General features: G+C 34.1%; 6 protein-coding genes and 1 long non-coding RNA gene across 7 annotated transcripts; 2 read left to right on the top strand and 5 right to left on the bottom strand.

Annotated features, from left to right (window-relative positions):
* Positions 1,826-4,052, bottom strand: LOC18609009 (F-box protein At1g67340). Its single transcript, XM_018116492.1, has 3 exons — positions 3,346-4,052; positions 3,087-3,249; positions 1,826-2,932 (listed from the first exon to the last, which is right to left on the bottom strand). Exons 1-3 carry the CDS (start codon positions 3,585-3,587, stop codon positions 2,177-2,179), a joined length of 1,161 nt encoding a protein of 386 aa, XP_017971981.1. The 5' UTR covers positions 3,588-4,052; the 3' UTR covers positions 1,826-2,176.
* LOC18609006 (uncharacterized mitochondrial protein AtMg00810) lies at positions 24,419-24,916 on the bottom strand. The gene has a single exon (XM_018114910.1). It carries the CDS (start codon positions 24,914-24,916, stop codon positions 24,419-24,421), a length of 498 nt encoding a protein of 165 aa, XP_017970399.1.
* On the top strand, positions 29,161-31,093 carry LOC18609005 (chlorophyll a-b binding protein, chloroplastic). Its single transcript, XM_007043955.2, has 5 exons — positions 29,161-29,342; positions 29,641-29,829; positions 29,919-29,956; positions 30,090-30,604; positions 30,848-31,093. Exons 1-5 carry the CDS (start codon positions 29,287-29,289, stop codon positions 30,863-30,865), a joined length of 816 nt encoding a protein of 271 aa, XP_007044017.1. The 5' UTR covers positions 29,161-29,286; the 3' UTR covers positions 30,866-31,093.
* On the bottom strand, positions 33,187-33,864 carry LOC18609004. The gene has a single exon (XM_007043954.2). It carries the CDS (start codon positions 33,712-33,714, stop codon positions 33,418-33,420), a length of 297 nt encoding a protein of 98 aa, XP_007044016.2. The 5' UTR covers positions 33,715-33,864; the 3' UTR covers positions 33,187-33,417.
* LOC18609001 (alpha-ketoglutarate-dependent dioxygenase alkB) lies at positions 44,417-47,417 on the bottom strand. Its single transcript, XM_007043951.2, has 7 exons — positions 47,054-47,417; positions 46,797-46,948; positions 46,342-46,700; positions 45,807-45,945; positions 45,434-45,500; positions 45,193-45,314; positions 44,417-44,721 (listed from the first exon to the last, which is right to left on the bottom strand). The coding sequence occupies exons 1-7, from the start codon at positions 47,158-47,160 to the stop codon at positions 44,582-44,584; spliced, it is 1,086 nt and encodes a 361-aa protein (XP_007044013.2). The 5' UTR covers positions 47,161-47,417; the 3' UTR covers positions 44,417-44,581.
* LOC18609000 lies at positions 47,521-52,014 on the top strand. The gene is made up of 5 exons (XM_007043950.2): positions 47,521-47,929; positions 48,459-48,562; positions 48,775-48,888; positions 51,399-51,482; positions 51,677-52,014. The coding sequence occupies exons 1-5, from the start codon at positions 47,638-47,640 to the stop codon at positions 51,731-51,733; spliced, it is 651 nt and encodes a 216-aa protein (XP_007044012.1). The 5' UTR covers positions 47,521-47,637; the 3' UTR covers positions 51,734-52,014.
* LOC108660856 lies at positions 56,185-57,858 on the bottom strand. Its single transcript, XR_001926552.1, has 3 exons — positions 57,822-57,858; positions 57,101-57,182; positions 56,185-56,222 (listed from the first exon to the last, which is right to left on the bottom strand). It is a non-coding gene; the product is annotated as an uncharacterized LOC108660856 (long non-coding RNA).

Below are 71,822 nucleotides of genomic sequence, written 5' to 3'. Positions count from 1 at the left end.
GTTTAAAATTCCAATGAAAAATTTCATTGAAAATATTAAACAGTAATATGTGTGTGTTGTACAAGTCAAATTTTCAACGAAATTTTTCGTTAAAAATCCGTCGAAACAAGTATTTAAAAATATTAATTAAATTTCGTTGAAAATCCGTTGTAAATCCATTGAAAATTTCCAACGAAATTTTTTCCGTTGGAAATACAATGAATTTTTATAGTGTTTCCCATTGGCATAGGAGAAGAAAATTGTACGGCAAATAGAAAAGAAGGAAACTATGTAGTGGGATACCAACATGGTACATTAAAGGCAGATAACTTTGAAATAGAGACAGTGCTTTTGCCTCAAAAACATTTTTTTTACTCCTAAAGTTTTGGTGCTAATTAGAGGGAATTAATTTAAATATATATAAAGGCAGACAAGTATGTATCATCGCATACAAAAGGTAAATAGAATAGGATTTTGATGCCACGCCCCTAATACATAACTTTAGAGGGAAATATTTTTGTGTAGCGTAGCATTGGCTTCCAATTATAGGCTTTGTTGTAGTGCTTATTCTACAAGTTGAGCTAAACACGAAGTCATTTGTTATGTTTTTGGAGTTGGGTCATGGAGCTAAACATCCACTCATTAGTTATGTGTTTTCGTGTTGGGTCGTCGCAAATTCATGTTTAGCCAAGTTTGGTATGCTGAATCATCCAATAAACACAACAGGTTTGGTGTTACTGATACAAAGGTCCCAACAGTCTCCTAATTTTAGAGTGTACTGGTGTTTGTTTCCCATCCTTTATTCCAAATTGCTTGTTTGAAGCAAATGTGAACAACCACAAGCCAAAGGTAGCTTCAATGATCAGAGGGGTGTGTAGTCATGGTCCTGCTGATTCCAGTTTGGTTGGTTGGTCAGATGTGACATTCTAATCTTTGCTGTGCGGCTTAACTTAACCCAAATTTAAAAAAAAAAAAGGTGATTTTGCATCCTGATTCCTGTTCAGTTTTGTAGTACATTCTGGGGTTGTACTGTGGATCCAGAATAAAAGTCAACCCCCTTAAACAGGGAAGAAAACTACGAGTACGTACGTTTTGGATCTTCTTGATGCTGCAGCAAGCAGCACTGTAAATTTTGTTTTCAACTACAGCTGGAACTCCAACCAATGCCCTTTAGATGGGTTGGGCTTGGACCACCTATGGCCACCCATTTTCTGAAACGGAATAAAGAGAGAAAATTTTTTAAAACAAAAGAGAGAAGAATAATAATGAGGATAAAAGAGAGCATAAGTGCACCCCCACCACATGATGCTTTTTTGCGCATATATATGGTTAGGCTTAATTCTTGTTTTGGGTTTGGTTTTGTGAAAGGGGTCTCGGCCATTTTAAAAGCACCAACATCCTCCCACTTGCAAAATGCATGCCTCTCCCACTACATTTCATATTCCTTTTTCTTCTTTGAATTTCTTCTGGTCACTCTCCTGGGTGCGTTTCAGCCTTTTTGACCACCAAAAAGGCCATGAATTAGTGACCTACTATTATTACCCCAGAAAAAGAAAATTCGAATTTTCACTTCTTTTGACAGCCAAGGCGCAAAGGAATCCCATTACCTTCACAGCAAAGTAACGCCAGTTTCTTAAACACAAACCAAAATTTGATGGTAGTTTGGTTATTCATCCCATCCACATACCTAATTTTGTTGTTATTAGTTCTTTGTTAAGACTAAAACTTGTCCTCTACAAGATATAAGGTTGCAATTAGCATTTTCATACTTAGATCTATAAGCAATGGAACCTTCTAAATTATGCCATTCCTAAACCCACATTGTAAGCAAAATAAAATAACTAAATTGGATACATAATCCCAGAAAAATACCGGAAATTGAATTTTAATTTACCCAAATTAAGGCGAACATTGCTCTATAGTACAAAAAAAGGAAAAAGTTTTCAAGGATTAAAAAAGGAAAAAAAATACAAAAGCCCCCTGATTTCTCCGGTTTACCCCTCTCTACAATCAGGGAACACAGGGAAAGTAAGAACTCCGCCGTGTCGACGACCACAGTAAAAGTTTTTTTTTTTTTGTTAATTTAAAATTTCCACCAAAACTGGCCTCGTTTTTGTCCATTTCCACTTTTTCATTTTCTTTCATGGCCTTAAAAACTGATATATTACCATGGGCGTTAACATCGCCGTTACCGTGTTTAGCTCTCGGCGATGACGTCGTCGTTCCCATCAACCGCTCCGTTTCCCTCGCCACCATCACCTTCTTCATCCAGCCACCGCTCTACCGGCGCGCACTCGGCTTTATGGCGCAGCTTCCAATCAAGAGCCTGGCAAGCGCGTGAGCAGTAATTCACAGCCCCACAAACCGAACACCTGCGAAACTCGTGCTTTCTTGTCTCCGGCCTTCCGCAACCCACGTGCGAGCATAGCCTCAAACCCGGGCCGGGCATCCCGCCCCGAGCCGAGAACCACTCCGCTAAGAACCTGCTAGCCGGATGCGCCTCCGGCGCGGGCACATTGCATCCGAAATCACTCAGCAACGGGCATCCCGGGACTGTCGGATGACGGTGGTTTGGGTGCGGGATCGGGTGTGGGCTCCACGTGAGCCAAGAGCGAGTAGGGATGTTAGAAGCAGCTGTTGATGATAAAACCGCCGCGAGCTCTCGGGCGTTGGCTTGGACGAGGAATCGACGACCTTCAGCGATGTTTTGTCGGACGCCATAGCCGTCCTGAAGGCAGTGACCGAGCTCACGCAGGGCATCGATGTGGCCAAGAAAAGCAGCTCGCGCGCACAAAGCCACACCGGCTCTGAGGTCCTTGTCGTTTTTTGAGCCGCCGCTGCCGTTGAACTGAATCACAGCTAAGGAGTAAAGCGCCGGCGCGTGGGAGCTAATCGCCGCCTTAGCCATTAGAGAGGCTCCACTCCCACGATTTTGTAAACAGTAGAAACGAATCTGTTGCAAATCATACAACAGTTAACGCGTTAGAGAATGTTAAAGTTCTTGACTAAACTTATCAAGAAGTAAAAAAAAAAAATTGGAGTTCTTAATAAAGTAACAATATCAGTTATTAAAATAAAATTAATATCTTTCTCCTGAGTTAACTCACCATGCCGAGAGTGTAACCAGCTTCAACATTTCCGGCATCAGCGCAAGACTTCAAGAACCTGTGAGCTGAATCAGACCAGTTTTTGGCTTTAATGGCAAACATTTTCGGAGAGGCCTTGGATAATACCAGAGAATGGAGTGCTAAACTGTTTAATCTCTTGCATCTGTTTCACAAAAAATCAAATAAAAAAATTGTAAGGAAAACAAATCCAAACTTTTCCTCTGAAGCAACGAAAAGTCCAGTAAAAACGTCGACGTACGTAATCAAAACGTTGACGAAATCGGAAGGGCAACGGGCGGTAGAGCTTAGTTTGCACAGTATGGAAATGACAAGATCATCGGGTAAAGCATCGAATAAATCACTCTTTCGGGCGATCTCAGGCGAGAATCTTTGCCTTTTCCGGCATGCCATATTATCTCCGGCGAAATCTCTCCTCTTAACTACTAGCTTCTCTACACAAACATCGGCTCTAGGGTAACAAAGGCCTCTCCTTGTTCTCATTTCTATTTCTCTCTATATCCCTATCTAATCTACCTATCTTAATTAGCGTCCGTTCTTTCTCTCTCTTGCTTTCTCTGTCTTTCCTAGCGGCTCAAGAGATAAAGAGAGGAAATAGAAAATAAAAGAAAAAAAAAGCAAACCCAGACCTTATATAAAAGAGGGAAAGCACAAAAAAAAGGCCTTAAAAGGAAGAGAGAGCAAGACAACAACGACAGAACCGAATGAATAATAAATAAATAAACAATTTAAAACAGAACAGTAAAAAAACCCCCTGGCCTGGGGAGGACAGAGTTCGGTACGCTTAATTACATTCTTAACCTTATGGTCAAACGAAGTTGACCCAGATCCCGACGTTGGTCGTCGGTTATAACACTGAGAAAATAAGGGCAAAGAAAATCCCTCACACTTTTATCCGTCTGTTGTTGCATGAAGAAGAGAGAAGGTAAGAAGAAAGGCTTTACCCTTCCCTTCCCTTCCATCTCTTCTTAATTATGTGTTTGTTGGGTGAAGGTAAGGGTGAGGGAGGGGTGTGTCTTTTCTCTCTCTCCAAACAATGCTTTTGTGTGGGTTTGTTTTGAAAGCGGTTAAATTTGTTGAAAGCAAAACAACTAACTTCGGTTATTTTTCTGTAATTCAGTTTTACCCAAGGTTACAAAAATCAACGTAACTCCGGCGCGTGAACACCGCCGACCGTTTTGGGCTGTTGTTTGGGGAGTGATGTGCACGCTCTTTGCTTGCGGGTGTGGAAAATGACTTCTCCTTAACAAACTCAGGTTAGCGAATTCTGGGCACTCGTCCGACGACTATAAACTACAAAGAGGTCAAACGTATGAATCAGCAGGAACAAAAGAAGGTTCAGTTACTCTTCTTTGTTTTACTTGCCCTTTTATTCTCTTCTTTTTCGTTTTTGCCCTTTTATTAATTAAAAAAACAAAAATAAAATCCTAATCTATCTAATTTTGAAATTAATTATAATTTTTTACTACTATAAGTAAAAAGAGATGTCAAAATTGTGAAAATAGAATACAATCTTATAATTAATTCATTACTTTCTCTTTTTTGATCCGAGAATAAATGTTTCAACAGCCACAATAAAAGCTTCCTATCATTTTTTCAGGAAATAAATTCAAACATAATATGATACTTTTTTTAGTGTAATATATCTAATTTATAATGCCTCCAACACAATTTGAGGCCTTGGAATAATTGAATGGTATTGGATCCAAATAATAAATATTGTTGTAGATTCTCTGTCTATTAAAGGGCGACGTCCTTCTTATTTCCAAATTAAAAAGAAAGGATAGATGGTGTTCAAATAATAGAGAATGCCAAGGTTTTGTGTCCTTCTTAAGAGAAAGTTGACGGAATGAAAATTGAAATCTTTTGTTAATATTCTCTCATTACTAGTATATAGTCAATTAATAGTCTCTTAAACAATTGAGAATTCAAGATATAATACTTAACAAAATTTTCAAAATATTTAAAAAATTTTAAATAAATTTTTATTTTTTTGTTATATTCGATTAATTTTTATATTTTCACTTTAAGTCAAATAAGTTTTTATAACTAATAGTTGATTCATTGTTTTTAATTCAAATATCACTTATTATTTTATATCATGTGGTGTTAATGTGACATGCTGATATATTATACTCAATAATGATGTAATATAATGACATGAAGTAACTTTTTTACCATTCACTTCAATTTCATGTTAACATCGCGTAGATATAAAATGAAAAGTGATATTTTGATTAATGATAATTAGTTAATTATTAGTAATAAAAGCTTATTTGATTCAAAATAAAAATATAACTATTTAATTGAACAAAATAAAAGAATAAAGGTTTATTTGAATTTTCTTTAATAAAAATTTTTTTCAAATATTATATTAAAATTCAACTTGAAGATGATATTAAAACCTATTTCTTTAAAAATAAACTATTTAAGACGAAATTTGCTTGCTTATACAAACAATTCTTTATTTAATTTTATAATAAAATATTATGGATTATAAAATAATCAAGTCACAAGTCATTAAAATATAGTATAAAAGGTAATAAAATTTTAAACATTTATTGACATGACATCATCTCATAATTTTTTTAAAAAAAATTGAGAGAATGGTAATTCGAATCTCATTCTTTAAAAAGAGATCAAGTAACAATCAATGAGTCAAATATTCGAATTCGACATCATTTCATAATTATTTAAAAAGATGTCATTTTTTGTATATAAGTGTATATGCTTGCCCGTACAAAATCAACCTTCATATTACCTCACTCACCTGGAAAAAAAAAATGGTTAAATGTTCAAATTGAGGTTAAACGTTTAGACACTTTTTCTATTAAAGATCAAACGTTTCAATTGTAATAATTAAGAGTCAAATATTTTTATTTCTTACAATTAAGGGCAAATTGATAGGTGAACGAAGCGTGTATTACACACTATAAAAAATCATATTGTAAATATAGTTGTTACATGTTATGTTGAAAAATATAATTGTTACACGTCATATTGAAAATTTAATTATTATATGTTATGTTGAAAAATGTAGTTGTTATACGTCATGATAAAAAAGTTGTTACACGCTACGTCATAATTTGAACTCTTTTGACTTGATAGAACAAATTTTCTGATAAAATTATCTTTCTATATTTTATCCTTCCAAATCAACCTCTACATCATACTCGTATCCTATANTTTTTAAGTTAAAAATAAGTTAGGCAAAACATGCTCTAAGCATATTTGGTTTGGCTTTTTTTTTTTAACTTAAAAGCTATTATAATGCTCTTATGAAATATAATAGCTTTTAAAATTAAGTTAAAACTAGTTGGTAAATTTACTTTTTATACGTTTTTTTTATAGATAAACTGTTTGGTAGAACAATTTATATAAACTTTAATTTTGATTAAAATTACTATAAAAGGTACTTAATAAATCAAGAAAAAAATTGAATCAAATAAAAAAAATGAGTGTGAAAAAAATATAATTTTTTCTATAATATTATGAATTGCTGAAACATAAAAGAAAAATATAAAAAATATTTGTTACTATTTTTTAAAGATTGGCTTGAAATTTATGACATTTGGAGCTGAACAAAATTGATGTTAAGAACAATCATGGACTTATTTAATTAATTATTTTAATTATAATGAACAAATATTATATATGCCAGAAAGAAGTTAAGAACAAATAAACACAACATAATTATCATATCAAATGATAAATTGAGAAATATCAAATAATAAAAAGAGTTTTTAAAGAAAAAAATGATAAAAATAAAATAAAAAACAAAACAATAAGAAAAAAAAGTACCTGAACGTAATTTTGAATTTTAAGTATTCTTTCTTCTTAATTTTTTTAAGAACGAAAAAAGCCTAGAAGGATGATTTGCAGAGAGGGGGAGAGAAGAGGGAGATTGATATAGAGAGAGGGATGAGGCATTTTTTGAGAGAAGATTTTTTTGAAAAAAAATAATTTTCTTAAAAAGTTGATGTATTTTTTTTAAAAAAAGCTCTTATTTGAAATTTTTTAAGTTCTTTTTTTTTAAATTTTGTTCTTTTAAAAAGATTATTTTTTTAAATTTATCATAAAAATACTATTTAACTCAACTTTTATTTATAAAAAATAAATAAATTAAAAATAAGTTAGACCAAATAAGTACTAAATTTGTAATGCGTGAAAGGGTTTTAACTTTGGATTAAGCTGAAGGGTGTAATCGTAATTGTACTTTTTAAAAAAGTAACTAGCAATGTATGGTGGGGTCCACTGTTTACTGAGTTTAAAACAAAACTCTTTTGGGTTTTTTTGTTTTTTTCTATAAAAACATTGCGTCTTCCGGTTCCGGGAGTATAGAACCATTCCGTCTTCGGACCAACTCAGCAAAGTATTATTAGTAATCAAACATAGGAATCCCATCCCATGTTTATCTTCACCTCTAAGAAACTTGCTCAAGTTTTTATACGTTTCATCCCATGAATCAGCAATTTTAGCGCGGCATTTCATTTTATTCAATAACCTTACTAATTTCACTTTAATATTTGATAATAATTTGATCCATTTCTCAATCTCTTTTAAGCACATTAAGGGGAAATGCAAGTTAAAATTTAGGAAAACTTACTCTAATGAAATATGGGTTTGGTCCCCCAATTTTATTACGGGAAAATAATTGAAACCAAACACCAAAACCTAACCTAAAGCATAGGATCCCACTCCAGCTTTACTTTATCAAGCTACTACCTGTACTTGTAATTGTAAGCATTTCCCCAAAAGAAAGCCAAACAAATATAGGGTTTTACAAATGAATCAGAATTCATTGAATAGCAAATATGCACCCCACATTTAACTTTAATTAATTAATTAATTAATTGGAGAAAACTTGAAACCAATTCGATAACGTGATGCAGTAAGAATTCCGAAAGTCAAATTTTTCGCTCCCTTTTGATTTAATTTCTTTCATGTTTGACTAATTAATTAGATAACATTATAAATCAATTATATAAAATAAATTTAGTAAAAATTAAATAAAAACAAATAAAGGAAAAAAACACATAGCATCATAGATTGAGTAGGAGAGAGTGGGTCGCTCAAGGAACATTAAAAAACGTTGGCCCTGCTGTCACGTCGCCGTAAAATTATCAATTCCCGTCACGTCAAACAGTGACGTGCTTCAAAGTGTAATCTTAGCTCATCTTCTAAATTTTATTGGAAAAAAAGAACACATTCGATTCAAGCTACAGATTTTCCACGGGAAGAGGAGGCTGGGGTTACCTCCCTGTGACTTATGAGAATGAATTATGTATTATGTGCAACTCAAGTATTATGTACCAAAGATTAATGGTAATAATAAAAGTTACGGAAATGGAATTAATACTTTTTCCATGAAGGAAAGAAACTGTTTGTAGTGACGAGTCATGAAACGTGGTGGGTGTGGCCTTGCCCCCCTGTAGGAGTATCAAAGCTCAACGAGCGAAAGGAAAGGAGGATAAGTTGTGGAATGACGTGGATCTCAAGGAGTGATGTCGACCGCTCGTGTCGTACCAGGGGGACCCACCTGTCTCCTTAGAGCTCCTTCTCGAAGAGGAGAACATCACTTTTGGACTGGGTGAGGGTCCCCTGTTTTCTCTATTTTTCTTCATTTCAAATGCGCCCCCGCAATCTCCGTAGCCGATTTTGGTTCCTAAATCTTTTTTGGGTGTCCAAATTTGAAACTTTACTCATTGTTATTATTATTATCTGTGTAATAGAAAAGTAGAAAGGGTTTTACCAAATCGAATGGAATGAACAAGAAATGGAATAGAAATAGATCGATTTCAACTGGAATAAACAGTTAGCTGTAGCAAGGATCTGAAATTCCCAAGCAAAACTTATAGTTAATGTTGGTTGTAAGCAGAAGCGGATTGCATGCTATGCCTTCTCTTTGACCTAATAATCATCAGCTGCATCCATTACCAGACTAAACACAAAATTAATTGATGAATCCTTATTTTTTAATTAAAAGAAATTCAAATTTTATTTTTTAAATAAAAAATTATGTATTAATCAACGAATTATATGTTGGAGTGCTAATTGATTAACCCTTGATTGTACTCCCGAGTCCCTAAGTTTTCTAGTGAAAATATATCTACCCAATTTGGCCAAACTCGGATACAATTAGTGTAAAATTAATTGCCTAAGCATGATTGAAAATTAGGGCCGGCGCAGACAAGTAAATTTGGATATGACACTAATTAATAATAATATAGTTCAGCTGTTGGTTTAGTGATAATATTACTGTTTTAAGGTTTGACGAAGCTCGATTACGTGATTCACAAGTGGGTTTGGACGTGTAACTGTTATAATTAGCTTCGGTTCCTTGATTGAACTTGTCAAAGTAGAATGTGGGTTTTTGTCAAAGGCGTACTGAATTACGTTCCTGCTTTTGTCTTCACAATTTTTTTTTAGTTACTTATAAAATACTAAAAAAAGTAGAACATCTATCTTCTGATTTTGCTTTGATAGCTTCTTATCTGTTGGATGGGATGTTTTTGGTCTTGGCTCTATCATTTCACTACCATTATCTATTGCTTTTCTCTCTCATGGTGTCAACTAGACTAGGAAATGGGAACCATGTAAACTAAGGAAGAAGTTTTCTGACAAATTCTGATTCGCTAAGTTGAATTAGGAGTCGAAACCTTGAGAGATGGAACACAGTTTCAGATATTTTTAGAGATTGTTTGGTATTGTAATTGGATTTATGATTGATTACGATTATTATGTTTGAACATAAGGGTGATATCAAACAAGATAAATTTGTTTTTAATCGCACAAGTAGATGGGAATGCACGTTTTTCATGTGTTATGGGGTTGCACGAGTTAAGTGCTAATTATACAGTAAAATCACTTGCCATCATTAACTATTAAGAGAGATTCAAGTTGACGTAATTTCTTAATTTTATCTATTGAAAAGTTTCTCTTACGATGAGAAAACAAATATTACAAATTATGTTTACCATCACTTTCAATTGTAAATTCTAATCTCAATCATAATGTTGATAATATTTTAACCATCAAATATCTCATCGAAACACTTGAACATTTAGTTCATTAATTAGTTTTTATTCTTTTACTTAAATAATAAAATTTGAATCTTTTTTTTTTCAATTATATAAAAAAAAAAACTCTTATCGTAGGAGGAAGTCATGACATTAACTTTACAAAACTCATATATATGTTTTTCAGATTTGAAAAAAAAGATTTGAATCATGTTCTTTAAATAAAAAAATTATAGATTAATTAATAAATTAAATACTTGAATATCAAAACTCGTATATATGTTGTGAATTCATTTGTTATGTACAACATAGGTTTGCTTTCTAGCTAGGATATCCACAACACTCTCTAGAAAAAGAAATAGATGGGGTTGCTCACGAGATAATCTGGGTTATTCAGATTTATGGAAGCATCATGCCATGCTTATCTTAGTTGTTTTATGTAAGACTAAATCATTATGAGATTCACAAGAAGCTGGTGCGCCTATCTCATTTCATGGACGGTTAAAATGCAACTTTCATTTGGAGTAACAATAGTCAAATATAAAACTACTTTAGTTTTATGGAATATGTTCCTGAAATCCGATTTGGTAGCTTGTTGATTCATCCTCGTGAATTTGGACTCGACTGTTCTAGTTCCAGTGGGTGACATTTCCATATTTGTAAAAGAACGGGGTTTCTTTTTTCTTCTTTTGGGTACATAAAAAAAGAACTCAAAACGGGGTGTCAAGTCACTCTTCAAACATCAGTTTCAGACTGACACGTAGTGGCCTACCATATCCGGAAGCTTCTTCAATTCAGCTCTTCTCCCGTAAGATTAACTTTCAATTTTATGGTACCCTTGCCTGCAAGAAATCAGACGAATACATTACACTGTAATGGACATAGTGAGTAATTTAGTATTAGCATAGAGAGTATTAATTTTGATTTGAAAGCAAAGGTTGATGGAGAGCTAAGCTACCTTATAAGTGGCCTCCCACTGTGATACCTTGTCCGCAATGGAGATAAAGAGTGAACGAATATCACCTTTTCTTCAAAATAAAATGAAAAGAAAAAGGCCAACCAACTTTTTTAAACTCAGAGAAACTTTATTTTCACGAATCACGTGCATTAAAATTGGTTAAAAGCAGTCTGCATGAATGGTTTAAGAAACAAGGCAATTAATTAAGAGGGGAGAAAAGGGTAGTGGAATCCTTAATTGGTCAATTTAAGCGGGGTGCGTGGACATGCAAAAAGAAGAAAAAAAACAACTAATGGCAAAATTAAGCAAGAATCCGCAACCTCACGTGATGGCTGATGGCTTTTGTCTTGGAGTGCAATAATGGCGTTAGCAGAGGGGAAGAGGGGGGTGGGGGGAACACTAACCAACACATTCTCTTTGCACGCTATCTACCGACTACGGCCACAATAACTCAAAAATCCTTGAGGATTACGGTGGTGATTGATGGAAGTTCAGCTCCACTCTTTTTATCTTCACTGCATTGATTTAATTCAAAAATATCTTGATTTTTCAAACCAACTTCAATGCTTAAATGAACGCATTGGATTCATTAAACTAACAGTAAAAGGGTATTTCAAGAACTAAAGCACGTATATATTGCAATTTTTAGTTGTTAAGCTAACCCTTGCATTTATTAATGTTCGTTTCTCTAATTAAGAACCTGTATCCCCTAACTTGTAGCATCCTCTACCATGAACAAGGTAGCTAATTTGATTAGTTTTAAAAAAATTAAAGAGATTTTTTTTGTTAGAATATAATCAAGTATTCCTTATATATCTAATCACAAACTATTGCAAGAGTTAACTCTAGATAAGCATCTCTTTTTATTCTTTTGATTTTAATCATAGTTATCAATGTCGTACAATATGCAATGCATATAAAACGATATCATATTAATAAAAAACGATATGTATCAATAGCTATATAAAAAATATATCATATGATACGTAATACATATGTTATGATATAGAAACATATTGTACGTTACAATTCATACACTTTTTATAAGCTTAATTGTCACTAATTATTAAAAAATTATTTACTTATTTTAGATTTTAAATAAAAAAATTATAACATTGAATTCCATTTTAATTTCAATGATAAGTGTTTTTTAATTTTTAATTAATAAATTAACGTAAAAAATATATATTATCTTTAAAATATATATATTATTAAAAAATATATTGAGAATATCAATTAAAAAAATCAATTTTCAATTTATATTCTATAATCTTCAATTTTATTAAAAATATGACATTTAATTTTTTTTATTTTACATGTATAAATATTATTTATAATTAATTTTAAAATTGTTTACCATATCTTAAGATATGATACGATATTCTATATTAAAAAATAAAATTTCGATAAACGATATGTATTTTGATTTAACAATTATGATTTTAATCTAGTCACCATGTTGCGCAATTTAATACTATCTCTTCTTGTAAACATAATTAAAATTAGTGATCACAAATTTTAGTATGATTATGATTATATATAATAAAAATTCTTGAACCTGAATTAATTGACATATTTATATGTGCAAATTTAACTCAATTAATTTTAAATTCTTTTAAGAAGATAAGAGGAGGAGATTGTGCCGTAGAATATATTCTCCATGTTCATTTTGAATTGGGGAAAATGGAAAGAAAATAAAGTAAAATATTTTGTGGATAACCTAAGGAAAAGAAAAGGGGAGATGCTGGTAGTGCCAGTTAATAAGGTGGGCTCCAACTAAACTCAAAGCGAGAGGGAAGCATAGGTAAGGAGCAGGGGCTAAATTTGGACAGAATCTGTTAAAAGGAAGGGACCCCTTTTCTGTTGGGACGTTTAGAGACAGCTGAGTTGTTCCCTCGCGGTGGTGCACGGCTCTTTTCTCCAACCGACACGTAGCTCCTCTCGTGTGTTGGCGCCTCCATTCACATGCCACGTCAGACAAAGTACGGTCATGACTTATGAGTCAGCCATAGAATGAGGTGTTGAGCAACTGCAAGCATGAGATGAGGTGTTTCCGTCGTAAGAGTCAACCATTTTGAGAGACAGTGAAGTTTGCTCCCTATTTTTATTTTTTTGGCTTTCTGTTTTCTTTTGCTTATGTGGCTCCCTTTCATAATTTAAAGACCTTTCTTCTTCTTCTTCTTATTATTATTATTATTTTTTAAATTTTAATTTGTTAGGTATAAAAACAAAACATTACATTTTACTTGCAATGTTCAATTTCTAGTTCTTTGCCCTCACTATGGTATTTCCACTCTCACCTTACATAATGTGCATTATCGTTCTAAAGGTATTCTTTTTGTTGCTATAGAATTTTATTTTTATTTAATAAATGAGAATCCGAACTTGACCTTTTCAGTAGAGTATATAAGCACTCATTATTAAACCAAACACTCCAATATCAATTTAAACTTTTGGGTGAGCAAAGCTACTTCAAGAACACTAGATTTATTAGGTGCACTCAAATCCATCACCCCCACAAAGTTAGTCATTAATTGGTGTTTATTTAAACCTATCATGTGGCTGTTTTTATTCTTTTTTGTGTTAATGGTTAGGTCACATAGTATATAATGCCGGACGATTTTGTTCATTCTCATTACTTTATACTTTCAAAATTTTCGATGAAAGTAGAATTTGGTATAATAGTTAAAATATTTAATACCAACTAATTAAGTTGGGTGGCACCCTCACATGGAGCTTCTTCAAACTCAAAGCAAGTAAAATTCATTGGCATCCAATCAATTCAGAATTTTATCTCAGGGTGGACATGTTGTACCAAATACCACCATAATATTTTAATTTAATCATAATCGCAACAAAAAATAAATTAAAAGCAATTAGGTTTCCACGCATGTTGCACACAATTAACTATAATTAGAATACAGAAATTCAAGAAAAAATTTTGGATGCAAATAAAGAATTTAAAGTCATATATGTATATTGTCCACCAATGAAGTTGACTTGAATGTCACTAGGCTTAATTAAACAACGACTTAGTCATAATCCAAGACGTGTGGACTTTATCCATTCAAGAAGCTGAGCTATCTACCAAACAAGTTTTGCCATTTGTTACTTTCAGTTGTGCAGCTGGGTAATGGTAATGTTTGGTGGGAAACTCACGGCAATGCTTTGGGGAAGTAGTTGTGCTGCATGTGCACCATGAATCCAACAAAATAAGCCAAGTTAAAGACGAATATTGCAATTGCAACCATGATTGATATAGATTTCCCACTTTAGTACTCAAAATATAAAAAATGACTTGTAAATAAATGAAAGCAAGAGATTTCTTTTTTTTTTTTTTTACAACTGAAGATAGGTCTGGCAACCAGTCCTTGGGAACTGGTTAACGTAGAATGATATCAATGTCATTCCTGAATTCTAACGCTTGAAAAGAAATCAAAGAGAGGGAAAAAAAAATGAAGTGTATGAATCTCATTCCTCATTCCTTACGTTGGGATTTGAAAGCATTCAATCTAACTTAAACCAAACCTTTAAAAGTTGTCTTCTTAATATACAAACAATGAGGAAACTGACTAAACAGAGAATTTGAAGGAGACAATGCAGAGGATGTTGCTTAACGCATTTGCCATTCATTAGGGTCCCTCGTAACTGCTGTGTAAAAAAACCCAAAAGAATGGTGGAGCTGCATGCGCACGCACGTGATATGCCTTCCCCATCTGGTTGAGTATGATTCAAGCCAATTTTGCCTCTTTAACTTGTGCTGTTATTGTTAATTTATCATTACTAATTGTCTTACCAAAAGAATATGTATAAAAAAAAGATTCAACTACGGTTTCTTTTTGACCAACCATTAAAATTGGACCCCCCAATTCTGAGAACAACAACAAATGGGTGACCCTGTTTTGTACAAGAGTCAGATGGTGGTCATAGGGCGTTGATTTTGATTGTGGGTTGGTCGGAGCCACATGCAAAAGAACCCGCCAGCAAGACTTTTCCTGGAGTAGAACCCTTTGGATATTAATATTATGTGGAGCAGGCATAGTCTTCCATGCAGAACGATGGTCTCATCTGAAAAATTCTGAGCCCTTCGATGTAACCACACATGATCCTTCTGGATTACACGTGACTGGGATCCACAGATGTGAGATGTTTGACCGGTCTTTATTGCATTGCATCATCTGAATTTTCTCTTCCTTTCTTTGAACCTTACGCTCGAGTAGAAAGACACGCTACCTCACGCCTGTACCTTGACTGCCAATTTTAACACTTTGCATCATTTCATGTTGTTGTTCTGATCCACCTTTTGTGAAACTATTCATTGACAGAAAAAAAACCTCTCTCTCTCTCTTTGTGATGGGATCACCGGGTTTGTTTTCAATTTTTCAATCAGATGCCAGGAACATCCCCTGCCCCTGGAAAGGGTTCTTCCATTGAATTGAAATTGGGGGTGTTCTTGGTATTTCAGTTGGCTGTGCAAGCAAGTAGAAGGTTGCTTTTTGCCTCCTAGTTCGGGGACAAGTTCTTGTTCGGCTTTACGTGCATGGTAAGTGAAGTTGAAGCTTCAAATGAAGAGTAAAGCCTAAAGGCTAATGGCAGCAGCAGCCAGGGCTAACAGAGTCAATGCATGCTTCCCACCAAAGCTTTGGGGTATTCTTCTTAAGTAGCAATCACTATCTCCGCCATCCTCATGGCGTGGAGTGGGGTGGGGTTACATCATTTTCCTCTTGCATGGTGATAGTAAATTTTGTTTTAAAATTTATTATTCGCATTCGAACATTTTCCAAGAAAGAAAATTATTTACTATTCACTTATCAAGGAAAGAAGATTGGATGGAAAAAATTGGGGGAGAGAGAAGGGATAAGGTTATAATAGGATGTGGAGCGGGTGGTATTGCCTATATATGAGATTGATTGGTATGGCAGAGAAGAGATGACGTTCAATTGAACCGACTAGCGTACCATATTCCAATGAAATTACTCCGTACCTAGTACTATTTTTTGTGAATCCAACTTTTCAGATGGAAAATTGCAACTCCAAAGCACGCATGCATTCCTCTGAAGCCATTGGTATTAGTAATTACAATGGAAAACAAAAGGCAAAGATTTTTCTGAAACTAAATACAATAATGCAAGCTTTAAGCGCATGCACTCAAGGCTTTGCGATATATAGTTTTCCTTCCGACACAAGATGAGGAACATTTTAAATTTTTTATTTTAATTTATCTGAATTTTGTAATTGTACTTTAAAATTTGTAGAGGTTTTGACAAAAAATGACAAAAAAGGATAAAGTTTGTCATTTACAGTAACAAAATATTCTTTAAAATATTTCAATTTCGTTATTTTTTTATAAAAAAATAACAATTTAGTGACAATATTTAATAAACCTTTATAAGATGACAAAATTAATATTGAAATATAATATAGTGAGACATTTGATTTTAGATCAGCTCTTGGGTTACGTATAGTTTTTCATTCAAGTTTAGACCTATCCATCTCCGCCGCTGCATCTATTACCAATTAAATTTAGATTGGGATGTTTAATATGATATCATAACTCTGATTCGTTAAATTGTTGCCCCTGACGAGTTTGTTCATTTTATGGGTTACATATCGGTTAAGTCTTGGAGTATTTGTGATTTTATATTCAAATTAGACTTGTTCACTTGAGTATGATGAGGTAAGAATTTATGTAAAAAAATTAACTATAACTAAAATTATTTAAAAGAAATGATAGAAGTGAGAAATACACAAAACAATAACCTTAAAAAATGTCCCTTTTGTCGCCTGTTTTGCAAAAGACAGCCCTACTTCCAGGACAAAACTCTGTTTCGAGCTTCTGAAATAGTTTTAGCTTCTGGTCTGCTGCCTGCGGCTTGTTGCTTGCTGGATTAAGAAAAAGGAGAAAATTGAGATCATCAAGAAAAGCCCTGTAAGAGACTACTGAAATATATAAAATATTATAGAAACAAATAAAAAATCCAGGTTCCTAAGTGGTTGCTAAGCATTCCTCAAAGTTCATTTTGTCATAATTGAGAATGGTCGGTGACTAACTCTGACTAAGATAAGGGATATTATGTTGTCAGTAATTTAATAAGATTGTTATTTTTTAAATCAATTTATTATCAATCAATGCTACGTAAATGACATGCCGCCCTCCAACGGCTTTTGTCTCATTGTTCACGTTTTCTTTATCTGATGAGGAAGAGCAACTCAACTCTAATTTGGGGTCCTCTAATTACAGCATCATTTTCACACTTGCATCAAATGTATAGAAGAAAATATATATAGATATTGGGTAAAAAAGAGAGAAGCAAAATGCAACACTGGGAGAGAAGACAATGCTTTGCAAATGGGAAGATGGCAGCTCAGGGTAACGTATATTGCCGTCGTTCTTCATTCCTAAAATTTGGTCAGGATTAATTAACTAATTAATTTAATTAAATGGGGATTTGTGAGAATTTAGCGTAACGAACCCTAAATGGGATTAGGGCGAGGGAACTAAGGATGTTGCTTAACGCATTTGGCATCTTTTTTATCTTTGGGCCAATTGCCATCCTCGTGCGTCGTGTAGCAAATCCCAGTGAGAGCGAGCGTGACCCAAATCTTTGAGTCATTTTCAAGCCATCCTAACATTCTCTGTTTCCATCATTTTTATATCATATAGTTTATACCCCGCCATTATTAATAAGCTAGCTAGGCATTATTTTGGTCCATTGAAAAACCTTCTCTGCTCTCTCTAGTGCTTCCATTATATTTTGCTATTGGGGAAAGTGGGGAGTACCTATTCCTTTATTTACCCAAAAATATTTGAAAAGAAAGGGCACTCATTTGGGAACCTTTTTACCCTTGTTCACGAGTCATGTGCTTTGGCTTTGGTCCAAGTCAAACATACAACTACACCGCTGGCTTTGGTCATGTACACCCACTTCCACTTCCACTTGCATATGAATATGCTTATCCTCTCACTATGAACATCGTGACCACCTTTTAACAAAGGGTTTTATCAATTGGTTTTGTGTTAATTTTGACCCCTAATGATTTATATTCTTAGCTTTCATATGTAGCATTGTAAACAAGGTTTATGGAATTTCATTCCATGTCGTGAACATGTTTAAAGATTGAGGGCATTATCATATGGTATAATGCCCAAGGAATAAAAAAGTTGGCTTTAGATTGAAACTTTAAAACATTTCTAAGAAATTTCTTAATGGCAAAGGCAAACTTTAACTATATTATTACCTTGTTGATTTTTGTACTCAATCGCCTTTTTCCTTTTTGGTTGTATTTCACCTATGACCAAAGGATTCTAAAAGTAAATTACATGAGATAAATAAGATTATATTCATCTAAAAAAGCAACATTAATTAATACTCTAACTCATCTTAGATAAGTATAGATGCCCTCCCTTAAGCCTTAGAGTTAGTGAATTACAGGGAAAACATTGAAGCAAAGGAGGAAGTAAAAGAGTGAGAATAACAATGATTTAGGGTCAGGAAATGGCTGCAAATACAGTGAACAAGTGTTGAAGAAACCGAATTAATTACTTGCATTAATTTTCACATGACACATGAAGGGGCTTCACTTTGGAGGCGTCAAATTTTAATTCAAAGTAGCTAACAACAACGTGGGGAAACCAATTAGCATCAGTAAGATTGCTTAATGCCTGCCAGTAACGGGACACCCTTTACGTGCATGATAAGTGAAGCTAACCACTACTCAAAGCTACCAAAGCGCGTTGATCTAATTTAGAGGTAATCTTCTTTCATCCACTGGCACATTTTCCCTTTAGTTTTACAACCTTTTACTTTTGGAGTGCTCTCAGTGTTGGCAACGGGGAGGAACAGAGAAATAATCCTCCACTTTTCTATTTCGGTGGATTTTCTACATTAAGAGAAATTATGGTTGATTGAGTTGCGTAACAAGAACATGGAAGACAACCCCTTTTGCCTATCTCATCTCTCACATCTGAATTTGAACTCAGAATACGTAATAATCAACATCTGAAGTCCATTTACGGGTACCGCAGACATGATGCTTAAAGGCAAGGTGTTGATAAATCTCCGTAGGAGTAAGGCTAGATGAGAATTCTTTAGATTCTGCAGGGAAAAGGGCGCTAAAAGTGAACAAAAAGAAGCATCATGCCCAAAAGCAGGATTCAGTTTTTAATTAATTGAGTCAAATCCCAACGTTGCGAAGTTGATATTGACATGAAAACTTGCGTGATCAAGTACTCCACATAGATCAGAAAAAGTTGTTAAATTTTTATCTGCAATTTTCAACTGTCTTCCTGATGTAATAGGTTCTAGAAACTCAAAGGAGCTCACAAGATTGGCAGCCACCCCCTTAAATTGTAACCCCATATTAATGAATAGGAGAATAAAACTTGTTCTCCCTAAAAATCGATTTCTTTTTTGTCCAAAACAAACGTCACTAGGAAAAGGAACGGCTTCTTTTCCAACCCAAACTTGAAAGAACAAAAGAGCATAAAATAAATGAACAAAACGCTCGACATATGGCACATCGGCACAGATATAGTAGTTTAAAAAAACACTCAGTCGAAGTCATAAATTAAGGAAAAGTGCAAGCGGTCTGGTTTAGATTCTAGCCATCGGAGGCATAATTAATTTTTCTCAACTATCTATCTATATCTATATATATATATATATATAATATGCAATGCATGAACCTTGATGTGTACATAGCCTATTCAACGTCACCATTGAGAGCTCCGTTTTATCTAACTTCATCTGTTTGTTTCCCTGTTGACATGGCGGGGGTTTTCAAAACAAAATAAACAAACGAACAAACAAACTAATGGTTGCTACATGATGGATCATCTATTAGCATTAGGGAATCGTTTGATAAGTATAAAAAATAATAATTGATAAGAGGGGTTGACTGTGATGGAGCATTATATTGCAAATACATGATGGGGAGAATTTGGCCGTCCGAAGCGCCCGACAATGCCATATATTCCTCCCAGAAAACTGAAAAAAAAAAAAAAGGGTCGGATTAGGTAATTTAGCCAGCAATGGTTGCATCATTGTATAAGTTAAAAACAAAAACCTGATGCTTGGTCGGCATCTAATCCTGGTCCAAATGTTACCTAAGAGACTACACTATAACCCTTGATTGACAGGGAAGGCAATAGAAAAGGCGAGACTTTCTAATTTGGTTTTTCCTTAATTGGATGAAGAATATATAGCAAATGATGTACGCGTTTATTAAAATATTTTGTAAGAAATATACTACGACTAATTGGAAATATACGCATTCAAAACTCTCATTATATATATGGCCAAGGAGAATACTTTTAAAGGTCCACTATTAATTATGCATATACCACTTACATATGCTTAGTTGATTTGAATGTCTCAACTTTTGAAAGCAAAATCAAAGGCTTCTACGAAAGTAGTTAACTAATAGAATCCCCTTTACCAAATTGAACTCCAACCATTGCACTTCCCATAAGAAAGAAAAGAAAAGAAAGGGGAAAGAGAAAGAGATATAGCAGCTTAATTAGACAAATGGTGTTAAGGTGTAGTAAACAAAATTCATGATATGTGCATAATTTGATGGTCAGCAGAGCTATTATGCTGTATCTAATCTTGTGATCGTCATGATTATCAATTTATTAGTGAAAGCAAAAGGTCAGACTTCAATATTAATTCGATTTAGCTGCTAAACTGTGATGTACCCTTCAGATTTGTTCTTGCCTTGCTCAAAATTTTGACTTTGTGTTTAACCCCTGGGGGATGATTAATTTAAGTGGCAGAATGCATTCTATGCTGTATATCATCAAACATTTTACAAAAGCTTGTAACTTAATTTGTGAAGCCTTGGGCATTTCAGAGATGCCGCTTGTTGCAGAGCCATTTCACTAGCATCAATGCTAATCATGTTATTGTTTTTCCTCTGTTTTGATGTTTGATCCTCGACTTCTTGGTTGTATATCTTGTTAAGTAATCAAGGCTTTCTGCTCCTTTGGGGCAGGGGAGGTCGTCAAAAATTGATTTTTATGTATAATTTATACATGCACCAGTAATTTCATAGCTAATTAAATAGTGGAAGCAGCATCTGATACTTTTCAAATCTGAAGTCCAGTTAAATAAGAAAGCGTTCTTTAGGAATTAGGAGTACATTACGCCTTAATAGATAGCCTGGGGCTCATCCAAGAGTCAACCATATAAACTTGTTATTTGTTGGCTATCAAGTTTTAAATAGACGGAGCAGTTAGCTGCTTAAACCACAAGTAAAAGCTTGGATATGTTTCCTTTTTGATTTGGTTCTTCCTTTCTAATGCTCTGCAGTATGCAAACCAAAAAAAAAAAAAAAAGGTTTCGGCAGTAATCATTTCTGATTTCATAAGCTTTGACAAATACAAGCTCTCGAAGTAGTTGATGGTGATGCCCCAGTGTGCTGCGAGGGTTACAGGTAGTTGTCTGAGTTGTGGGATCAACAATCCCAGATTTAGCAGTTCTTGCAAAGCACTCATCAACTGCATAATTGGTCAGTAATGGCATTCGATTGGAAAAAACCCAATTAGATTTCTAAATTTCTACTAATATATTTATCTGTAATAATGCTGCTGGCATGTGAGAATATGATGAGTGCTACAAGCATAAGCTGATGAACAACATGATAGAATTTGGGGCCAAGAAAAGGGGGAATCCGACACAATAATCCCACTTTTTAAGAGGGGTTTGGCAAAGTTGTTATGTTCATTATAGCAACCAAATGTCCCATAATTTAGTACTTTCAGAACAAGAACTCACAATGACTGTTGTTCTTTCTCCCCACACAAGTCAATGATGCCTAAGGGCTAAGGACTGCGTCTTGGCTTGTTGACTCCGCAAGTAAGGATGGAAAACGACCTGAAGAAGAACATATTTTTAGATGGTAATCTGATTGACCCCACTTAATTTCCTGTCTGGAAGGGAAAAAAAGGAGGGATGAGAGAGAAAGATTTTGCATGCTATGATTTCCCAAGGCTGCTCTTCTGTTATAATTCTCATTTCTCAAGCTGATATAATTAGGTAAAACTGTTTCTTCGCTACAAATCTCATCAGATATAATGACGAGTACTAATAGCCAGCACATGCCTGCATGAAAAAGCAGAGATAAGGAATCCAAAGCTTTAAGTAAAAAGAGGGCGTGGAAACCACACCATGCTCACTTCTAAAGGATTTCCAATCCCAATCAAACATGCTTTCATATTGTTGGTAGACCTCAAACATTCACTAATTGCATTTAGATTATTTAAATTCTGAATAACCACCGTTTGCTTCCTTAAAAAGGTCTAAACTTTCACATTATGTTGGGGTCAGCCATGTGAAGACCTGTGGCTGTTCACAGAGCAGAAGAAAAGTGCGTGGCAGATCATATGCTGGTAACTCTACCAAACTTCCATTTCCTGGTCGCTGCTTTATCCTTGTGGGGGAAAATCAAACTGTTGATGATTATGTGTGTAAATACAGAATTTGATATCCTTGCATCATAGGAAAACACAATTATTACCCTGGGAAATCATGTTTACGTCTCCTTTTGCAAGGTAAAATTTTTATGTTGGCTTGCATAGAATTATGATTTTTGTCAACCCCGGAAGTTTAAATTTGTATAAGATTTGATGGTATTAGTATTAGTGCTTTGCAAGATGCCATGTACTTTTTCTAAAAAGAATAGTTTTGGGGACAGAACCAGGGATACGGAAAGGTGAGTGTCATCGGAAGAGCAATATGGGAGGGGTTGGAGGAGTAAGCAAGCTGATAGATGGAGACGTAGAATATGTGGCTGTGGGCCTTAGCTTTATCTACTGCTTCAGGTTGTCACACAATGGGGGTTATGAGCTTGCCTCAGATGAGAAGATAAGAACAAAGGTGTGGCGTCCAGGCTGATATTTTACTTGATTTCTACTCATTAATGATTTTTATTGAACTTCTTTCTTACCAAGAAACAGAAAACGAAAAAGATTTTTGCTTGTCCTCCTGGCCCATATTTAGGTCCATTTTATTTGGATCTTCCGAGTCCCGAAGGAAGAAAGCACGAGAGCAGATGACAGATGAGTGAACTATGAAAGTACAGTCCATTGACTGAGAAAAGCCCGACGGCCTAGGCCCAGCCCAATAGGACTAAAACATTTTACGAAAAGGTATGGGCTCATTTGTTCTGGACTGTTGATTTGCGTCAACCAAAATTTTCCCCTTCTGATGAACAAAATGATCCTACAAATCTGTTTCGGGGTTTGACATGAAAGTTCAGGTTGGCTCATATTGAAGTGCAATAACAAGGAAACAGAGAACCCATGCACCCATTTAGTTACGATATATTTTATATCTTTTCGTGGAAAACTTTATAAATAAACTAGGGTGACAGATACTAGTATTTGTTATATTAAGCGAAATCTTTTTAATAAAATAATGTTTGATCAACTTGATTTCATCCTTGGGGCGAGATTGAGTAAATATTTTAAGTTGTAATCTGTAAATCGATTTTTTTTTTCTTTTATTATAGTTTTGGTGGTGTCCAGCTCATGACGAGGGGGGTTTTGGGTTTGAAGAAAATAACAACTAAAAATTTTTGTGTTTGGTTTCTGGAAGAATTATTTGAAGAAGCTCGGAGAGCTTAAGCAGGAAAACAGAGAAGTAACTGAGCTTAAAGCTTTTGGATCCAAATTTCAAAACTTATATTTATACTGAACAATTACAAACTTTTCTCATAAATTGGATCAAGAGGAAAAACTAATCAGCAATCAATGCACAGCTTCAACAAAAAATTAAAACAAGAAGTAGAAAACAACCATGACCGTTGGGCATTGAAAACAGAAAATGGTAATTGAACAAAATGATATCAAAATGATGTGTATAGTACTTGACCTAACCAAAACGACAACTAAACACATCGTATAACAACTAAGAATTAAAACTTAGTTAAATGACCCAAGCACTGTCGTATTACTTCAGCTTATTAATTCTTGAATGACACCGTTCTGTTACTTAACCAACTCCTTCATCTCCAGTTTGTTGCTTTCCACCAATAACACCAGAAACTGAATTCAAAGATTAAGCATTAACTTTCAACACAACCTCTTCATTCTTAATCTGTTGAACTCCAATACAAGACCTCAAATACTCAAATCTATCATTTCCCAAACTCTTTGTGAAAATGTCAGCAAACTGATCACTAGTTGAACAATGAGCCAATTCTATCTCACCTTCCTTTACAGCCTCCCTTAGAGCATGGTATTTAACCCTGATATGCTTTGTTCTACCATGCTGAACAGGGTTTTTAGCTATTGCAATTGCTGAAACATTGTCAACATTGATCATTGTTCCCTTATTCTATTTAAATCCCAACTCATCTAGTAGTTTCCTTAACCACAAAGCATGGTCGGCAGCTGCAGCACAAGCTATGTACTCTGCCTCAGCTGTTGATTGAGTTACTACCTGTTGTTTCTTGGAACTCCAACCAAACACAACACTTCCAAATGAAAAACAAAAATCTCTTGTGCTTTTTGAATCATCCAAAAACCCAGCCCAGTCACTATCAGAGAAACCTAACAGCTGACTGCTATTCTGTTTCATGTATATCAGTCCAAAATTCACAGTTCCTTTGACATACTTTAAAATTCTTTTAACAGCAATAAAATGTACTTCTGAAGGATTCTGCATGAACCTTGACAGCAAGCTTGTTGCAAACATTATATTTGGCCTGGTGGCTGCTAAATAGAGTAAGGAACCAATAATGCTTCTATATAACTGTCCATTAGCCTTCTTAGCACCATCTGCTACACTAAACTTAGCACCAGTGCACAATGGAGTACTCACTGCCTTGCACATGCTCATATTAAACTTCTTTAATAGATCCTGAGCATGTTTGCCTTGATGCAATATGACTTTATTAGTAGCTTACACCACTTCCATGCTAAGAAAATAAGTCATAACTCCTAAGTCAGTCATCTCAAATTCTTCCTTCATCCGGGATTTAAACTCAGACACATACTTGCCTTTTGGTCTAGTAACCAGAAGACCATCCACATATAATGCTACTATTAGTTCCACAGTATTATGCTCATGCTTCACATATAAGGTGGATTCATTGATGCTCCTCATAAACCCCTGACTCTTGAAGTATTCATCAATTTTGGTATACTAGGCTCTTGGAGCCTGTTTCAAGCCATACAGTGCCTTGATAAGCTTGCATACCTTCTTCTCAGACCCTTACTACACATAACCTTCAAGTTGATCAATACAAACGTCTTCAGTAAGAATGCCATTAAGGAAAGCTGATTTGACATCCAGATGATAAATTCTCCATCCCTCCCTAGATGACAAAGTAGCAAGCATCCTTATTGTCTCATGTCTGGCTACTGAAGCATATGTTTCCATGTAGTCAACCCCATAAACTTGAGCATACCCTTTAACCACCAACCGAGCCTTGTACTTGTTTACAGAACCATCTGGATTAAGTTTGGTTCTGTAAATCCATTTCACTCCTATGATATTTTTGTCAGCTAGTCTATCAACTAGAATCCATGTCCCATTCTTAGATATCATCTCCATTTCAGCATCCATAGCTAATTTTCAATGATCATTAAGCTGAGCTTGTTTGAAAGTTGCTGGTTCAGCTAATGCTACATTGCATCTACTATAAATGTCAGCTAAGTTTCTTGTACCTCTATCTGCTTTACTTTCATCCTCCAGATCAGAATCATCATCAACTGCAGTTTGTGAAGCCTCTACATCAGCTGTAGTAGTAAAATCAATCTATCTAGCACCCTTATTAGGCCAATTCCAACTTTTTCCCTCATAAAATACTACATTTCTGCTTACAAAAATCTTCTTTTGCTCAGGATCATATAACTTGTAGCATTTTGAAACTTCACTGTAGCTTACCAACACTACTGTAATAGACTTTGGATCAAACTTGGACCTTCTAGCATCTGGAACCGTAGCATAGCAGATGCTTCCAAAAGTTTTGAGATGAAACACTCTTGGTTTATGTTCAAACCACATTTCATAAGGTGTTTTATTATCCAAGACCCTTGTATAAGATCTGTTTAGCAGATAATTAGCTGTATTTACAACTTCTGCCCAAAATACCCCTGGCATCTTCATCTGATACAGCAAACATGTCCCCATCTTTGCTAAGGTTCTATTCATTCTCTCAGCCTTAGCATTCTGTTGAGGGTTGTATGGAATGGTCAGCTGATGTTGCACTCCCAAAGAATCAAGATATTGCTTAAAATCAGTAGATGTGTACTCCTTACCATTGTCAATCCTCAAGGTTCTGACTCTTTGACCAGAGAAATTTTTAGCAGCTACTTTAAACTTCTTGAAGTAGCTCAACGCTTCAGACTTCTGCTTCAAGAAGAATATCCAACAAAACTTAAAATAATCATCAATAAAGATGATATAATATCTGCTTCCACTAAGTGAAGCAGTCTTCATGGGGCTAAAAATGTCAATATGCACTAGCTCAAGCTTGCTGGAAGCCTTCCATCCACTCTGCTTAGGAAAAGGTTTCCTAGTCTGCTTTCCAAGTTGACAAGCTTTACAAAGCTTAGATGGTTTTATAATTTCAGGTAAACCTTCCACTAGACCTTTTGATGACATTAGGGATAGTGAGTTATAATTGACATGTCCAAACTTCCTGTGCCACTTTTCTGAGACATTTAGCTCATTATACAAAGCCAAATGTGAGCCATTGTTGGCTAAATTAAGAGGATAACAATTGTTCCTCACTGCAACAGTGTACAATTCCTTACCATTCGGATCAATCACTGTGCAAACCTCACCCTTAAATAGCAAAGTATAATGGTCCTTGGCCAATTGTCCCACACTCAACAAGTTATGTTTGGCACTTGGTATATAGTGCACATTACTAATGCACTTATCTCCAGAGGCTGTCTCAACTTTTACAGTACCAATACCAAGTATATTAAGGTAATTACCATCCCCAATCTTCACCATTGACTTGAAGCTTGTATCAAGAGTGGAGAATAGAGACTTATTCCCAGTTAAATGATGTGAACATGCACTACCCAACAACCAAACAGTACTTTTACTCAAACCTCCTTCACTTGTTGCCATGAACAAAACCTCCTTAGTTTCATCTTCAATCTGCTCAGCTACTTCAGCTTTTCCTTTTCCTTTTACTCGAGTTTTACAAACTTTTTCCACGTGGCCTTTTTGATTGTAGGCTCTTCAAACCACATTTGGTTTGTACCAACAGAACTTCTCAGTATGATTAGTCTTCTTGCAGTACTGACATGGTGAGAATTCTTTTTTTTTTTTCTCCTTGTCTTTTCTCTCCAATATTCTTTTCTTTGTTTTTCTTTTCTGCAAAATCACTCTTTGACTTTCTAACATCCTCCTTATGAGTTTTAGCCTTAGCAATCAAGGCAAAATCAGCTGCACTCCTTTGCCTAAAAGCTCTTCTCTGCTCAAGTCCCTTCAAGGCATTAACTAACTCCTTAAAAGTAATCTGAGCTAGATCCTTGGAATCTTCTAATGAGGACACTTTAGTCTCATATTTCTCAGGTAAACTCACTAACATTTTGCTTATCAGTCTCTCTTTTGTAATCTCTTTTCCTAGTAGCCTCAATTGGTTCACTAATCCCATCATTTTCTCAGAAAATTTCCTTATGTTTTCATTGTCCTCCATTCTTAACATTTCAAATTTCTGAGTAAGATTAAATGCCTGAATCTGCCTAGTTCTTTCACTTCCAAAAATGTCTTCTCTCAAATAATCCCAAACTTTTTTAGGAGATTTCAAATGCATAACCCGAGCAAAAATCTCATCAAATAAAGCTGAGTGAAGGCAAGACAGAGCTTTGTACCTTTTGGCTTTGTCTTCCTCAAATTGCCTGATTTGAGCTATCGTTGGATTAGCTATCCTTTGCACTGGCTCCTCATCAATCTCTACTGCTTTCCACAACGTGAAGGCTCTGAGATAAGCCTCCATTTTCACACTCTAGAATGAATAGTTCTTTCCAGTGAACTTTAGTGGAGTTGATGAATTAAATCCAGAAGTCATTCTGTCACAAACCAGGCCCCTCAAAATCTTTAAAAGCTTTGATACCAATTGAAGAAAATAACAACTAAAAACTTTTGTGTTTGGTTTCAGGAAGAATCATTTGAAGAAGCTCAAAGAGCTTAAATAGGAAAACAGAGAAGTAACTTAAAGCTTTTGGATCCAAAGGACATGGATCCAAATTTCAAAACTTATATTTATACTAAACAATTACAAACTTTCCTCATAAATCGGATCAAGAGGAAAAACTAGTCAGCAATCGATGCACAACTTCAACAGAAAATTAAAACAAGAAGTAGAAAACATGGGCATTTAAAACAGAAAATGATAACTGAACAAAACGACACCAAAATGATGTGTATAGTACTTGACTTAACCAAAACGACAACTAAACACATCGTATAACAACTAAGAATTAAAACTCAGTTAAACGACCCAAGCATTGTCGCATTACTTCAGCTTATCAATTCTTGAACGACACTGTTCTGTTACTTAACCAACTCCTTCATCTCCAGTTTGTTGCTTCCCACCAATAACACCAGAAATTGATTTGACAGATTAAGCATTAACTTTCAACAAGGTTTATTCCTCCTATCCTATCCTATTTTGGTTGTAACATTTTCTTTATTTATTAAGAAACTTGTTATCTTCCTGGCTTAAGGCTAACTATGATCTTTGTACATACATGGGCTGCAAATTTTCATTTCCTCTCGGATTTCTTTAGCTAAATGCATAATAGCAAAATATTATTAGCTTATATTACAAATTAAGAAAGGTCACCGCCCACCAGACTCAACACCATATGCCTATACAGAGTGTGTGGGGCCCTATATATGTTTGACGGCCCTGCCTGCCTGCCTGGCGTACATTGCCTTAGATATATATATATATATATATATATATATATATATATATATATATATATATATATTGATATATCAACCACACAAACTTGCAATGTGAACCACCAGCATCAGATTCAATCCGAATAAGCACAAGAAGTGGAGGTAAAAGGGCTTGATATCAGATTCCACTTGACACATGGCAAACCAGTAGCCAATTGGACATCTACTCTCCTATCCTTTAAGATAAGCCCCTGGATACATTTAACAGATTTGCATATCCTTGGTGCCGGAGACCCCCAGCTCATTGAAGGGAAAAAAATTGACCCAAAATGGCCTCTGTTTGTGCTTCTTCTGCTATTGCAGCTGTTGCCATCTCATCCCCCAGGCAAGTTCTCTCTTTACCTTATTATCAGCAACGTTCAGCTTCAAATGTTAAAACTATGCCCACACGTGCAAACGAATTAGAAATGATGTAGTAGTACTTAAAGCCATATACAATGATGACACAGTTTAGGATCCCATTTGTCTGTTTTAAAAAGGCTGATCGGAGTAGACTGGTCAGGGTAGGCTTTTCCATCTAGTTCTTGTAAATTTTGTAGAATCTTAGATAAATATGGTATACAAACTAGGGATAGGCTACCATGCCCATGCCAATCAGGTTATGATGTAAGTCAATGTTACAGTTCCCAGAAGACTGGATCAGTCGTGGGGGCAACAAAGGCTTCTTTTCTTAGTGGGAAGAAATTGAGATCAGCGAGAAAGTACAGTGCAGCACCAGCTGGAGCACGACCAGTTGCCGTGTGTGCAGCTGCAGACCCCAACAGACCTCTGTGGTTCCCGGGCAGCACTCCTCCACCATGGCTTGATGGCAGGTTCAGTGATTCTATAATCTATGCCAGCATTTTTGGATTATTATTTTCTACACTAAACTTCTACATTTTGTTTGAATCCTTTGGTGCAGCCTCCCTGGAGACTTTGGTTTTGATCCTCTAGGTCTTGGTAAGTTTAGCCCATAGCACAAGAGCCAGTTACCTCACAATCACACTAAAAAGGAGTACATTTTTTTCGTGTGTATAATTCTTCTGTTCTAGCAATCCTAATTCTACGTTTGTATTGGGGTTTTAATCAACAGGATCTGACCCTGAGACCTTGAGATGGAACGTGCAAGCAGAGCTTGTGCATTGCAGATGGGCAATGTTGGGGGCTGCAGGAATTTTCATCCCAGAGTTCCTAACAAAGATTGGCATTTTAAACACTCCTTCATGGTACTCAGCTGGAACAGAGGAGTACTTCACTGACCCCACAACCCTCTTCATAGTTGAGCTTCTTTTCATCGGCTGGGCAGAAGGGAGAAGATGGGCTGACATCCTCAAGCCAGGCTGTGTAAACACCGACCCCATCTTCCCCAACAACAAGCTCACGGGGACTGATGTTGGGTACCCAGGTGGCCTGTGGTTTGATCCTCTTGGCTGGGGAAGTGGTTCTCCTGAGAAGATCAAGGAGTTAAGAACAAAAGAGATCAAGAATGGTAGATTGGCTATGTTGGCTGTGATGGGTGCATGGTTCCAACACATCTACACTGGTACTGGACCTATTGACAACCTATTTGCCCACCTTGCCGATCCTGGCCATGCTACCGTTTTTGCTGTAAGTGCATATGGATCTTTATGTTTCATTATCATAGGTGCTCCATATGCTTAGGTTAAAAACTAACATAAAATTAAACTTGTTAGTCAAAATTCTACAGATACAAAATGAAAACCAACAATTCATATATGTTGACTTGCAATCATATGTGTTTTAGTAACACCAAAAGAGCAAGATATGTAATTATATATCTAGTTGCTTGTTTGGTAGGCTTGGACTAACTGTTCTCATTCTCTATTTCAGGCTTTCACCCCCAAGTGAGAAACAACAAGGGAGAACCCCAACAGCAATTAAAATGTTGGAGAAACATTGATGGTCATATCTTTGCCTAATTAGCAGGGCGATGGAAAGATGTGTACTTTTGTGGGGAATGTTTTTATCAGTAGAAGTTTGTATTGCCTCTGCTTGTCTTCTATAGATGCTCAAGTGATGTACAAATACCTCTGTGAAATTAGATGCCATGAATATTTATTCAGGTTAATTAAACAAGTTTTTCTGTGAAAAAAAAAAAACAAAAGAAATCTTGAAAACTGTTAATCATAACTCCAAATCCTGAAAATTTAATGTTGCAAAAGCCATAGATCAAAGCTAATTACCCAAAGATCAATCTAGTCATTCGTAATTACCGATGTTTGCTCCTACTCGGTCTACCTGCTTAAACTTTCAAACATGTGAGGCTCACCGAGTAAACCTCGTCACAGAACAGGGTAGTAAACACTTGCTATATATGAAATTTCGTTGTTAGGAAGAAGAGAAATTTTTGTATAATATAAAACTTTATAAGTTATATAAAAATTTAAATTGTGTACTGAGAAATTTAAAATATAACGTGGTGAAACACATGAAAAGTAATATGACGTAATACGATATAGAAGAGCAATGTGACGAAATACGCACAGAACATAATGGTGGTTAAACACGTGATAAGTAATGTGGCAAAACACAATACGAAAAATAATTGACTAAATACAAATATAAAAGAATTGATATGTAAATGATGTTACAAGAACACGTGCAAGACAAGGACTGTCGACGCATGAAGCATGCGAAACAAAGATTGCTAGCAAGGCAGTTATAAGAGTATAAAATGGTATATGTTATATAAAAATCTAAATTGTGTATTGAGAAATCTAAATTATGCATGTTACATAAATAAGGATATATATATATATAGAGGGCTAATCCTAACCTTATCAAGTCTAACCAACTAACTCTATTATAGTATAATACTAATAAGATACTGTAATTTAACTAAATAATAGTATTATATAATAATTCTAACTAAATAATCTGTATAATTATCTTACCATGCATTATGAATGATGAATTACTTCCATTCTGCTCTCCATCGCCTGCAACGGCTAAATGAGAAATTTCAGGCTGCATGGTTCTTAGATGTACGATAACCTTATTCTGGTTTAACAATAAGTTGTGTTCCTGCCGAAATGACGTTATTAAAGTTTGATAATTGGTCTCCTCCAAATGAAGATACATTGAAATCTTGAATAAGTAATTTGTCTTTAGACGATGATCAGTTAATTTTGATCCTACCTACCCTCGAAGGTGATGCAACTTTTCCATAGAAGAATGGTGGCATCCTTTTTAGTCATTGCAAAGAAGTAGAATAACAATGCTGAACGTGGCGCCGTCAGGAGTGGCGACTGACCAACGTGGTGCATGTGCTTAATTCATATGTTGGCAACTTTCGACCGGCTGACCTAGTCCCCAAGAACTACTGAAGAAACTTCTTACCTGGACTCCGGCTTGACAAGGTCAAAGACAAGTTCCTGCCCTTTCAACATTACTTTTGGAAACGTTTTCAGAGAACAAATATAATGATAGAGAAAACAAAATTCTCATTTTTTTTATTAATGTTTCGTTTCTTCTTAATAATTTATGTATCCTTTAACCATCCAAGTGATTATAGCGTGGGAAATCACTTGCAATCAGCTGTTTGAATTGAGACCAGCTAGTCTGCATTAGATATAAAGCTGGATAGCAAAAGCCAAAGACAAAAGATATTGTAATTATGTTAACAGTTCCCTTATTTTATTATCTATACCATAGAAAAAGAACAGTTACTCCTTCTAAAGCAACAAAGTGCACTTTGGGATGCCATATTAAACAACTCAATGTGTGCCGCCCTGCCATTAGAAAATACCAACAAAAGTTTTGCTCATCTGATTGCCAAAACTGCTTCTGGATTGTTCAGCCGAATCTCGACAAATTGGGGTGGCTGCACCAGATTTGTTTCTCATCTTGTTACAACATTTTTGTGTTTCTTTCACCCAAAACATCCCATTCCCCATGGAGGCTACACTAAACGCTACAAGCATCAAATGCATTGAGGTACATCAACTGACATTAGCTCAGACTCTTAACTGTTTCAAATGCAGTCTTCTCGTAACGTCATTAACATTCCCAAAGGAGAAACAATTTCCAATATTTGTTAGATGCTTTTAAGAGACCAGATTTCATATATTCCTGGGATTCTTGCCCAAGAATGTACATCTTTACAACAATGAAATCCCCCAATGCGTTCAGTGGGGGATTCCCCCTTTAAGATGATTTAAGCAACGAAATTACAACATAACTATCTCTTCATTACCAAACAGGGAAAATGTTAAAAGTAAGCCAACTACTTAATTCAAATTTTTAATAAGAGTCATTAAGAGATTTCAACTTACTAACTTCTCCATCTCTCTCTTTTCCACTATTATATTACATAATTAAATTTCAAAAGAAAAAACTATAAAAATACAAGACGGGCTTTTGAGACTGTCATGGTTCATGACGAGCCGAAACCCGGTTTATTAGGAGCTCCTATTCGTTGGAGGACGTACAGAAATCTGGACAGGAATGGGCCGGCCCGTACCTGACCCACCGCAACTGCTGCACGCCATGCGACCCGACCCGGCGCATGTCCGACAACCGACATCTCCATCGGACCAACGCGAACAAATGCACGTGACACGACCCGTGCCGTTGCAAGTCGCGCATCTCTGAAAGGGGCCGGCCATGGGCTTCTGGTCCATGACCGATTTGACTAACACCGCTCCGGCCAAGACACTCAAGCCGGTCGCCACCTGAGTCAAAACGATCGGACCCATGTCTTTTAGATGGAATCCGAAGCTTTCGATACGAATGGAGCGGAGAGAAGAAACAGAAAAGGCAGGCAGCCAAGAGAGAGAGAAATGCAAGAGAAACGATTGAGATCTTTTTTGGAGCAATTAAAAGGAGCAGTTGATTTTAGTGTTTTTTATTTTTTGGGGTGGGAATATAAATAAAAAAAAGTGGCCACGGTATTGTACACGTAGAAGCGTGAGTGTTTCGTGGTCTTGGGCGTGTTGGCCTTTGGACTGTAGCCGAGATGCTTTTCTTCCTTCCACGTCCTTTTTGGACCCCTGGATGCGGGCGACGTTGCTTATTTCTCTTCTCTTCTTTCGTGTTGATAATTTCATTACATCCCCAGATTCTTATGACGAGAAATTGTTTCTTTTTGCAGTGTGGGGGTATTTTTCTTTTGGTCGCAAATTGTTGTTTGCACGTGTTGTCCTACAGTGGACAAGGATCCCCCGCTTACTTCTCTCCATATCCTAAGTTATTTCTCATTTTTTCTTGAAATAAAAAAAAATTTATATTTCGCTTCATTCTTTTTTAGCGGTACTTAATATAATTATTTTAACATTTCTTTTTAGAGGTTAGGAAAACAATTCTAGTATAATTAATATTTTTTATTTTTTTTTACATCGAAATATTTAATTTATTGATTGTTGCATGATTTTAACTAAAATGTGCCTCAAATATAAATCACTAGACTTGTCAGTATGGGACAGGCCCGATGGGTTGACCCTTTTTTTATTAAATATGAGGTGGGTTGGGTCTGAATATTTGAAACCCATTTTATAACCGGGCCTAAATGGGCTAGCCCGTTTGATTAGGGGGCTGACCTGGGTTGGGGCGAGCCAGCTTGACGGGCCAAAAAATTTCTACAGTGCTAGGCAAGTAGGATCCAAGACTAAGAAGCCCAAGCTAAGAGCTTAAGACCCTAACTCCCTCAAGACCCTAACCGTTGCCTAAGTCCTAACCGGCTAACCCCAAATCCCCCTACTGCACGAGCCATCTGTGATCTGTTAGTGGGAGCTGTTTCTGCTGTTGTTCACTTGTTCTGGTCTTGGTTCTGACTTCTCTCGCCGTCTTGCGACTCTCGCCTAAGCTTGGAGGCAATCGATAATAAGCAATCAGCAATAGGCAATCGCCTAACCCCCAGATCCCCAAATCCCCTGTCACCGCTCGAGCCATCTGTTTTTCTATAGCACTGCAGCTGTTCTGGTCTGGGTTATGGTCCTTATGGACTTCTTTCTCTATCTCGCCTAAGGTTGGAGCCAATCGATAATCGACAATCGCCTAATCCCCAGATTCCCAATCCGCTCGAGCCATCTCGCGGTCTCATTTTGCTTCCCAACTATAAAGTTTTTCAACTTCTTGGTTTCATCTCTCAGTTCTCACTCCCTATCCGGCATCCGACCATCGACATTTGGCCATCGGCATCGACGTATCACCCCTGGTATAAGTTATAAACTGACACCCCATCGTCGATATTAACTTCTCAAAATATGACAGCATCTGGTATTAACTTTTTCCAAATGATTTGTCAACTGAAGACAGAAATTGTATTGCCTTTGAAATTCTTACTAAAAGATTTGTTATTTGGGCTATATATGCTTGGACTTTTCGATGATTAATTTTTTGTTTATAAGCTCCCTTGGCCACGGGTGTCTTTGTCACTGTATTTACTTTGATGGCAATTGACAACATTGCATTCTGTTTGGAAATTTGTTTGGTATTATCTTTCATTATAGTGGCACATGGAGGACCCTCATATGTCTATTGCAAATTGAAGAAACACTTTGTAATTTATTAGACCAAATTTGAGTTAAATTCTTAAGATATACATTTTATTTTAAAATAAAAAAGAGCATATGGTATTCTATATTTTAAAGGGAACATGAAAATATGAAATCTAATTTTGATTATACATGGGACAACTAAAGAACCTAAAAGAGAGAAAATATAAGATAATGAATGATAGTGCCTCAAGGCAATAGAATTTGATGTCCCTCTCCTTTCACCTCTCCAAATTAAGAACTTTTGAAGCTGTTTATTCTACTAATTAATATACTTGGTAATCTTATAAGTTGGAGAATAAAATACTTTTATCCATTGACAATACTCACCACCAGTAGATACACTACCTAACAAGGGTGATGATATTGTTAAAAAGGGAAGAAAAAAAAATGAAGAAATACATAAGGGTAGCCTTAACAAATGCACATGTGCTGTTTAAGGACAATAATTCCCAATTTCCAAATCCCAAAATTTAAATAAATAAATAAAATAAATGTAAATATAGATTCAAAAGTTGCATATATTAAACATTATGGCTTATCATTTTGTGATGCATGCTGAATGTACTGTTCTTGGAGTACAGTTTTACCACACTACCACTCTTGCGGTCTTGCCTAGTGCTCTGAGTTTTCTCCTACTTGACCCACTTAAGACTGGACCGATCTTCGGCAGTTCAGGTAAACCTTCGTATACTTTTAATAGTAATTTTGTAGAGAAAATTAAAAATGTTAGAAATGGTTTAATTTTTGTGAATTGTGAATTTGTGAAATGTTAGAAAATGAATTCACCATTGTTTATAATCCAACTTTTGAATTGAATCAACAAGTTTTTATAAATTTTTAATATTTTTTTATTCATGTTTATGCTATTTGAAGGTAACGGTGATGGATCAATCAGTTGAAAACTGTATAAATGTGGATGATGACATGAACATTTTGAATGAGGATGAAATTCCCTCTCAATCTCATATATCTGAATCTGAACAATTGAATAAGAAGGTAAAAAAAGAAACTTCAAATGTTCGGAATTGTTTCACTAAAATAGGCAAAAAGCAAGATGTAGTAGAAAGGGTAACTTGTAATGGTTGTAAAATAGAGTATAAGGTTGGCCCTAAACCCAGTGGCTCTAATTATGACACTTAACATTTGCGTCGTCACATTGACACTTGTAAATTCATTTCCTATTTCAACCCACATCAAATGCTAATGGATTATGAAGGGAAAGTAAGGGCTAGAAAGTTTGATCCTAGGATTTCACGTGACATGCTTGCTGAAGCCATAATTAAGCATGACTTGCCTTATGCTTTTATTCAATATGATAAGATTAGAGCTTGGGCTAAGTATGTAAATCCAGATGTGGTGATGCCTTCTAGAAACACTGCTGTATCTGATGTCCATAGAATTCATTTGAGAGAGAAAGAGAAACTTAAACAAGCCATGGCCAAGGTACCTAATAGAATTTACTTAACTTCTGATGTGTGGACAGCATCTACTTCTGAGGGTTATATTTGTTTGACTGCTCACTTTGTCAATGAAAATTGGAAGTTATGTAGCAAGTTACTCAACTTTTGTCGTATGCCTCCTCCACATACTGGAGTTGAATTAGCTGCTACTATATTTGATTGTTTGAAAGAATGGGGAATAGATAGAAAAGTTTTCTCTCTTACTTTAGATAATGCTTCTGCTAATGATAACATGCAAGGTATCTTGAAAAGCCATCTTCATTTGCAAAGTAGTTTGATTTGTGATGGTGAATTTTTTCATGTGCGTTGTTGTGCTCATATATTAAATCTTATTGTTTAAGAGGGCTTGAAAGCAGTCAATGAAGCATTGTTTAAAATTAGGGAGAGTGTGAAATATGTAAAGGCATCGGACGGGAGGATGAAAAAATTTCAAGAATGTGTTCAACATGTTGGTATTGATGCAGGTGTTGGGTTGCGTTTAAATGTGTCAACTAGATGGAATTCAACATATTTAATGCTTGAGAGTGCAATCAAATATCAAAAAGCTTTTGCTAGCCTCTAGTTTGTTGATAGAACTTATAAATATAATCCATCTGATGAGGAATGGGGGAGAGCGATGATAATTTGTGAATTCTTGGAGCCCTTTTATGAGACCACAAACTTGATATCCGGTTCATCTTATCCAACTTCCAACTTGTATTTCATGCAAGTTTGGAAAATTGAATCAATTTTAAATGAATATTTGCATAATGAAGATGAAATGATCAAGGATATGTCTCAAAGGATGAAAATGAAATTTGATAAGTATTGGAAAGATTACAGTGTAGTGCTTGCATTTGGAGCTATTCTTGACCCAAGGATGAAGCTTGATTTCTTAAGATTTTGCTATTCTAAGATTGATGCTTCTACTTGTCATGAAAAGTTAGAAAATATGAAGACAAAGTTGTACGAGCTCTTTGAACAATATGCAAGCAACACTGGTGCATCAAGTATATCTTCTCACTCAACGAGTAATTTGCCTAAGCAAGCCGGAGGAGGAACTAAACCCAAGGGATTAAAGATCTTTAGTGTAAGTTCTGTGTCTTTCCTTCATCTTATTACATGAGAATTTATGTTACTTTATTTATGTTTTGATAATTATTTTTTTTGTCTATGTATTTAAAAATTGTAGGAGTTCAAAATGTTTCAAAATGAAACAATTTCTATTGCTGAAAAGTCTGAGTTGGATGTTTATTTAGATGAGGCAAAGCTTAATTATGAAGTGTTTGAAGACTTGGATGTGCTTAATTATTGGAAGGATAATGCTAAGCGCTTTCCTGATCTTTCTGTTATGGCACGAGATGTATTGAGCATTCCGATTACTACGGTAGCATCAGAGTCTGCTTTTAGTATTGGTGGTCATGTTCTCACCAAGTTTAGAAGTTCCCTCCACCATGGAAATGTTCAAATGCTTGTTTGCATGAAAAATTGGTTGCATGGCTTTTCTTTAGCTGCTGATGGTATTGTTTATTTTATATATTTTAATGTCTTTAATCTTTACTTGTTAAATTAATAATTTTAGTTAAAATTAATAGTCACTATATTTTTTTATGATTATGAATATTAGATGATGATTCAGAGTTGAAAACATCATTGCTGTCCAAACAAGACTCAAATGTTTTGATTGAGGATGAAGATTGAGAAGAATATAAATTAGTTTTGAAGTTTATAAATATTTGATTATATACTTATGTTACATGCTAATGGGATTGTAGTTTGTGTATTTATGTTAAAGATTGAAATTTTATTTATATTTGATGTAGTGTATTTGCTTATTTATGTTTAGTGTAATTTATTTGTTTATAATATGTTTTTATTATTCAATTTATGTATTAAATTATTGTATAATTTTATTGATAAAAAAGTAAAAAAAAATAAAAATGACTGACCTAGCCCGACCCATGGGCTAACAAGGGGTGGGCTGGGCTGAAAATTTTATAGCCCATATAAAATATGGGCTGGCCCGGCCCAGCCCATATTTTTCCAACCCACAAGGGCCTGGGCCGGGCTGGCCCATATTGACAGGTCTATAAATCACTAACAATGTATAGTTTCTATACACTATCAATTCACCAAAATATACCACCTTATCAATGAAATAAAATAAAAAAATTTTGAACTTAAAATTAAATATTAAAAAGTTTATACTATTAATTAAATAATAAATAAAATATTTTCACTTTTTTATTTCTCTCAATCCTTCTTTTTCTTGTTTTCTTTTTTTCATCTTTCTCCAACTTCATCATTATCTTCTTCTTCCATTAAAATTAGATTTTGCAAAATTCGATAACTTAAAGAGCAATTTTTATACTCTTTTCTTATTCTCCTGAAATTAGGGGTAGGCAGCGGTCGGTTGTAACAAGGCAACCGACAACAATTGTTGGTTATTTCAATCGACAGTTACAATTGACAGTTGCAACAGCAATCGTCGATGATGCCAATAAGCTTTGTCATCGAGGGACTCCCTTTCCCCCAAATCGATCGATAAACGACAAGCATATTGTTTTTTTATTTTGGAAGTAAAGACTATCCTACCCTTCATTAACCCTCCCTTAATCCAGCAGCCAAGTTTCCCCTTCCAATCCCCCATCGACAAAAACCCCTAATTTTCACTCTTCCTCTCCTACTAAACTCACCTTATTGACTCACTCATTCATAGTCCATCCCTTTGTTATTGTTGGTGTCACTCTAATTTGTTGCCAGCCACCTATTTTAGCAAGGTAAACCGTAGATTTTTTTTTCTTGCTACTGGTTTTGTGAAAATAACAAGAGAGATAAAAGCTTGACAGATTATGAATATTATTTTTTTTTGTTAAAATTCATGCTAGAGAGAAAATATGTTAGAGGTTATGAGTATTATATGTTGTTTTTTGCTTCTAAAAAATAATATTAATGCAAACAAAAATAATTCCCAAGGATTAGAAAAATGATAGGTTTGATTTTTAGTTTTCGGGAATTAAATTTTTTTCTCAACCATAAATTATTTCAATCTTAGTTGACATTAAACATTTCAAAGAGTTTAAGGTTTAGAATTATTATTTGGATAATTAATTAAAATGATTTGATGCTAGGATTAAACATTAAGAATTATGTTTGGGAATTAATGTTTAGAATTATTGTTTGGATTTTTAACTAGAATTATTGGTAATATGTTAAAATAACTATTTATAAGAAGTTATATAAAAAACTATTTACAAATAAATAAATGGACCTAAAATAACTATTTATAAGGGGTTATATAAAAAAGCCCAAGTCCAACAACAAAAAAGGAGCCATTTACAAAGGGTTGAACAAAAAAAAAAAGCCCAAATCAGTCCAAGTCAACCAAAAACAGCTCAAGTTAACCCACTTTAAAAACTGATTTAAAATAGACCAAACCAAAATCGGTTAAAATCGATCTTTTACACGGTTCGGTTTAGGCAGTTTCAAGGGTAAATTTTTTTGGTCGATTTTAGAAAAAATCGAACCAAAAATCGAAGAAACTGAATTGTACTTTTCCCTATCTGAAACCTTAAAAAGAGAGATGGAGGAAACAAAATTCAAATAAATAATGTTATTAGCAGAATCTTATAAGTCAACAATTTTTCTTCTAAATAACAAGCTTAAGTCGAAAATTGTTCTTTTCCATAGGCATTAGGGTTTTTTTTCATTAAATACAGTCATAAAACTCTAAATTCCTATCAAAACCAAATTTCTTTTGAGATGTTACTTAACCATTTTTGTCAAATCTAAAATGCTAATAAGTTTAAATTTGAGATGTTAAATCAAATTACATGCTTTTTGGTATTTGAACCAAAATTATTACTCAGGATATGTTACATAACCATTTTATTTTTTAATTAAATCCTATATTTTTAAGATTTTAAATGAAGATCGGTCAATTTTTATATGAAATGTTACTAACCATTTTAGAAAGGGCTTCAAAATCAACATATTTGAGTGAAAGTGAATAGTGGGATATGGCTTCTAGGAAAAGAAAATTTTTTGGCTTAATCATATTACTTAGATGCAAAATTATTGACTAAGGAAAAGAAATTTTTTTTGCTTAATCATGTCACTTAGAAGCAAAATTATTGACTTAATAAAATTCTACTAATAAGTTGATTTATTTGAATCTTGTTTCCTTAGTCTACTTTTTTGAAAAGTATGTTTCCTAAATTTCTCTTAAGGTTTCAAAAGACTAAGAAAATAATATAAAAATTACTCTTGAAGTTGCACAATTTTGCAAAACCTAACTCTAATAGATAAAGAAGATGATGGAGTTGGAGAGAGAAGGAAAACAAGAAAAGAACAGTTGAGATATAGAAAAGTGAAAATATTTTATATTTTGTTTAATTAGTTATTATAAACTTTTTAATATTTAATTTTAAGTCTCTAAAGTTTTTTATTTTACTTCATTAATGAGATGGCATATTTTGGTGAACTGACAATGTATAGAAGCTATATACTGACAGTACATCAAATATAAACCCTAAATATAAATCCTTAGTTAATTGGTTGTTGCATGATTTTCTTAGTAGAAAATACTAAATTTTAAAATGATCCAAAATCTTTTAAAAAATAATCATCTTGTATATTACTAATGATTTAAAAATATTTATATCTTATACAAGTTTTAAAATGATTTAAAAAAACTAAATCAAACTTGAAAGGTTCGAAATTGAAATAGTCTGAATTTAAAATGGTCTTAACTTGAGACTCCTCCTGAATTCAAAATGATTCAAACGTACTGGATTGACTCATTTACTAAGCCCTTGTTTAGTCTAACTTATTTTCAATTTATCTATTTTTTAAAAGTACAAGTTGAGCTAAATAGTATTTTGTGAGAAGCTCTTAAAAAAAATAGCTTCTTGTAAAGAATAAAATTAAAAAAAGCTCCAAATAGGAGCTTTCTCTTATTTTTTTTTTTAAAACATGCCAACTTCTTAGGAGAGTTATTTTTTTTTTCAAAAATATCCTTTTTCAAAAAATACCTCCTCCCTCTCTCCTTGTGATCCCCCTCTTCTCTTTCCCTTTTTGGAAATCATCCTTCTAGGGGTTTTTTTTTGTTTATACAAAAATTAAGGGAAAAGAAAACTTAAAATTCAAAATTGCAATCAGATATTATTTCTTCTTTTTATTTTTGCTTTGTTTTTCAGTTTATTTTCTATCGTTCGTTTTTTTTTTTTGCTTTGAAAACTCTCTTTATTGTTTGATATATCTTAGTTTATTATTTGATATGACAATTATGTGATGTTTATTTGTTCTTTAACTTCTTTTTGGTGTATATAATATTTGTTGATTATAATTGAAACAAATTAGTCAAATAAGTCAATGATTATTGACATAAATTAGATGAAAATTGAAAAGTTAATACTTGTATTCGTTTGTAATAACTCAGTTTTAAAGATTTTTTCTTTTAGGTATAACAATATGTTGCACTACAAGAAAATTGAAGTAAACTTTAATTCTTAGCAGTGAATTCCACATTTAAGCAAACAGTATCCAATAGATGATGTGTCACTTCTTGACAAAATAAATAACACATTAAAACATGAGAAAAAAAAATAAAAGCCCAAACTTTTTGTTCATGGAGGGAAACTTTGTTAGTGAGGACATTAAGACCTTGATAGACTTGCATGAAATTAGGAAAATGAGTTGCCAAATCAATGGATGAATGTGATTTTTCTGACATAGTTAGATCAATTATTAATACCAACTTAGGTTCTTTTCCTTATATGTAACATCAATTTTGTTCAGCTCCAACAGTCATAAATTTCAAGCAAATCTTTAAAAAATTACAACAAATATTTTTTTATATTCTTCTTTTATCTTTCAGCAATTCATAATATTATAGGGAAAATTATATGTTTTTCATACTCATCTTTTTTTATTTGATTCAATTATTTTTTTTGATTTATTAAATACCCTTTATAGTAATTTTAATCAAAATTAAAGTTTATATAAGTTGTTTTACCAAACAGTTTATTTATAAAAAAGAGTTTATAAAAAGTAAATTTACCAAATAGCTTTCATTTAATTTTAAAAACTATTATTTTTCATAAGAATTTTATCATCGCTTTTAAGCTAAAAAAAAAGTCTATCCAAGCATACTCTAAAAAAAGTTTGAATTCAAAATCTATTGCTCTGACACCAAATAAACCCGGAAAGAAAGAAAAAACTTGTAAGAATACACATTTTATTCCACTTTGTTTGATCTGGCTGCCAAACTTTGTTTGATCTGTCTTCAAGCTCTTATTTTGTTTTTTGTTAAAACTAATCATTGCCAATCAACCTTCTTTTGGTCATTGTTGTTATGATTTTAGAAGGAGAAATCAATATTGAAACTCACAAAATAAGCATAATATTGTTTCTCAACTTTATGAAAATTGGAAAGATTGAGGGAAAAATAGGTAGGAAGAAATTGATTTGATGGAAGTAGTCTGTTTTTATCTTAAAAGTAAGTAAATTAAAAAAAAATTTAATTTGATTGGAGGGTATAAAAATATGATCCTATAGGCAGTCCTTGTCTCGCAATTTTGTCTAACAGATTATCATGTCTTCTCTGCAATTCTTCCATTAAGCCAATCATGACAAAAAGAGATAATCATGCGCAGATATGAGGCCTTGCATATTTTTTCCGCAAAAAGGGTCAGAATCCATGTAATCTAACAAATGAATTTGCTTATTAAAGCAAATCTTACATTGGTGTAAGCTCACAATTTATATGCTACTTGTCCCATCAATGCTAGGACCTCATTTGTTTTATGATGAATTCATGATAATATAAGTCAACCTTTTATCATACAACCAAAGAAAGAAAATTTTAATACATACCACCAACTCTTGTAAACTTGCTATTCAACTTAGAGATTGCCAAATCCTCCTAATTTGAAAGACAAGCAGGGTCTTCCTTTTAATGTTGTCATTCTCGTGGAAGCATTCAAGCTAGGTTATATCAGTCAGTAAGTCATGGGCCAACGTCAAGGTGTTATTCTTGCGTATAAGAGTCATTCTCATGACTCATGGAACCTTTTGATTTTGCAGAGTCAGGAAATGTGAAAAGGTGTGAAAGGAAGAATTACACATCCAATCTGAAAGAGGGAATAGAGGCTCCGACATTGCAAAATGGTCGGTTTCTTTTTTTTGTGAGAAAGCAATTATCGAAAAGAGTGGAAAATTATAAAAACCTGGAATCATGATTTGAATGATACGTTCATCTCCTCATCAGCAAAGCAAGAGATGGCCGAGTTTGTTTAAGGCGCCAGATTAAGGTTTTGGTCCGAAAGGGCGTGAGTTCAAATCCTCCTCATAACCTGAGGTAGCCTTCCCTACACTCCACCAACTTATCGGGTCAAACCAAAAATTTTAATATACCCTTTTTCTCCTAAAAACCAAGCATTTTCTTGTTGAAATATTAAATTTTAAATTTTAAACTTTAAACTTTAAATGCAGAGTACAAAACCAGGCATCACTTGGACTGAAGATGCCTTCCATTGACAAGTTGAAACATTAAACTGAACAGAGGAAAAATGAAAATCACATAATCCAAAAAAATCTTTCTTTTTCTTTTCTAGCTTAAAACAAAATTAAAAGACTTGTCTGATATTGATGTTGATCCTTGAAGTTCTTATGTATTCTAAATAACAATGATCATCAATATGCAAAAACTGTGATTCAAGTGGAGTGACTTCAGCATTTTCTTCATCTGTGAATACACGAGGCACACCTGCAAGAATGAAAATCAATGGAGTTTTTTAATAGGTTATTAAAGATGCTTGAGGAGAAAACAATCAAAATCACATAAATGGATAAAGTTCATAAATTGCCCTCTACTATGAACTGCTCATGTTAAGAGCTTTTATAGGTAAAAGTTGTAGCTGATATTCCTTGTTACCAGTATATATCTGTAGCTTATTTGCTATTTAAGGATTCCATTGATCATCTAGTATAAGCAACCAAACAAATATCTTAGTTCCGTATTTGTCTCTCCCATTGGTATCTGTAGCAAAAAGGAAGCACAGAATGTACTTCTAGAATGCAAACACCAAGTATACCTAGAACAATTTTCATTGCATCATTGAATTGCTATTTATGGGTAGATTGACTTTATCATCTAGTTCAAGTCCAGAGCAAATTTCAAATTTTACTATTATTAATAGTCCATAACGAAGAAAATGAGTGAAACGTGAAATCTCACCATGAAAGCATTCCCTTGCCTCTCCTGCCATGAGTACAACATCGCCACTTCGGAGAAACATTGCTAACGGTTCATCCTGTCTAGACTTTCCTCCCAGAAGGAAAATAGCTTTGCAGCCCAAACTGAGAGGGAAAATAAAGTCAATAATCAAAAGGATGCTTACTTGAAGCCGCACCACCTCCCTCTCACTTTCATCCTTCTCATTTGGAGGGAATAAATAAAGTAGGAAAAAGCAAGTTACCTCATGCTTACAATAGGTTTACTCCAATCCGCTTCCATGTCATCCAGGTGACCACCAAGTGTATCGCCTGGAAAAAGAAAAAAGAGTTTAACAATCAGTGAGGACTTTTGTCCAAAAGGTGACATTGTCAATAATCACTAAGTTTCAATAAATCCATAGTTAAAACCACAACACTCAATATATTTCAATGTCAAAGAGACAAGTTCAACCAAAATTGTAATTTACAATTATCCAAAGCGTTAGAAGATATTTTATTCACTTTACTCCTAAAGTAACCAAACTCTAAAAAATTTGCAGACAACTTGAGAACATTTACAAAATAAAATGAAATATGAGATTTATCAGTATGCAACCATTTATATCCTATGAGTACCTAACCCAAAATAGTTGACAATTGCAGCTTCTGGCCGGAACTCTTCTCCAATAGGCATTGCAGGCTCAGCCATTCTTTTAGCTAGTTGACAGAGTGCATCAGGAATTTTGTTATATGGTAGAGACACATCATAGTTCCGCTGCACCATGAACAAATTTAATTTAGAAATCAATCTGAAACAAGGAACCTACTTTCAATCTCAAAAAAAAAAAAAAAAATGGCGCACATTTCTCAGGGTTAAGACACGAGGAGCATGATCAGAAAATTGTCAATCTTGAATGATACCTTATGATACTTTCAAATAGGTAACAAGGAAAAAAGTTTCTGTGCAATAAACGTTGAAAATGATCCTTCTGTCACAGATCTAGGAACCTACAACTAAATCTAATTCAACCAACTACCTCTAATTGAAGAACCTTCAAATTCTATCCACTGGCTGTCCGATCAATATCATCTTCTCTAATTTATACAGTCAAGAAACTCGCCAAAAGAGATACAAGGAAGAAGGCCCAAGACTAAATAAGTGAATACCTACCTTGGACCAGTCAAATTGTAGGCCAAGGGTACTCCACCGTAACTTTCGCAGCAAAACAGAAGCAGAAACTGATTTGCAACTCTTTGCCCTAGATCGAGCAATGTCTTCCTCGTAAAATTTCCACCTATGAGCATCTCCATTGCTCACGGAAGCACTTGATTCAGAATCCAAACAATTGTCCGATCCTTCCTCCTCAACAAGTACTTTACCTTCCTGTGCCGCAACAAACAGGTTCCGTATTGGCCCATAAATGGCATTATGATTTGTTCTGTTGGGAGGCTGCGGAAACTTCCTTAAACTTGCCCTTATCCATTGACATTGTTCCTCCACGGTCAATGCCCCGGGAATAAAATAGAACCCTATATTTTAGATCAATTCATCAAAAAAGAAAAAAAATTCAAATTTCTTCTCTAGTTTGGAACTCATTAAATTCAAAGGAAAAAAAAAAAAGATACCAGGGCGATCTTCCAAGCGAAAAACTGGACGATTAAATCCACAATTGACAGCTACAATTCCTGGAGGAAGTTCGCCTTTCTGATTGTAGGACTCTGAAATGGATTTCGGATCCAAAACCTCTGACAAATCGACTTGTTGAGGTTGCTTCTTCCTGAGAAATTCAAATAAAATCATAAATCAGGACAAAAAGCTTTTTTTTTTCTTTTTTCCAGTTTAAGTGAACTACATTTGAGATAGAAGCTGAAAAGTTAGGTACTTTTTGGAGGATTTGGAATGCTCCTCGTAGTAAAGCTTGTATTTCTTCTCTGCTTTCCTGAAAGCGGTCCGTTCCGCATTGTCACCGGCTCCGTCGGATCCGTACATCTATCCTGAGCCGGTGAGTTAACTGAGAATCAGTCGAAGTAAACCCCTGATGATTCAAGATTAGGGTTTTATCTAAGATTTCATAACCGATTTGATTTTATTTTACCCCAAATGATTTAAGATTAGATCAGGTGCTCTCGGGACTACTGGAAGTTAGTTATGTAGTTCAGGGGACATCCTCCGTTTTGTCGACTTATCTTCCATGATGCCGGCGAAGTGGTTCGGGCACTCAACTTTCTTCATGTCCACAAAGCTGAAAAGACAATAAACCCTGACTAACTATTTGTCATTATGGAGGGCAATTACGTAAAGTTGAGGTGGCTGGAGCATGAGGGCCCGGATACGCGAAAATTGGGGGCGCCTATAGCAAACCAAACAACTGACGGGGAAAAAATCTCGTTAATTGAAGGGGCGGTGCCCAGCTATATAAATAACGCAAGAAAAGGAATTAACCGGAAAAAGGAAAAAGGATCAGAAATGGCGTGCAGGACGGTATTGCGTTCCATTTTCGTAACGGAGCCGTGGAGGCCTCTGCATCGAAACGGGAATTTCCGTTCTCTTAAAACGTTGAGGAGCTTCGGAATTTCTGCTGCGAAAAGACGGAGCTGCGGAGGTCACGGGATGGTTGTTAGGGCTCGAGACATTCATTTTTGGAAACGGACTCAGAAACTGAATTGCTCTCATAATGAAACGCCGTCGTCTTCGACGTCGGAGGAGGGTGACCTTGATCAAGGCCCACCTCAAGAAGCTGTTCTTAAAGCAATTTCAGGTTCCCTTTTGGAGCAGACTTGTTTTGATTTTCTCTTCTCTCTCTGGGAGTTGTTTGTTGGGATACATTATAGTTTATATCTGGTTTGAAGTTGGTTAATGAGTTGCTGAGAAATGGATGAATTAAGGATTTTTGATAGATTGATTGTTATACCTGGCTTAATTAAAAAAGGGTTGATGTTGCTTTATTAGTTGAAAAAATAGAACCAAATGCCTAAGAAAATTATATTTGCCAAGGAAATAAATGATTAATCAATCCACATTCTGGTTAGCAGCATCAAAGTCAGAAACTTTTAAGCAATAGTATGAAGGAGCTATTTCCTCTTTAAAGTTAAATAGAAGAATGCTTCTTTAGAAATCTCTCTGGATTATGTATGTGGACATGGTTTTTTTATCAGTTTACGAATTGGAATTTGATGCTTGCTTGAATCCTTGCATGTTAGATTGTCCTTTTCCATCTATCAGTCATGTCTTTTTCTTCAAGAAGCCTGTAAGATTTTATTGACTTAACTTTTGGTTTTGGAATTCAGAGGTTTCAAAGACAGAAGGGAGAGTTGGGCAAACCACAAATGTGGTCATTGGTGGTACAGTAGCAGATGATTCAACTAATGAATGGCTTACTTTGGATCAGAAGGTAAATCATATGCTCTCCTAATTTCCAATCCTCTCAAGGGGTTTCAGACAATATCCTTTCCATTGCTTATAAACTGAACCTGAAGTGGTTAAATTCATTTCACTTGGAGATTCCGTTGATTTGGCTGTCTGTGGTACATGCAGCGTGTTAGACTTAAGATGCTGAAGGCTTTGAGATTGTTTGACTGCTTAATGATTTTTTTAACTTGTCAGGTCAACTCATACCCAACAGTTAGAGGATTTACAGCTATTGGAACTGGAGGTGATGATTTTGTGCAAGCTATGGTTGTTGCAGTGGAATCTGTGATACAACAGCCGATTCCTGAGGTATCTATACTCATTTTTACTGGTGGAAATCAATTATTGATTGAGATGTTCATTTATTGGTGCATTTGAATATAATAGTAGAGTAAATTTTGAGGTATTAGTTTATAAGTAGATGAACTTAGGTGTTGTGTGATAATTAAAACTACCACTGTTGGAGCGGATGGAAACAATGATATCTCGTCTTGCTAGAATATCTGTGTAGAGCTCTTCTGGACTTCAATTAGTGATAGTTTTATGTATAAGTCATTGTAGGGAGTATGTGGGAGCATAACATAAGCAAGATTTCAACTAGACAGACTTCTGTGAACTGTAGATGGATTACCCCGTTCATATTGCACATTTGAGGCTTTCATATAACAAGTGATTGCCCACCAGATAAATTGGAGCTCTGGGAAGTGCATTATATTAGCTAAGTATTACATAACAGGCAGTTTTTGACCAAAGAAAGAATTTGGAAAGTTCATAAAACATTGAAGGATTCAATGGGGCTTTTAGGCTCCATTTGTTTGATTTGAAATGGATTTTTAGGCATCCATTTCCTCATTTTCTGGTGTTTGGTTGTCAGAAATTGGCTTGGTCAAAGGAAGATGTCTTCCTAGTCAAAGGCAAAAAACTCATTTTGGGGGAAATTGTCTTTCATTTTAAAAAAGCAGAAAACAATTTCTGAAGTTAACAACAGAAGACCCCAAACACCCTAAATGTTTCACTCTCTTAGCTCATTCACCAAACTAGCTGAAACCACCGCCTCCTTCCCCTTCATCAGTGAGAGCTTTTCCTTTTTCCTTCCTCTCCTCTTCTCCCTCCCCTCTTATCTGCTCTTTCCACAGCCTTCAACCTCCTTCCCTCCATCCTCTTTACCTCAGCAAGCAAGCTTGCTTCCTCTTTCCCTCTCCCTTGTACTCTTCTATTACCCTTCTCATTCTCTTTCTATAGATCGATGGGAACCGTTTGGAATCCCATCTCGGAAAGTCACAGCCGTGAGTTGTGGCCCATTTTGAGACCCCTATTCTTATGTTGTGCCGCTGATAAGTCCTCTGCCATCAAGCTCAAAATTGCAAGCCATTGCTTCATTCCTCCACTGCCAAGAACTGATTCTTTTCTATTTTTTTAGAATCTGATGTCCAATGTTAATTTATGTGGATATTTTGAGTGGGTTTTTATTCATAAACCTCTGACTTTTAGATTTTTGCATGAGTTTCATTAATTTGTCAGGGGGATTTTTTTTATTTGGTTAAATTGATGATACTAAAATTGGTATTATTCAAGTTTTTAAGATCTTGATATTCTTTGTCTCATGGTGAAGAGCCTTTGATTACTCTTAATCCAGCAAATTTTAATTTACATGTTTTCATTTGGATGACAAATTTGTTGACATTTTGTAATTTGATAAACTTGGCTAATAAGACAAGGAGTTTGGGGGTATTTCGGGTTAGAGAGAGGTTTAAACAGGGAGATGAAAGAAAGAGAAGAGAAAAGGAGAAAGAAAATGTTGGGTGTTTTTATTGGAAACAAACACCAGAAAATGATTTTTGTTGTAACCATCCAAACAATGGAAAATGGAACTTTTTCTAGAATTATCTTGGTGCAGGAGTATTCTAAAATATATCTAATAGTTTATCTTAAAATGTTTTCTTTTATGTTTACTGTTTTACTATAATTATTAGTTTGGTATCATGTTTTTATTTTATTAAGTGAACATTTGATTAGCATGTGATCTTTTAATTAGTTTGAATGGCTTGGATTAGCTGGGGCTTACTTATATCCAAGGACTAAGATTGAAAGATGCCATAACGCTAGTATAAATAGTCTCTTTAAACCCGTTAGGTGGCTTTATTATTTTGGATTATTTTTCTGACAAATTTTCTGTAATTGTAAACCTAGTATCTTGTTCCTACTGCAATTTTACATCAATTCTAATCTTCACTCTGCTTTTCTTTCCTGTTTTGGTTTTCTTTTTATTGTTTCTACTTCCGCACTACATCATATCTTCTAGGAAAATTTTTTATTTTGTAGAAGTTGTTTTCGATTAAACAAACATAGCCTTAGAAACCTTCAGTTCAGATTAAATCAGCAACCAATGAAAATTGAGTATAAACTCATAGTCCTGTGGAACATCTGGATGGTAGAGAGTAACTGCCAGCATAAGTTTGTTAAAATGAATGACCGTTGTGGGTCTTTTGTGAGGTGTTTGAATAAATGCTAAATAATTTTTGTCGGGAAGAATAGATTTGTTTAGACTAGATTTGGCATTCGTCCTACTTTAGGTGTTGGATCTCCTGTCTTGGTTAAGGAGTTCAAGGGAAGAAACAAGCTAAAAGTATGATCAATCATGATGACTAGTTTGAATTTTTTTTATTCCTTTCATGGAAAGATTTTGCCTCTGGAAATGACTTAAGATCACTATTGAAATACAGCTTACTCTTTCCATTTTTCAGCTTTCTTCTTCTTTATCAAGAAGTTGTATTATTTCATCCATGGAAACACAAATGCCTAACAATATTTCATAACAGGGTCGGGTGAGGCAGAAATTATCATCTAGGGGAAAATATGTATCTGTCAACATTGGTCCTGTTCGAGTTGTTTCTAGTGAACAGGTCCTCTCTCTCTCTCTCTCTCACACACACACACACGCACTGGCATCCGCAGACGTGCACAGTCACGCACACACACAAAACCAGATATAAGAATCGTTTCCTCTACTTTCGTTTTCCTTCTAATATATATAAGAATTGCTTCAAGTAACAGAGAGTTGTACTTAACTCTGATTGAAATTTGTTGTGCTGTTCAGGTTCAAGCTGTATACAATGCCATGAGGAGAGATGATCGAATGAAATACTTCTTGTAATGTGATCCTCATTCTTGTTTTGTGTAGAATGTGATCATGCAGGGCAGTATGATTGCCCTTTTCTTCTTCCTAGGTTTCTTTTGTCATCTCTTTCTCAAGTAGTCAGTTTATTATCTTTGATTAACCAAAAGGCACACGCATAAGCAAAGGAATCATCATTGAAATCAATCTTGTATTTGTCTCTTTGGTAAGCCATGTCAATCTGTATCTGATGATGTATATGATATTTAGTTGTTAATCAGAAATTAGCCATCAAATAACATATTTCGTTCCCCTCTTCAGGCCATGTACATCCTTTTTATTGATGACATAATAAGGTGTTTTTTCCCTTTTGCCATTTGTTCTCTAAATTATGAATTCATGAAAAGATGATTAATCATTCATAATTAAACACCCTTTTAGTGATGACAAGAAAGGAATTTAGAGTACATGAATTCATGAAAGGATTTTTAAGCTCTATTCTCTTTGCCATTTATTCTCTAAGATTTCCTTAAGTTGCTCTATTCTCTTTGCCATTTGTTCTCTAAATTTTCATCAAGTTTTCTTAGAGGGTTAAGCTAAGGAATAGAATTCCTCTGCCTTCATTTGGTATCCCACTGGGTGTTCATTTCATAATTTTGCTTGAGGCTTTAGATTGGAGTAAACTTCTCATATTAAATTTTAGGGTTTGAGACTTAAGGTTTAAGGTTTATGGCTTATGGTTTGTGATATAGAATTTAGGCTTTAGGGGTTAGAGATAGCATAATATCGGATACGATGCAAAATTATGGAAGAGGCACCAAGTGGGGCACTAAGTAGGGATAGAAGATTTCTATTCCTTTGTTTGAGAGTTGTCAAGCGATTTCCTTTAAAAGGTAGCCAGTACATCCAAAATTATATTTTATAAGGCTGTTAATCAAAGCGAAATGTTTGGTATTGTCTATTATTCAAACTTGTGGGTGGATAATCTTTCTAGGTCTTAACTACTAATTAAAGTTAAAAGGGTAAATTCGGCATTGTCTTTTTTTTTTTTTTAAATATAAACTCCATGTAAACCTTTTGTGGTATGATATATTTTTGTATAACATATTTTCTTTATTTTTTCAAATAAAATCTTTTACTTCAGTACTGCTCCTATAGGCAGTAACAGTGTTAAATTTCACAAAAAAAAAAAAAAAACCTCTTATAAGTTTCTCTAAAACGACAATAAAACCCTTCTATTTAAAAATCTTATTTCTTAGATTTGAAATATAAATTCCCAAATTGAATAATGTTTGCAAAAAATAATTTTTTTTTTACGTTGTCTTGTACTCATAAAGTGTGACCTTGAGAGCTCTTTGTCCAAAAGATCCAATAGACACCACCAGGATTTAGCATAACTGGTATACGTTATATTCACTAACCAAGGCTGTCTATTGAGAATTTGCTCTGTTTTGTTGGTGCAAGTCCAATTAAGTTCTGTACAACATTGTCTTTGTTGACGATTGGAGATGCTCGCAGGCTCTGGAGTGAGCACTGATATCTGGACAAGCTATGCTGCGAGGATAATGGCCACATCAACTAGCCCATTCATAATTGTGCAATTACCAGCTGTTTTACACACAACTTCTCAAAGTCGAATTACAATTTTGATTGCACTCGTTGTTTTTTTCTTTATTGTTGTCTTATAGGCTTTATCTAGGTACATAAACCTAGATTTGTCATGGATTCTTAATATCTTGTTTACTGGCTTTCAGTGTCTGCTTTTCTTCCATAACCATGACCGTCCAATAACCTTGTCCTATTTGCAATCTTGGTTAGTCTTATTTTTACTTTTATATGTCTTTAAATAACGTTTTTTTTTTACATTTCAAAAACCAAAAACTTAAATGTTTTTCTGTTACGAGAAAACCTTCATTTGTCTTTTTTTTTTTTTTTTTTTCAGTTTTGGATGGATTCTTGCTCTAGAATTTCAATGGGTTCAATCCTCTATATTTCGATAAGAATTTGAAAATCTAAAGTTCAAATCCAATAAATAAGACTTTTAAAAATAAGAATTTTATTGTCTTTTAGTGAAACTTATTGTTTTTGTTAACGAAAATTTAACACTGTTATATTGTGGGAATAATAGTAAAATATATTACGTGTTTGGTTGGGGGGAATGGACTAGCCATTTCCCCTTATTCCTATTATCAATTTAAAGATGCATTTGGTTGGATGGAATGACCATTTCTCGGAATAGTCATTCTAGGAGGACTTGGAATAGCCATTATTGAGCTTCCCTTAGTAACAACTATTTCGGATTGGTGAGAATAGAAAACAAATTAGATTGGACGAAAAATTCCCTTTAAAATTTTAAAAAATTAGTCTTATAATATAAATTTTTTTCATTTCTCAAGTTTTCTTTCTCTCTCTACCCATCTTCCTCCGCTCCTTCTTTTTCTGCATTTCCCTCTATCACTAGAGGCAGACAAAAGAGGTGGCGGCAACACCAAAGTCGGTGAAGGAAATGTCGATCTAGCATTCCCTGACCAAATCAGTTGCTAGATATTGCGATCGAATTTGGCACTCCAGCGCCAAATTCGACCACAAAGAGCACCGATATGGTGCTCCTTAGCTTGATCTAGCCATAGGAAGAGCATATCGTCGATCCTTTACCTCGATCGACCATATCTCTAGTGGCTAACTTGCGAGAAGAAAAAAAGAAAATAAAAATGAAAAAATTAAAGTGAATTTAAAATGAAAAAGGTTGAAGTTTTAATTCTAAATTATAAAAAGTTATTATTTTAAATTTAAAAATTATTAAAATTTTAATTATAAATTTGTAATATTTTAATATTTTAAAAACAAATAATAAAATAAAATAATGATGTTAATGTTTTAATTATAAATTATTAATATTTTAAATGAAATATAAATTATTAATATTCTATAAATTAAAATAAATAATCATATTAAAATTCAATAAAAATTTATTAATATTTTAAANTAATAATGTTAATGTTTTAATTATAAATATTTTAATTTAAAAATGAAATATAAATTATTAATATTCTATAAATTAAAATAAATAATCATATAAAAATTAAATAAAATTTATTAATATTTTAAATAAATTATTAAAATAATAAATATTTTAATTTAAAAATTAAAAATTATAATAAAAGGTATTTTTGTCATTTATCACTTATTTGTTAGCTATTTTAAAAACTATTCATACCAACCAAACATTGGAATAATGCATAATAGCAATTATTGTCCTATTCCATTCCCATGAACTAGACTACATAATAATTATTCTTCTTTTATTTTATTTTCACAAAATGTTTATTCCATTCCCACTATATTCCATAAAATTTTATTTATGACCACAAAGGATATGTGTGGAGTTTACCATAAGTTAATTCCTATACTCAAATATATAGGCAAACCCAATTAAATCTCGGCTAACAATGAAGATCATTTACTACACTCAAACATATGAATGGATAATTTGATTAGGTCTCAGCTACTAATCAAAGTCATTTACGATGCTCAAACATTTGAAACAATAACTTGGTTAGATCTCAACTATTAATTATAGTCATTTACTATACTTAGACATGTGGGTGAATAACTTGGTTCAGTCTCAATTATTAATTAAGGTCATTTACTATACTCAAACATGTGAACGGATAACTTGATTAGGTCTCAACAACTAATTAAAGTCATTTACTATACTCAAACATGTGAATGGATAACTTGATTAGGTCTCAACTACTAATTAAAGTCATTTACTATACTCAAACATGTGAATGGATAACTTGATTAGGTCTCAACTACTAATTAAAGTCATTTACTATACTCAAACATGTGAATGGATAACTTGATTAAGTCTTAGCTACTAACTAAAGTCATTACTATACTCAAACATATAATGTCATGATCCGGAACTCTCCTCGAGCCCGTGACAACCGTCGTGATGTCCTGATAGATATTCATTACCCGTAATGTTAATCGAAACCTTGTAAGGCTTAACATCAGTTTTTCTCGCTTCCCCTGTGAATATTATTCACTAAAATTATGTTTTGAGAGATTATAAACATTTTTCAAATCAAAACAATAGAAAAACAATTTTTTTCTCACAGAGGCATTTTGGTCATTTTTCCTTAAAAATATCGAAATCCACTAAAAATGTAGTATGCGAGTACAAAACACATAATTCATAATCAAAAATAAATTTGGATGTCTAAAACATTCGTTTAAAATGAAATTATGATTATTAGAATAAAATAAAAATATTGAATAAAATATTCAATTTTCTCATAAAACAATATTTTTAGAACACTGCATAAATAATTTTTACAGCGTAAAAGCAAAATAAATTCATATATATCGTAATACAGTAAGCCAAAGTATTTAATTTAATTTACAGTAATAAATGGGCCCACGAACGACAAAAAGTATTTAAAGCAGTAAACCTACAGTTTTTGAGGATGCAATTCCAACTGTAGCCCTCAACAAAGTGAGCTATTTACCGACTATCCTGAGCCTGAAATGGGTGAAAAAGAGGGTGGTGAGATTATAAAATCCTAGTGAGTAAACAAAAACCATCTAAAATATCTAAAGTAGAGTAAATTGAGACAGATAAAATAATTTAATATACTATAATTCATTACCTTTCAACTCATTTCAACCAAATAAAATCGATTCATATAAATCAAGTAATCAACATGGCTTATGAATTTCTTAAAAGCTTTGGCTCGTGCCAAAATCATTCTCATACCTAGTTATTAGGGATTCCTTGATCGAGGGCTATCCCAACCGAGTTCGCCAAGGCTGTTAAAAAGTTATGTACGCATAAATCATGTTTTTATTTTGAAAACATAGCCGTTCCTTTGCGTTGGCCGAGTTCACCCTCATGTGGTGGTTTTGCATGAAGTGAACTCTAAAGTGTTAACCTCAGGAGTTATCCACCCGCGTCTCTCATACTGAGGTAAGATATAACAGGGTTTACTGTGCCCCTCTAATAGGCTGGTCCACAGAAACCCGCCTACTGCAGTAAGCTAATAATTATCCTACCAATCAATAAAATTCAATAACATGATATGACAATTATTGTAATTCACAGCCTTTCAAGACTAAATACACAGTTCATATATTTCAATACAAATACCAATTCAGCCATTTATGCAAATATTGTCATAAGCCATTCGATTCAAACCATGAATTTACAACACATGAAAACAGTCTCCAATTACTCTATTTTCAAACCTTCATTTCATTTCAAGACAATGTTATAAAATCATTTCATTAAATCACATTTTAATTACAAAACACAAAGATTTACCATTTAACTCATTTTCCATAAAATCACAAAATCGGATAAAAACTACTTTAGATAATTAAGATGATAGTAAGGTTACTCACAATTTCTAGAGTGCGGATTTCGAAGTACTCTGACTATGGTCCTCGGATGCAATTTTCTTGCCTTTATCGGAGGACTCACCACCTTGACATAGTACAAAATCGAGAAACTTACTACATTGGTACTAAATCGAAATTAAACTAATTTAGACTATTAATGCATGATATGGAATGCAAAATGCACGGGTAACCATCTAAACCCGATATTGGCCTAATTCGTCTTATCACCCGATTAATTGGCCAACGCGTCCAATTTAGCTCCAAATTTCTCCATTTCTTTTCCAATACCTTAATTCACCAAACACAAGTCAAATAACCTAAAATTTGGCAAAACCATATTCACTTTTCTTCTTAGAATTTTTGGTCAATAATGGTGCATTAACACCGTGATTTTTCCTACTACTTTTCCACACCATAATTCATCATTTTCTAACCAATTCTCTTAAAATAAAAAATCAAATTCATCCTCACTCAATACAAGGTAGGTTCGGCCATTGATGGGTGATGGGTAAAATGAATTCTTTTCTCGCTGTTTTGCTTCTGGACATGGTAAACTAACTAAAAACACTAACATATCTTGAAATCAAATCAATCCAACATCATTCTCTCTCCATACCCATTCGACTAGCCATGAATTCACCATGAAAACATGAAATTTAACCACGAAAAATAAGGAGAAATGCTTAAGAAAAATAGATTTCAAGTTTAAATTGAGAAATCCTACTATTTTCACTTGTTTTCCTTGATTTTCCTCACTTTTTCTCTTGAAATTCTCCACCTAGAGTTCTTGTTCTTTATTTTCTTCCTTTGTTCTTCTTTGGCCGGCCATATGAATGAAAAATGGGCTGATTTTGTGCTAATTTATAAGAAAAATAATGAATGGATGAGATTTTGACACGTCATCATTCCATTGGTCTATGTGTCATACTTAGCCATTAAGCAATCTCTCTCCACCACTTAAATTTTCTCAATTATCCATGATAATATTGGGTAAAATCCATGTGCTGGACAAGTGTTGGGTGGTGTAAAATTACAATTTTGCCCTTGGGGTGGCAAAATGATTATTTTACCCCTGTGCTCGAAAAAATGTCAAAATTAAAATTCTTCACTTCTCAAACTCAAATTATACTCCCAATGATCAATCTCAGTAAAAAATTCCAGCCAACACTCACATCTTAACCTCAGGTGGCAAAATGACCATTTTGCCCCTAGGTCATAAAAATTTCAATTTGACTCCAAATCGGTCCTCGAACTCCGAATAACCCTTTTAAGTCATTCTGGGGTTTTAAAATTCTTAATTTCATCTTAAAATCTCTATTCAGACTAGTTTGAGGCTTAATTCAACTTAATTGTACCATTTGGTACAATACTGTCCTTTAACGATTTTTAAGGTACCCAAGTAAATAAACATGCATTTTTATGTAAGAATGGCATAATAAACATATTGTAGAGTCGGGTTTGACATGTAAATTGATAACCTGGTAAATTTTAGGTACTAAATTAAGTCATTTATCGACGAATAACTCAATAAGTCTTGGCAACTAATTAAGGTCATCTACTATACTCAAACATGTGAATGGATAACTATTAGCTTTATTATTGTTTTGATATGACAAAATTGATTGAACTTAATGAGCTTTTCAAGTGAAAGATATTTTTAAATATGAAGAAAAGTATCAAAGGATTGTTAAAGCTGAACTTAATAGAAAAATATATCGAAATGCTTTAATTGTTTGAACATATTTTTAATATAGATGATCATGCTCTTAATTTTCTCAAAAGTCTCTTGTTTTCAAAATTATATGTGCTAGCCCAAAGATCAAGTTTTTAAAAGAAAAGACTTGATTCTTGAATGAAAAAGGAACAATATATATCAATATATTTTAATTACAAGAAGAATCGATTCTGGAGAAAAAGAAGTCAGTTCTCGAGTAAAGATCAACAGTGAAGAATCGATTTTGAGACAAGGAAAAGTCGGTTCTTGAAAGCCAAAAGCTTCAAGAATTATGAAAAATCGACATCTTAAAGACAAAGAATTGATTCTAGAGAGACAGAATGCAAATGGAGAAAAACAAAGAAGAAAGAATTGATTCTACAAGGAGAAAAAGTCGGTTCTTGAAGCACCAAAAGTACAACTTAGAAACTTGATGACCAAGAAAGGCATGGCACAATTAGACAAAAGTGGAACGGCAAAATTCAAGCTTGAATTCAAAGTTTAGCACTAGCTTATAGTGAAGAACTAACACCTCAAAATAGAAGAATCAATTCTTCATAGACAAAAAGCTACAGACTTTGCGAGAAATCAATAACTCAACTATAAAGAGCCAATTCTACAAAAGTGATAGATTTGTGCAAGTTGGCTTGAATGTACAAGAAATGATTCAAAACTTACTCCAACGGGCAGAAAATCTTAAAGGCTATAAATATTCATCTTAAGGATGTTAAAGCAAGAAGAGAAGATGATTTTGAAAGATTTTGAATCATCCTTGAAAAGGAAAAAAGTGAAAAAACAAGAGCACCAGCTGTGAGTAGAAAAGTTACTACATTTGAGCAAGCAAATAACTTAAAGTTCATATCTTTACCTTTCAATTGATCTTTCTTGAACTTATACCTTTCTTGATCATTCTTATTTTTGTGAAAGCTCATACCTTTTTGAACTTAAACTTTGTTATTTACCTTTTTAAAGGTTTTTAGTTTGTGATTCACTTGAATCCACTATTGCATTGGTTATACCTCAAAGCAAAAGGTAGAGAAGTTTTGCCTAATCCTTTACAAGGCTTATTCTTGTGTACAGGTTGTGCTTTAACTTGAAAAGATAGTGTCTTGGTAGAGCTTACACTTGATCCTACAAAAGGCAAGTTGTAAAGGTTATGCCTGATTCTGCAAAAGGCATATTGTAAAGGTTACACCTAACCCTATTGAAAAAGTAAGCTGATAGTAGATTCAAACTCCTTGTGCTATCAAGGGAAAGGGCATAGGCATTAGAAGGCCAAACCTCTATAAAAATCTTACTAAGTCTTTTCTTACTTTGCTGCTTTTTACATATTTAGTTCATGCTCTGTTTTATTATTTTATTCTTTCACAGTTGAATTGATTTTTTATAAAAAGGGAAAATTTTTACTTAACAACCAATTCACCTCCCTCTTGGTAGTTTTACTTTAAGCTTATCTTTTCTAATAATAACTCGCTTCAATCTTAGTTACTAATTAAAATCATTTACTATGAAGTGAGATTTTGTTGCCTTTAGTAGTTGAATTATCAAGATCATTTACTTAGAGATAATGTAATTTATTAACAAAAAAAAAAAAGATAATGTACGAAGTTTTTACTTGAAAGACATTTTGAGACGCATGCTATTTGAACAAAATTTCACTATATTGTACCTTGTAAGTTGTAACTACTTGAGCTACTTATATAACTTGTGTAATTTTTGTGAAAGGGAAGTGTTTTGTATAGAAATTATCTTAAAGGAAAAAATTTACTGCCTTACATGTACAAGGGGTGTTGGGGAAATGACTTGCAATCATATCACAAGTGCAACAGAAATTTAAAACTTTTTGCTTAGGTAGAATTATGCTTTGGCTATTTAATGTAAAAAAACCTTAATTAAAAGAATGTATAATTATACCTTTTAGATCTTTGAGTCAAAATCACAAGATCTTTGAGCACAAAATCCAAATCCTTTATGCACCGAGCTTGAGTTATAGCAAACCACAAGCTGTCTAATTGTATAGCATCCAATAATAATCCACATAAGTCAGCCAATAACTTGATTTTATCTAAATAGATACAAATTATAGCAATGAGTTAGTTTATGAAAAACAATAGTAAAATCATAAGGTATAATGAATGCCATATACACAATAACTGGTTCCAAATAAATGAAAAATATTTTATTAATATTGAAAAGGAAGTGCAAAGGGATCGAGAGTATAAATGTGCCATCGTCGAGCTATAAGGGTATCCCTAGATGATTAGCCACTAACATATCTTAACCAGTGAGGTAGCCTAACAATCTGTCTACTATTCACCCCCTATAGGGAGCTAATGAGCTTTTACACTTATGCCACCATGAACCGTTACAATGCGTGAAATGAGGACACTTCTTCTCTCAAGGGTCTTCCCCCTAAAGACTTAATAAGATTTTATAATTTGTTGATTGAATTAATACACGCAAGTGCCCGTGGCTATATAAGTAATATAAAGGTAAGTTGATTATCGTTTCCCACAGAGCTGTGCACATATTTTTACAAAGTATTAAATTTATAACATAATATATCTTATCCAAGCACTTGTTTTCAATTGAATTAAATTAAAAATAATTAATTAACTAAGTAATTAATGAAGAACAAATTGTCACTAAAAGAAATATTTACTCAAAACCTAGGATTATGGTGTCTTTCAAAACTCTGTCTGAATTAAATTATTTTCCTTAACTGAAATTAATAGAATACATTGCTAACCTTGAATCCAAATTATGTACACGTCTTTGTTGATATCATACACACATATGTTTTCAAAATTAATCCCATATGTCTATGCAAATTTATTAGAAAAAGTTCATTAAGTTCGTGTTCTAACATAGTTGCCTAAGGTATTTAGGTGTATGTCTATCTTAAACATGAAACTATCACCTAACTTCGAAGTGAATCGAAAAAAGGCTATTCAAAACTATGGTCTACTCTAAACTCCCTCTGTTGAGTTCCATTTAGATACACAAGACATTTCAATTGGTGATCAAACAGTGAAAAAACCTTAAGTGCATAATTGAATAAACCATGCAATTTCTATTAATACCAAGCAAGGAAAAATCACATATTCAAACTACATAATGAAATATCCCATATTCCTAGAAAACAAATTTAGTTCATCATTGTATTTATAGCAGACATGATTAAATCAAGTGAAAAGACCATTTTTACCAAAAAATAACAAGAAAGAAATGAAGAGTAAAGAAATATCAAAGCCTTTTTTAATTCTTGATCCTCAATTCCTTTGATTTGTTCTCGTTTCTCTCATTGAAAACCCTTTCCTTTTCTCTCAAAAAACTACCGTTCATTGCCTCTCTGAACCTCCTCTCTCAATTGCTGAAAGTTACCTATTTATAGCCTCTAATAACCCTAAAAAACTTAATTCTCGATTGGCTGAATTTTCATAATCCACGTCAGAACGCCGCGATGCTCCAAACATAATTTTTTTCATTGTCTTTTAACGGGTGCCATGACCCTCCTCCTTGGGTGCTGCAGCGCTGGCCTCTCGGGAGTTTGTATAGGAGCATTGCTGCTCCCTTGGGAGTGTGGCCTTGACTCTTGCAAGGCCGTGACGCTGCTCCTTGTGCTGCCTTGGTGTAGTGCTACCATAGTAACTCAACTTGCAATGCAATTTTCTCCTACCTTGAGGCTGATATAGGCAAAGTAGTAAACATGAAAGTTGTAGGTCTGCTTCTTAGCGTTCCCATGGTCCAAGAATCACATTGATTGAATCTCTATAGCTTTAGTTATGTCTGAATTACCGGAACATGTTTAGTAAAAATCTGCACTTAGTCTCCATTGCATAGTTCATCACCATTTAACTTTATGCATTTGAAAACCTGTTGGCTCCATAAGTTTTTGATGATAACAAAACATTTCCATTTATTAATGTCTAACTATACTACTTGAGTGTGCAGGATGAAAATGTATGTAAATAATAAATTAATGATTGGAAAGTAAACATCAAAACTCGTCAGAATAAGGAGTTACAAATTAGCTACAAACAGAAGTTTCTTAGTCAGATAACCAAGGGAGTTAGTCAGCTAAAGTCCAAAGTGAAATTGACTACTTCAAAGACAGTAAGCTCTTAATCGGTTAAAATCTTACTTAGCCGATTAACGAAGTAAAGCAGATTGTGAGATAGAGAAGACTTAATCGACTAAGAAGTATGGTTAGCCAGCTAAAAGCTCACAGTTAAAAATTTGATTGCGAGACAGAGAAGATTTAATAGACTAAGGAGAATGGTTAGCTAGCTAAAAGCTCACTATCTGAGAATTTGAATTTGAATGTCTGAAAATAAACTAACAGCTAGAATAGACTCTAAACTGTTTCCAACGGTATGAAGCTGTCAACATCCATCAGAGTTAATTTTTCAAGTATAAAAGACATCTCCAACGGCTAAGAAATGCAAAAGATGCTTCCAAGAACAAAAAGGGCCCAAAAATAGCAAAATTCTTTCAATTTTTCTTGCACTTCACTCAAATCTTTGTAATAGAGTTTAACACTTCATCTTGTACCATTCAGATCAAGTTAGTGATCATAGGTACTTCGTTATATTTGTACTCCTTGATTACTTGAGTGTGTGAGGCACTCTAAGGGGATTAATCAAGCTTGGTTTAGCTTGGTTGTTGTTGTAAGTTCTAACTTAGCTTTAAAAAAGTTAGTTTTGGGTTTTGGTTGATCTTGGAAAAAATCATTGTTAAAGGTTGTGGTTGAGCTTGTGAAAAACCATTGTAAAAGCTTGGTGGAAGCTTGGAAAATTCCACCGATTCTAGTGATTTGGTTTGAAAATCCTTCATTGAAAGATCAAGGTAGTAGATGTAAGTCAAAGAGATAGAACTACTATAAATCTTTGAGCATTGTCTACCCTCTTTTATTTTTCACTTCACTCTTCTTCAAATCATTTTTTCATCAAGCATTTAACTTCTCATCATTGACCTTAAACTAGCTTCTAATTAGAAATTAAGCTTAATGACATTTAGAAAGTGCTATTACCCCCTCTAGCACACATCTTTGGGACTAACAAAATCTACAAACATAAGGACTAAATCAATATTGGCTTAAAATAGGACTTTCAACATGAAAATGAACTAGAATTAATTGAATTAAACTAAGTTAACATGCTTTAAAACTAATTAACTAAAAACATAAAAACTATCTAAAATTGACTTAAAACACAATGACTTAGCTATTTTAACATCCAAAATATGGCTAAATAACTCTATATAATAGAGTTATCATAATTATGCTACAAAGTACCATTACATTGTTTAAAATCAAGACATTTACCCTTAAGGCACTACAGATTTAATCCCCTAAACAATTCTATGCCATGGCCCTATACAAAGGTTGGCTCTTGAAATCCTCCCTCACTCAATCTGTCGGCATCCTCATTGACTGGTTGGCTTGGAATTCTTCGATTTTTTGCTTGAAGGCATGAAGGTCAACTTCTCTCTCTCAAGTGATTTCATCTACTCTAAAACTTTCTTATTTAACCAAGTACTTTTGTGTTGGTCATCAAGAGAATTAATCTTGTAGAAGGTTTTCCCAACCTTGGCAGTAATTATTATTGGGCCTTCATACTTTTGTACTAGTTGTCAATCTCTCTTTCTTAGGAATCTAAGTTGTTTGGGTAGTAGTGAAACTAACACAAGGTCACCCACCTTAGAATGTCACATTTTTCGACCTTTGTCTACCCACTTTTTCATGGGACCGAAGGCCTTCTCTAGATATGCTCGAATAATATATGCTCGGGGGTTTTTCCCTCGATATGACTCTATGGAGGTATGGGGAAGTCTAGGTTGTTGCCCAATGATGACTTTAAAGGGGTTTTGTTAATGGAGGAACTTTTTTACGAGTTGAAACATAGTTGAGCCATATTTAGTAGATTATGCTAATATTTTTGGTTTGCTTGTATAAAATGTCGCAAATATTCATCTAATAATCCGTTAAAGTGTTCCATTTGGCCATCTGTCTGGGGATGATAATTAGAGGAGATGTTAAGTTTTAACTTGAACAACTTGAGCTCTTTCTAAAAGAAACCAGTAAACCTTGGATCCTTGTCATTAATGATGCTTTAAAAGACACCTTAGTATTTCACCATATGTTTGAACACCATACGCGTCGTATTTTCTGCAAAGTTAAACTTTCGGATCGGGATAAACATAAGATACTTTAAAACATGGTCCATTACCACCAGAATCAATGCCATATCTCCAACTTTGGGAAGCCTTACTATAAAGTCAAGAGATATGCTTTCCCAAGGTCTGGTTAGTACTGGTAAAGGTTTGAGCATTTCTGTTTGCTTTTGTCTCTCCACTTTGTTTTGTTGGAAAATGAGGCACGTCTTAGTATAATCCATCACATTCTGCTACATATGTGGTTAATAATAATGTTGTTTCAGTAACATAACAGTGCATTGCCAACTTGGATGCCTTACCAAAGAGTATCATGACATTCTCGCATCAACTTTTGTCTCATATCTCTTATTCCTAGAACAAATATCCATGGCCCCTTTGTTAGTGTGAGCCCATTTTCCAACCAAAAACAGTTTGACTTCTCACTCTCCAGTAATTTCATAATGGCAGTGGCCTAAGGGTCTTATTTTAAGTTTTTTTCAATAAGGTTGTGGATATTCGCGGTCACTCTACTTGTTGTCATTGAAGCTATCATTCTGAAAGCTACGAATTCAACCTTTCTACTGAGGGCGTTTGCCACTTGGTTACCCTTCTAGCTTTATGCTTGAGAAAAAATAAAACTTGGCTAGGAACTCCTACTATCTCGCTTGTTTTGTTGTAAGTTTTGGTTGTGTGAGGAAGTGATTGACTGTAGTGTTGCCTATCTTAATCATGAATTGAGACTTTAACAAGTAGTGTCACCTTGCTTGGAAATAATGAATTACTGTTAAGAGTTTTTTTTCTTGCACCATGTATATTCTTTCAGCTTCATTCAACTTTCTACTTTCGAGCTCGATCGTGTGTCTTTCTTGTAATAATAATCCTATGAAAGAAAAGTCTGATGCATCTATTTATACCTTGAAAGGCTTTTCAATATTTAGGAGTGCTAAGACAATGTCTGTCATCATCACTTCCTTCAAATCTTTGAAAGCTTCTTGACTTTGAGATGTCCAACTCCATTTATGTCACTTTTTGCAACAGTTCCACGAATACCACCGTCTTCTTTGAATACCCCTCCATAAATCTCCATTAGTAGTTGGCTAGCCCCAAGAATGAACGAAGTTCAGTTATATTCTTAAAAGTTTCCCATTCCTTGATGGCCTTCACTTTCTGCATATCCATCCGGATGTGACCTTGCTCAATGATATGGCCTAGAAATTGAACACAAGTTTGTGTAAATGCACATTTCTTTCTTTCCACATATAACTGGTTGTCCCATAACCTTTGGAATACTTGTTACAAATGCTCTTGATGTTCTTTTAATGTTGAACTCTACACCACAATGTTGTCCAAGTATACGACCACGAACTTGTCCAAAGAATCATGGAAAACCTAATACATTAATGTGCAAAATCTGGAAAGAGCATTTGTTAGTCCAAAAGGCATAACAAGAAATACAAAAACATATCTTTTTACACAAGTGGTTTTTATTTTATATCTATTGATAACTTTTACTTATGGTATATAGACCTAAGGTCTAATTTAGAGAAATACTTTGCACGACTTAATTGGTTGAAGAGTTCTAATATAAGGGGAATGGGATATTTGTTCCTTACTGTGACTTTGTTCAATGCCTAATGGTCTACACATAATTGCAAAGTCCCATCTTGCTTAACCTAGAATAGTATCGGGGCCCTAAAAGGTGATTTTGAAGGTTTGATGAATCCAATTGGTATTAACTTGTCTAGTTGTTCCTTAACTTGGTTAGTTATAGGGAAGCCATCCTATACAGTCCCTTGGTAGGAGTTTTGACTCCCGAGAATAGTTTTATCTCATGATTAATTGCTCGTCAAGGTGGTAGTACTCTGGGTGGCTGTTTTGGCATCATATCCTCAAATTTTTCCAGAACCAACTTCAGTCTCCTTGGGAATTAGGTTTGTGTTATCTTTGCCTTTGTAGATGGGTATGGCCACATAAGAAGGTTCTCCCCTCTTAATCCCCTTTTTAAACTAGATGGCTGATATTAACTTCTTTCATCTCCTAGGTAGGATTATAGTAGGTACCTCACATGGTTATTCCATAAAAAACATTAAATAGCTAGCAGTAGGGAATGGAATGACTTGTGCTTTTGTCATGAAGTCTAAGCAAAGAACGACATCAAAGTCATCTATAGTGGCAATAGTTAAGTTTACACCTCATTCCCAAGAGCCGATCATAATCTTCTTGTCTTTGCAGTTCCTTATATAAGATAAGGCTATGAATTGACTATTTTCATCTACCCAAAGTCTTTCTCAACCTAAAGACCACATCTCTTGGCCTCTTTTGAGGTGATAAAGGTGTCGGACGGCCCCATGTCAAGCATGACTTTGGTCATTTTGCCATTCAACAATGCATCCACATACATGAAACCCCATTGAGACTTTTTTTTCATCTTTTCTAGTTGTGCTTAGAAGTGTTAAGGGAATGAATTAAACCCATTCGCATCGATTCCTCCTTGACTTCCTTAATTAGGGTGTGGGTTGAGGTGTCTCGACATTGGATGTGCATATCGCATTCAGAGTTCTTAGTGTGGGCACTCGATTACCTGATGAGGTTCATTACAAAAAAAATAAGATATGTGGAGTCGTGGTTTGAAGCTCGACATCCTATTTGTCCTTGGTTAGGATGTGTCTCTGATGGGTGGTTTCCTTTCCCCTCCATCACTTAAAAGTCTCTAACTTTGGCAAATTTTACCCCAATGTTAGAGCTAAAGCTATTGTTCCTTGATGGAGGGTCCTTTCTTTTATTTGAGTTATCATTATAATTTGTAAGAAGTTCAGTAGCTACCATTAGTGGTGAGTAATTGGGAGGTTCAATCGGTTCGGTCCGCCATACCTAAAGACCAAATAGACCAAATATTTTTAGAAAATTGACCAGAAACAACAAAACATAAAAGATAACCAAATCGACCAAACATCGAATTGGTTCGGTTGATTCAGTTTTGGACCAATGGATCAAAATTTTATCATTTTTTTATGCAAATTACAATATTAAAACTTATAAACTTTGTGAGCATTGAGGTATCTTATGTTTTGATTTGACAAAATTACATAGCATTTTACCTTTAATGACAAGCATTTGAAATTGTCAGGATTATAATTTTCACCTTCCCAAAATCATTCAAGTGTTTGAAAAGCCATTCATGATTAGAAAACATCACAAAGCGTTTCAAAACATTGAGTCTTTAGTTGAGTAAATATAGAGCAAACATGCTTTGATTGATATTTAATCATAAGAAATAAACAGGAAAAAATAGTTGAATTGAAGAGTCAAAAAGTCAAGGAATCTTGAAGACACAAGGCAAAAGTTGACCTTATGGTAGAATAGTTGAAGAATGATTGAAGAATTGTGAAATATAGAAGGCATAGTCCACCCTATAAGCTTCATAGTTGACCTTATGGCAAGATGGATGAAAAATCATGAAGACATGAAGCCATAGTCGACCTGAGACAGAATGCAAGCATAATTCTAGATTTAAGCAGCCACAGTAAACCCTGATAAAGCTATAGTTGAGCTTGAGGCAGAACATTCGTAAGAATCAATGATTTGAGAAGCCATAGTCGGCCCTCAAGCACTTATAGTTGACTACAATAAGCTTAACATCGAAAATCATAAGCTTCTAGAAGTGGATCAAGTAGAAGACCTCAAGAATTGAGTCTGGAAGTCTTAATTCAAGATTTTGAGGAACCATAGTTGACCTTAAGAGTGTGGTAGTTAACCTTACAAGCACACTAAAGGCCAGATCTGATTCAAACTTGTGTCTCACGGCTTCAAACATCTTTGAGACTATAAAAAGTCACCTTTGACTCATTTTGAAGAGAGAAGAGACCAACACTACATTTGAAAACCCTAAAAATAAAACTTCTTTATCTATATACCCTTATAGACTTCATTTTAGTCTTCCACCAAACATTCAAAAGCCATACAAGCTCATTCACTTGCAAATCCATGAGCTGATATTTGTGAGATTACTTCTTCTCTTTGTACACCAAAGCTTAAACTTTTAGTACCCATTCTTTGTGAGGCAAATATTTGCTATTACTCATTTGTACAGACATTTGTAAAGTTCTAACTTAACCTTGAAAAGTTAGTGTGTGGGTTTCTGCTTAATCCCATTAAAAAGTTAAAGTAAGGGTTATCGCTTAATCCCGTTAAAAAGAAAGTGTAAGGGTTATCACTTGATCCCATGAAAAAGTCGATGTAAAAGTTATCGCGTGGTCTAATTGAAAAGGAACAATCCTTTTAGTGGATTGAAAATTCCTTAGTGACCTAAGGGAGTGGATGTAGGCACTTTAGAAAGTCGAACCACTGTAAAATCCTTATGTCTTGATTTATTTTTATGCTTTGTGATTTATTATTGACACAAGACAAAAATTTGTTTTTCAAAAAGAGGTTATTTTTCATTGAGCTTGAAAAGAAAATTTTTAAAATACTAATTCACCCCCTTCTTACTATTTATTGCATTTAGCTTACTACACTAACAAACTTCATCCATAATTATAAAATATACAATTAATCTAAAGATAAAAAAACATAACATTTGTTCCTTCACTCACATAGTTATGCCTTTTTACATAAAGCATCCAATTAGCATTCAAGATTCAACATAACAAAGAGTCAAAGATAACAAAATTAACATCCACAAAATAAAACTATTTAGTTTTAGATTTTGAAGAAAGAAAGAAAGAAAGAGTAAAGACTAAAGAAAGAGTAAAAGTAAGTAAGAAAGAAAGAGCAAAGAAGGATGGGTAGTTAAAAATGAAAAGTGAAAGAAAGAATAGGGTAGAGGGTGTGGGGGTACTAGCTCAATTGGCAGTAATAACTTAGTAATTAAAAATTGAAAATATTAAATATATATTATATTTTATATAAATTTAAAAATAATATATATAAAATATTATATATATTAATACAAATAAAATATTAATTTAGTCCTTTGGTTGGTCCGATCCAAAAATTTTAAAAGTGAGAATCAACAAAATAAACCAAACGGACTAAATAGTTTGGACCAATTGGACCGAATTGTTTTACCTAAATCGCATTTGGTTCTAGTGGGTTATTAGTCCGGTCAAGTTTTGCTTACTTCTAGTTGCCGTCGTCGAAGTGACGTCCTTCACTTTTTGTCGCTGTAACTTTGTCCTAGCCTATGGTTTTAGACCATTAAGGAAATAGAACAACTTTTCCTTTTCAGTCATGTCCTTGATATCCAGCATTTAGGTGTTATTTCTATATGTTTTTTATGATAACAAAACATTGCTCATTTATTAATGTCTAACTTCATTATTTAAGTGTGTATGATAAGGTCAATTCCCTCAATAAAATGAATGATTAAAAACAAGATCATATAATAGATAGGTTAATCAGTTAAAGTGAGAAAGATGAAAGCAGTTGGTGAAGATAAAGCTTTTGTAACTAATTATGAAGAAGCCTTAATTAGTTAAGGATTGGCTGCCTTACAAGTTGAATCAAAATAGAAAAATATTAATTAGTTAGCATTAGGCTTAATTGATTAAGAAGGTGTTGGACAAAGGAAATTAGAGGTGTGTTAATCGATTAAGGCATGGGATTAATCGGTTAGAGCACAAGACATGAAGAACTTCCAAGTTCCAAGATTCAAATTGAAAATAAGTTTGACCGTTGAAGGGAGCTAAACTAGAGAAATTCAAATTCAGAGATTTTCTAACTGATCAGAGCCTATGTTAATCGGTTAATGTTGAAGGAAATGAAGTCTCAATTAGTTAAGAGGAGAGTTAACCAGTTAGAGGAAATCTGTTGAAGTAGAGAAGCCTAAAGACAAAGATCCCTTAATTAGTTAGAGTCTCTTGTAATCTGTTAATACAGAGCACATAACAGTAAGACAGTGTAAGGTAGATAAGCTATAATTGATTAGAGTTGCTTGTAACCAGTTAGCCAAACTCTGTTTGCCCTTTTGAATTTTAACACTAGAGGACAAAATAATGGCTAGAATGGCATCAAAGTTGTTTACAATGGCTAGGAACTATCTTTAACAGAAAAATTGGACTCCTCAAGTATAAATTGAAGCTTCAATGGTCAAAGAAAGTAGATAGAATGAGAAGAGAGCTGCTTTGAGCAAAAAGCCATATATCTTTCATAAAAAACACTTGTTTTTCATTCCTTTTCGAGAAAAAGTGTTTGAGCTTACTTGTAATCTTTTCAGATTTTTAATGAGTTTTAGTTGTACTTCTTTTACTTCTCTTTCTTAGAAAATTATAGTGTGGGAAGAATTTTAAAGCTTGTTGTAAGGGATTAGAGCTTGGGTTAGAAGCTTACCTTGTAAAAGCTTGGTACAAGCTATTAATTCCACTAGTATAGTGAAGTTAGGTTGAAAATCCTTGATTGGGAGATCAAGGTGATGGATGTGAGTTAAGGGGACCAAACCACTATAAATACTCTTGCATCGTCCACTTTTCTTTACCCTTCCTTACTTAGTGTCATGTAATTCTAAAAAGTTCTAGTCCTTCATTTCATCTAGTTGATTGAGAGCTCTACAAGTTTTAAAGGGCTGAACAAAAAATTTTTAGTGTTTTTCACCTTCCCTCTAGCACTTCAATGGGACCAATACTAGTTAGAAAAGTTTTTGATAAACTCCCGCATGGATCTTGTTTGCTTCAACTCCCATAGCTTTCGCCTAGCCATAGACTCCATATTTTCAGGGAAAAACTAATTTTTTAGTTCTTGTTGAGGTCAACCCAGGTGTTGATAAGGCATTCGTCATTAATAAATTTTAAGTGCCACTATAACTTAGCATCCCTAGCAAGATACATTGTGGCCATTGCTACGTTGTCTTCTTCTAAATCT

The sequence above is a fragment of the Theobroma cacao genome, chromosome 2, assembly GCF_000208745.1.
Source record: "Theobroma cacao cultivar B97-61/B2 chromosome 2, Criollo_cocoa_genome_V2, whole genome shotgun sequence".
NCBI classification, from domain to species: domain Eukaryota; kingdom Viridiplantae; phylum Streptophyta; class Magnoliopsida; order Malvales; family Malvaceae; genus Theobroma; species Theobroma cacao.
This window is presented reverse-complemented; position numbering and strand designations above follow the sequence as displayed.

Coding starts and splice junctions, on each gene's coding strand:
- LOC18609009 (XM_018116492.1), bottom strand. CDS start 3,587: ATGAGAACAAGGAGAGGCCTTTGTTACCCTAGAGCCGATGTTTGTGTA. Junction 3,250..3,345: donor TTCGTCAACGTTTTGATTAC/GTACGTCGACGT, acceptor TTTGTGAAACAG/ATGCAAGAGATTAAACAGTT. Junction 2,933..3,086: donor CTGGTTACACTCTCGGCATG/GTGAGTTAACTC, acceptor GATTTGCAACAG/ATTCGTTTCTACTGTTTACA.
- LOC18609006 (XM_018114910.1), bottom strand. CDS start 24,916: ATGTGCAAGGCAGTGAGTACTCCATTGTGCACTGGTGCTAAGTTTAGT.
- LOC18609005 (XM_007043955.2), top strand. CDS start 29,287: ATGGCCTCTGTTTGTGCTTCTTCTGCTATTGCAGCTGTTGCCATCTCA. Junction 29,830..29,918: donor CCACCATGGCTTGATGGCAG/GTTCAGTGATTC, acceptor CCTTTGGTGCAG/CCTCCCTGGAGACTTTGGTT. Junction 29,957..30,089: donor TTTTGATCCTCTAGGTCTTG/GTAAGTTTAGCC, acceptor TTTAATCAACAG/GATCTGACCCTGAGACCTTG.
- LOC18609004 (XM_007043954.2), bottom strand. CDS start 33,714: ATGGGTCCGATCGTTTTGACTCAGGTGGCGACCGGCTTGAGTGTCTTG.
- LOC18609001 (XM_007043951.2), bottom strand. CDS start 47,160: ATGTACGGATCCGACGGAGCCGGTGACAATGCGGAACGGACCGCTTTC. Junction 46,701..46,796: donor TCGCTTGGAAGATCGCCCTG/GTATCTTTTTTT, acceptor TCTAAAATATAG/GGTTCTATTTTATTCCCGGG. Junction 45,946..46,341: donor TACAATTTGACTGGTCCAAG/GTAGGTATTCAC, acceptor TTCATGGTGCAG/CGGAACTATGATGTGTCTCT.
- LOC18609000 (XM_007043950.2), top strand. CDS start 47,638: ATGGCGTGCAGGACGGTATTGCGTTCCATTTTCGTAACGGAGCCGTGG. Junction 48,563..48,774: donor GGCTTACTTTGGATCAGAAG/GTAAATCATATG, acceptor TTAACTTGTCAG/GTCAACTCATACCCAACAGT. Junction 51,483..51,676: donor GAGTTGTTTCTAGTGAACAG/GTCCTCTCTCTC, acceptor TGTGCTGTTCAG/GTTCAAGCTGTATACAATGC.